This window comes from Vicia villosa, linkage group LG5 (assembly GCF_029867415.1).
Source record: "Vicia villosa cultivar HV-30 ecotype Madison, WI linkage group LG5, Vvil1.0, whole genome shotgun sequence".
Lineage (NCBI taxonomy): Eukaryota > Viridiplantae > Streptophyta > Magnoliopsida > Fabales > Fabaceae > Vicia > Vicia villosa.
The window spans coordinates 146,980,121-147,048,087 of record NC_081184.1 but is presented as its reverse complement, the minus strand read 5'-3'; the positions used below and the strand labels follow the sequence as shown (position 1 = coordinate 147,048,087).

Genomic DNA, 67,967 nt, shown 5'->3' with positions numbered 1-67,967 from the left:
AATTGCACATTGCCAATATGCTTAGCATATGCAAATGAGATAACTTAAAGGATCCATGGTCCATGGTCCAAGAGCACAATTATTGATAAAGGAATGAATAATGCCTTATTTATTCACTTATGTATGACTAGTGATTTTTTTAGATCCATCCTAATTTGAAACATCAAGTGTTGAATGTTTGCTAAGAGATGAATTATGAAGAGGAGACATTAACTTCTCATATTAATGTTGAGTAATAGTAGTAGAACCAGCTCTATTATCATCAACTCCAATTGAATTACCATCACAATCAATGCTCTCCATTGCAGCATTGTTGGCCATAGAATTATACTTTTTTCCATATGTGGAGGAAGGTCATGCCTCTTATAACAATTCTTCACAATGTGATTTTCTATACATCATTGTTGAAATGAGAACTGGATATTATAAATGTTGAACCAACTTTCCTAAAACCCACTGCATTAATCAAGGCTTTAGCATCATTAGAAGGAAGGAAATTACCTTGGCGCTCTTGTTTAATAATCATAGAAGACGCCATGGAGACAATGGACCGATAAGTAACACTTGATACTTATCCATTTCAAAATTTTCATTAAGGCTGGTAAGAAAGAGAATGATGTAAACAAACAGTTGCGATTGTTGTGTGCATTCCTCATAGTTTCATAAGAGCATAGAGCAATTGATATGACAAGTGCAAGTTGGAATTGGAATGTATATCTCTAACTCTTTCCAAAGGATCTTTAATTTGGAGAGAAACTAAATGACTAGTCGTGAATCTTGTCGGAGGGAATAGATTTCTTGTTGCAATTCTAAGATTCAGATCAAATCACACAATGAAAAACCAGTCCTTCAAATCATTCCACTCATCAACTACATTTTTCATGAAAATAATGGATTGAGCAACGGATTCGAAAACCGAGTTCATTGTCCATGAATTCACAAGCATGATGCAAGCTCATACATTAGGATCAAAAGAATCATAAGGTATAGTGATAATGTCATCGTTGAACTTGAGCTTCATCTTGTCACCAAGAGCACAATCCAAAGAATGCGCCCAAGAATGGTAGTTGGAGCCGGTAGCACTAGAGTAACGGTGATGGAGGAAGGTTCGTCACTAGGATGAATATAAAATTATCTTTATTGATTGTGAGTTGGATCAATGGGAGTTACACAAGACGGCATGATAATGAAGAGCAGTTAAATCATAACTCATAACTGAATTATATCGAATGGTAGTTGATACCATGTTAAGAACTATGAACTAAGTGAATTCTAACCAACTCCATAATAGAATGTTAACTAAAACAAATATATGTTGAAGGAGAAAAAATACACAAGAAGGGGGAGTTGAATTGTGTATTGTGACTTCTTTTTTCTTCTTAATAATAGCTTCAAAAATTGAATAAATCAAATTCTAAGCTTAGAGTAGTTAGTAGCGGAAATAGATAAAGTGTAGAAGCAATAAGTAACAGGGCACACAGAATTATCATGGTTCCTCTACAAATGAGAGTAGTTCAGTCCCCTTGTCCCACGAGAGATTTTCACTACAATTAAAATCTAATTACAAACTACTCAGGCAAACCAGCCCGAGACTTCCTTTGCTCAATCAACCTAGAAAGAGACTTCTGCTCAAGCAACCTAGCAAGGGACTTCCACTATACTTCTAAATAAACAGTTTAGATGAATAGACATTAAAATGCACTTGATATAAAGTCAGGGGTGTGCAAAGAATATAACACAAACAAAGACTTTAACACTTGAGATTTCTAAGATATACAAAGAAAATAAATCTCAAGACTATGTGCAATACAACAAATATATACGAAAGCTTAGTGCAGAGTTTCCAGTTCTTGTTCTTGTTGTAATATCTTGTTGTTATATCTTCCTTCAAGTTTTCAGCTCCTTATATAGAGGCAACGAAAGAGTTGTTGGAAAATGACGTGCACAAGTGTATTTGCTGAAAAGCAGTTTCCAAGAAAGAGACGTTGGATGTTGGTACTGTGAATATCTTCATCTTCTGAGTTAAAGCTTTATCCACTGTGTCTTTCTCAAACATGGCGACCACAAAGATGATAGTTAAGTGTTTCTTTCACTATTTTCATTCAACGACCTTAAACAAATATTTGTCGTCCATTTAAAGGTTATCAACGCTCAACGATCCACCATTAGTGATCCGCGTGAAACCTAAGGGACATCCATTATATAAGTTCTCTTACGCTATTGGAAATCTAAATGAAACGTATAAAGTGCTTGAAACATAAGGAAACTTGGAAAAGTTCTCTTCGATGGATTACAAGAGCAAAAAATCAACTGGGTTCAAGGTTTGTTCTATTAAATTTTTATTTATACCGAAAATATTTTTTACTATTGATATTAATTATCTTACTCATTTTTTTCACCAGAAACAAATTCATGCAAGATCCAAAGAGAATATCCTTTAACAAATCCTTTTGTTTTTTTTTGAGGAATAGGTTCTCAGTATTTGATCTTGTCCATAACATCAAGGAATTGAAGATCCAACATATGATCTTCATGGTCAATGAATGTAATATTCTTTGTAAACACTGTAATGAGTTTTATTTAAAAAAACTAATGACCCCTCGATTTTTATGATAAATCGAGATTAAAAAGACGCTAGTTTTTGTAAATAATAAAATTAAAGAAACTAGGGTTCGAACCCATGCCATAATAAACCTTTACCTCAGTGTTTTAAAAACCGAGGTGTTAAGGTATTACTTTTTATGACGCCCTTCGTTACCTCGATTCTTTTATCGAGGTAAAGTGCATTTCCTGTCCGGCGTTAGAAGCATTTTTTGTAGTAGTGTAACTTCAGTCATAACACTTTTAATACCAAGAGGAGTTGAAACAAGATTTTTAATTTACCAGAAATTAAATATCCAATCCCAGTTAATATATTAGAGTTTTTTAAAAAAATTGTCAAGACAAAAAACTTGATGTATGTCAATTAATATATTAAAGGAGATGAAGTATTTTTACAATAACTTGATGTATGCTTTTGAGAACAAAAAAACAGATACAACACTTTATCCATTACAAAAGTGGAAACCAGATTCAACATAAACGTCCATTTGAGAACAAAAATATATTTCACAACAAAATAACATTTTAACAACATAAAGCACCCTTTGATGAGAAAAAAACCAGACACGACACAAAGTACCAAATCGAGAATAACAATCTATTTAAACAACACAAAGCTTCAGATGCAATGCGAACAAAACCCCATATAATCAACACAAAGCAATATTGATGAAAGTTCAGAAATTTTATATGCAATATTATGGTGTAAACATAAAAACAAATGGAACAAAAAGGCATACATGTTTATCAACAACTATCATCTCAAAGTGTTCCTTATTCTTAACAGTCCATTTGTGATTGATTCTAACCGTTATATATCTTCCATAACTCTTTTGTATCATTGATCTCCTTTACCAGTTCAAATGGTCTAGCCATGTGGAAGTGAAAACCCAGCTAAGAGTTTTAAACAGTTTCCGGTAAGGGTTTGTTTCAATGAAGCTGAGATGGTTGAATGTAGGAAGAGAAGAGAAAGATGTTGTAAATTATTAACAATAATTAATAATATGAGTGTGTTCCAAAATGATAAGAAAAATATGCTAGTGAGTTTGAATTTTGAATTCGAAAGTTGGCAACACTTCATAAAGTGTTGCAGAATAAAAATATGCAACTCTTGGTAAGTGTTTTAGTAGGCCAAGCATTGTAACTTTTGGAAAAGGAATTGTTTCACCAATGGTCGTTACCTTGTGAAACAAAAGTGACCTATAAAAACCTCATCCCTGATTCAAAAATTAACAACAAAAAATGTACATCCTCTTCACCAAAAATTTCAGACATTCTTCGCTAAATTCGAGTTTTCGTCGGTCTTGCGCAAACTTGATAAAGGCTGAATTTGAGAGTTTTTGAAATACTATAAGGAAAGTGATTCACTCACGATTCTAGCATCAATCCATTTGATTTAAATACATTTTTCTAACAATCTTATAGTATTGAAAATAATGGCAACTGAGGTCTCTATTTCAAGCATCAAAGGATGAACTATTATACCGTTGACACATTCTAAAATAATGTTATACACTCACAAGTGAGTCATAGGAACAACCAAAAATTGTCATTGGCTAGATTTTATCACAAGTTATGGTTTGCAAGAAGCACATACGAGGAGAACCTGTTCCACCAAACCATTGCATTGTTTCATATATAATTTGAACGAAAAGGCATATAAAGATTAAACGAAGATGGATCATGATTTCTATTGACTTTTGGATTTGGAGTCTAATATAACTATTGAATCCTGAGATGTGGAATTTTGATAACCTTATAGAGAAGGATAGGGAATTCGAAGAACCTCGTGAGGAAGGTTCTCCGCGGAGTGTTGAAACAAAACCGAAAGTTCGTCAATGATTGTTGAAAAACAACTCGAACTTAGAATAAGCAGAAAGTCTGAAAGGATAAGGATCTAGGATCGAACAAAATCACTTTTTGACTTATTTCTCTTGTGTAGAAGGAAATAGTGAGAGCTTTGTTAGTAATATTCCTATCATTCTTCAAGTGGAAGATGATCCTAAGATTTACAAGAAATAACTTCAAAGGACTCGTCCTTTAGGCATGATGTTATCCAAGATGAAATGGATTCGATAATGTCAAACCATACTTAGGAACTTGTCGATCTACCTAAAGGATCAAAAGACCCATTGGAAGTGGGTGTTTAGAAGGAAGTATCATAGTGATGGCACACTAAAAACCTATAAGGATAAATTAGTAAACAAGGGTTTTAGACAAAAGAAATGTGTTGACTATTTCAACACATAAGAACCAAAAGCAATGATGGTCATAATTAGAAGTATTGTTTGCATTAGTTTATTTTCATGACCTTATAGTTCATCAAATGGATGTCAAAATAGAATTCCTAAATGGAAATCTCGATGAGGAGATTTACATGGAACAACCGAAAGGTTATGTGCTTTGTGGAAATGAAAAAAAAATTGTGCAAGTTTGTCAAATCCTTGTATGGATTAAAATATGTATTTAAATAATGACATAAAAAGTTTGACTTTGTCATTGCAAAGTTTACCAATTAAAGGGAGACACACAACTTGGGGGAGAATTTTCAATCATTACCAAATACTAATTCAAAGAGTTTGTCATCATCAAAAGGGGGAGATTGTGAATATTATCAAAGAAAAAAGAAATCAAATGTGTCATGCACATCAATGATGAAGTTATTCAAGAAGGTTGTATATAGAAGTTCAAGTGAAGATTTGAGAGAAGTGGACATAACTACGGTACTCATTACAACTCATGCTATACTACTTTAAATTGCTCAAAACTTCATCTCTTACTTCATTTAAACCTTCTTGCATCATCATACATGATCATATAAAATCTTTCTTCATCTAATTCTTGTAACAAATGTTTATACACAAAGTTGTGTGAGAATATTGTGATATTCATTTGTCTCCATGTTGATCATATGATTGATCATTAGCAACGAGATGAATGGAATTTTAGAAACAAAGAGGTTTCTAACTTCCACATTCAAGATGAAAGATCTTGGACTAATTGACACAATTTAAGAGATCAAAGTAAAGCGAAATAGTGGGGGTTATGAACTTAGTCAAACACACTATATTGAGAAAATATTTGATAAGTTCAAACACTTACACTTTAAGGAAGTAACCACTCCATTTGATCCTAGTGTCAAACTTCAAAAGAATAATGGGAGAACTGTGGCACAATTGGAATATGCAAGTGCAATTGAATGTCTAGTGTACTTAAGGCAATGCGCCAAACCAGACATAGAATTTGCAGTTAGTAAGATGAGTAGATTTACTAGTAATCTAAATGATGAGCATTGGAAGGCCATAACTAGGATTTTCGATTATTTGTTAAAGACTAAAAATCTTGGCCTTCATTATGGTAGGTTTCCTGCCATACTAGAAGGATATACCGACGCAAGTTGGATATCGAGTGTTGGAGATTATAAATCTACAACCGGATGGATATTTACATTAGTTGGAGATGCGATTTCTTGGAAGAGTAAGAAACAAACACCCATCACTCTCTCAACTATGGAATCAGAGTTTGTGGCTCTTGCCTCCACCGGTCAAGAAGCGTAATGGTTAAGGGACCTTCTGTTGGAGGTTCCGTTAGCAAAAGACAATATTTCAAAAGTGTTGATACATTGTGATAGTCAAGTCACCCTATCTAGAGCATTCGGTGAAGTATACAATGGAAAGTATAGACACATAGGTCTTAGACACTCTCTCATGAGAAAATTGATCAATGATGGGATCATTTCAGTGACATGTACAAACAAATTATAATTTAGTTGATATATTTACTAAACCACTAGCCGATTTATTAAAGACTACCTCGAGAGGTATGGGACTAAAACTCCTTGAATAAGGGTTCCGACAATGATAACAACCCAAATTTGAAGTTAACACATCTTAACCTAAGAATCAATGGGTAACAAAAAGTCATTGATTTGGATGTGTGTGCAATACATATTAAGCGTTGAGTTTTCAAGAAACTCTTAATGAAGTTCTATATCGATGATATATATCTCAAGAAATAGATACAAATGAAACTTCACTTATATGAATTTCGAGATATGTAGGCGAAGAACCTTTAAAGAGTGTGTGTATAGTAACGCCGATTCTATCACGTGGGATAACGGTTCAAAGCATAGCTACCTAACGTTCTGATTAGGCTTTGCATTGTCTTTAATATGGTTAAGATCAAATCGAAAGATACTTAATTGTATTAACACTCTTTTGTTTTCTATATTCTGGAATTGGACTTGTCATTATTAGAACAAGTGGGGGATTGCTGTAAATTATTAACAATAAAAAATAAATATGAGTGTGTTCCAAAATGACAAGAAAAATATGCTAGTGAATTTGAATTTTGAATTCGAAAGTTGACATGCAAAATAAAAACATGCAACTCTTGGTAAATGTTTTAATAGGCCAAGCATTGTAACTTATGAAAAAGGAATTGTTTCACCAAGGGTCGCTACCTTGTGAAACAATACTAAAATGGCCTATAAAAATCTCATTTCGGATTCAGAAATTAACAACAAAAAATGTACATCCTCTTCACCGAAAATTCCAGACACTCTTCGCTACATTCGAGTTTTCATCGGTCTTGCGCAAACTTGACAAAGGCTGAATTATCCTGGGTATTCCTTCGTAGAAACTCTAAAACAATTTGAGAGAGCTTGAAATACTATAAGGAAAGTGATTCGCTCACGATTCTTGCCTCGATCCATTTGATTTAAATTCATTTTCTAACAAGGGATGTTGACGGAGAAAGAAAAGCGGTTTGCAAAAGGGTGAACAATTTGCATTGGGAACATATATCTTGCAGCAAATTGACTTTATGTGAGAGAAATTTCGTTACTCTAGTTTATCGGGGTCAGTTTCCATTCAAATGAAACCATAATGTTTACATATAAATATATTAAAGTATTGTTTATTAGCTAACATTAGTAGAAAGTATGTTTCAAGTGGAAAGTATGTTTCAAATGTAACAAGACATGCAATTTGGTTGAGATTTAGTTCATTTAAAAATAATTTACCCCAAAAATGTGATTTGGCTGCAAAGCAATGAAGGATAAATTAATGATTTCCAGAACAATTAATTTTTTTATATTATAGATATATTTTCTTTCATTTCTTTTTCACTTTCACTCTAATCAAAAAATAATCTCACTTTCTATTAACTTTCATTTCTTTCACTTTATTTCCTTTCACTTTCTTTGCATTCATTTTCCTTTTCTATCCAAATTCCAAACAAACAAGTCATGTGTAACCATCAACCCTTACTTGGTTCTTTTCACAGTCTGTATAGTATACTATCTTCTTTATTACATGTTGCTCTAATATTGGTTGAAATAGAAACTAGAAGAACATGCACTGGTTCATAACAGTCACAATTTTTTCAAAATTTGTGGTTCTCAAGCACTATGCATTAACATGTGGACCAAAATACATCTTACACTGCAGAGTCAGTTTAAAGCATAGCCTCATAAATTAAGCCAAATTCTCACTCATATATCCATAAGAATCCCACAGTTACACATGGAACACCGACACTGGTTGCTGATAATATGAAGAATCTAACCATAAGTGGATTAGAGAGGTGCCAAGTGTAGACATAAATCTTCAACTCCCAATGAAAAGTATAGCTTTGGATAACACAAGATAAGAGCACAACAACAGCATCTCCAGTATAAATCCACCCTCATATCCACCTTACCAAATCACCATTCATAAGAATACAATTATCAAAAGCTTATCAATCTTTTCAATTTCATTGCAATACACACGATGGCCGCATCATCCATGGCTCTCTCTTCACCAACCTTGACTGGCAAGCCAGTCAAGCTGACCCCATCAAGCCAAGAATTGGGAGCTGCAAGGTTCACCATGAGGAAGTCTGCCAACACCAAGAAAGTAGCTTCCTCTGGCAGCCCATGGTACGGCCCAGACCGTGTTAAGTACTTAGGCCCATTCTCTGGTGAGCCCCCGTCCTACTTGACTGGAGAGTTCCCAGGTGACTACGGTTGGGACACTGCCGGACTCTCTGCTGACCCAGAGACATTCTCCAAGAACCGTGAGCTTGAAGTCATCCACTCCAGATGGGCTATGTTGGGAGCTTTGGGATGTGTCTTCCCAGAGCTTTTGTCTCGCAACGGTGTTAAATTCGGTGAAGCAGTTTGGTTCAAGGCTGGTTCTCAAATCTTTAGCGAGGGTGGACTTGACTACTTGGGTAACCCAAGCTTGGTTCATGCTCAAAGCATCCTTGCCATCTGGGCCACTCAAGTTATCTTGATGGGAGCTGTTGAAGGTTACCGTATTGCCGGTGGCCCTCTCGGTGAGGTGGTTGACCCACTTTACCCAGGAGGCAGCTTTGATCCATTGGGCTTAGCTGACGACCCAGAAGCATTCGCAGAATTGAAGGTGAAGGAGCTTAAGAACGGTAGATTAGCTATGTTCTCTATGTTTGGATTCTTTGTTCAAGCTATTGTGACCGGAAAGGGTCCTTTGGAGAACCTTGCCGATCATCTTTCCGACCCAGTTAACAACAACGCCTGGTCATATGCCACCAACTTTGTTCCCGGAAAGTGAGTCGTCGTATTGTGTTTTTGTGAAGAGGTCATTTTAATGTATTTCTCATTGTGAATTATTATCGTGTTTGTATGCAAGTGAATGTTAGTGTTTTTTCTTCAGTGTTGATTTGTTCTCTAGAACTATCCCAATTCCCAGCACTAGCTTTCGTATAATAAATATAATGTATGCCACCAAAATTGAATTAATTTTAATTTTGTTGCATAAATTAACTACAATGTTCACTCATTTTTAGGGCGTGGTTGTGATAAATAAATTTAGAAAAAGAAATATATATAAATAATAAATAATGTTACTTCAACAAAATTGATATATTATAAGTACCAAAAGAGAAACAAACCTGGACAATTATCAATGTCTTCGCATTCCAAATTCTTCTCATCGTTGAAACAGGTACGAAATCTCAATGTTCAGCATCCTGAATTATTGTTCTTAACAATGTTTTGATGAATGGATTATTAATTTGGTACATAGGTTGAAAAAAGGACAAAATTAGAGAACACATCAACAAAAACATCAGAAACACAGGTTCAAGAAAGCAATGTTTTATCAACATTGGGTTCACCATTGTTTTTTTTTTTTTTGACGGGAAAGAAATTTCCATTAAAAGGCAGAAAGCCTCACACCAGAAACAGAAGAGTGGGGCTGGTTTGACTGAGGGATGCAACCCATCCAAGTCCTAGAACCCTCTCTCTTTCCAACACCCACCATGAAATGGGCATCAACATTCAAGTTTCTATTGAGATAAATTACAGACGCATCAGCAAAGGACTCTAACAAAATCCTACAGTCCACCACAATGTCATGAAAATGGCCAGAGATTTGAACCTTATTAACGCAATCAACAACATACAGGGCATCAGAATGAAGAATAAAACGCTCAATAGCCATCGATTTCGCCAACTCGAGACACCATCTAATTGCCATCAGCTCCGCGAGCATTGGTTCCACTCTCCCAAAGTTAATACAGCTAGCCGATAGGAGGACGTCCTTGACATGATTCTTGATTACACAGCCAAAACAATAAGAGTCGTCAACAAAACAGCCCGCATCAACATAGATAAAGGCTAAGTTTCTGTGATCGATAGTCAAATCGGGTTGCGGCTGCCTGGAGCTTGAGATAGCTTTATCCTTCATTGCCTTGTTGAAATCCAAAAGAGCTTCTAATGCCTCAGCAGCCACAACATGAGCGGGGCTGCTACCGTTCTTAAAGACGCGATGATTGCGAGCTTCCCATAACTTCCACATAATATAACAGCAAAGTTGAATGCTGAAACAGTCTTTAGAACTCAGACAGAATTCGAGCCAAGCAAGGATATCCATGTTAGGGGGGATGCGGCAGCCAAGGGTGGAAGAGAACCAAACTTGTTGTGCAAAAGGACAGCGCATGAAGAGGTGCTCAGTGGACTCTTCAACCTCGAAACAGAACGGGCAACTACCTTCAATTCTCAATCCTTTTTTCCTGAGATTCGACCTTGAGGGGATAATATCTCGAGAGACCCGCCATAGGAAATCTTTAACTCTACTTTGGACTGGAGCCTTCCAAAGTTTTTTCCACACAACATCCCACGAGCTTGACGACGGACCTGGCTGCAGATTGGATCGGTGATGGCCTAGCAGCCTATACGCGGATTTAACTGAGTAAGCACCATCTTTTTCATGATGCCAAATCAGAGTGTCTTCAGGTTGTCTTCTTGATAGAGGTATGCTAACAATGCGGGGTTCACCATTGTTTCTCCAACCTAGTTGTAGCCAAATATGCCCAACCCAAGAAAGCAGTTAACCTCCTCAGCAATTCCTCTCAATTTCTCAAGGATTCTCACTGACCCATCAAAACCCTACTCAAACTACTCCTTCAGATAGCATCACAATTGCAAATGAAGATGTTGATGAAATTGAAGAGTTAATGATGCTACTAGGAATGTCAGAGGAACAGAGGGGTGGTTTTGATTTTGAGGGTGATGATGGTGATTGCGATTCTTGTCACTGTGAAGGCGGGTTTCATTCAAAGATTGTTGGTGTGGAAGGGCCAAAGTGTAAGAAAGAGGTGTTGAGGTTAGATGGGTGGATCAAGCATTTTCTGAATGATGGAGTGGAAAAGAAAGAGCCTTTGAGATTGGCACATTTGCTTTTAGGCAAAGCTGCTTTTGTTTCTGAGGGTGGTTTTGGAGGCTTGGATTTCCCTTCAACAATTCAAGAATTTCTTCATGCTGATCCTTCCAGTAATTGAAGCATTTGCAAATGTAATATATTTGTTTGTCCATTTTCTATGAACAGTCACATACTGACTTGTTTTAATGCATGTTTGGAGTCACTTTTGGGAGAGGCAAAAGTGATATTTAAGACTCAATATTCATTTTGGTATGTTCGGAGATTCTCAATAAGAATTGATTTTAACTTGAAGATGTGATTTGCATAAACACTATTTTTACTCACTTATGTTTAATGTACTTTGTGTTAACGATTTAAAATCACTCAACCAAAATCAGTTTTCACCGCTGTAAAACCAACCAGACTTATTATTAGTTGAACAATCTTGATTATTGCTGTGAAGACTATCCATTCATTCTATAGAGGTAAAGATGTTTCAGAGGATAGCTATGATCCATTGTCAATTATTTTTTGAACTTCTTAATATCACACTATGTGATAGCTCCTACTTTTCAATGGAGATGGATGCATTGTGTTGTTTAATGCTTAAAATTTCTCAAAGTTACAACATTGCTTGCATAATAAGAGGTCAATCTTCAGCATTTATAATGAAGAGTATAAATTCACGGTCTGTTGCGGTGGCTTAAGGCTTCTGATGCGCCGGAGAGGGGGATGTCCTACAAGATTAGCATTTCAACGCTCAAATAAGTAAGGGATTAAGAAATGAAGTTTGACTGGAGAAGAAATTGAATACTTGTGAAGTGACACATTTTCTTCTTTAAATAAGAGAGGTGGTTGATAACCGCACACATGTGGTACAACGTGGAATGCAGTCAGTTGTTGGATTGATTTGGGAGATTTTGGTAGATTAGCATGGCAATCTCGTGAAGGGTATTTTGTAACACGGGAAAAAAGGGTGTACTTATTCCTCGTGTAGGAACTTACTTCCTTGCAATTGGGACTTCGCCTTCTGAATCTTGCGGACCGCCCATAACACTTTCATTTCATTATCGTTAGAATGTTGGGGAGTGAAACTTGAAACGAACCTGTTATTTTAATTCCCAACCGACACCATTCTCTAACTATATGATTGAACAAACTTGAATGTATGTATAGATTATATGCATTAAACTGAAGGAATTAATTGAAGAGTTGAAGTCCCCGGAAAACTTGTTGCATACATTACATCATAACTGGATAACCAACATAGATACAACAAGGCCTTATAATTGTTAAAGATACTACTCCCTCAGTTCTTTTATAATTGTCACTTTTGTGGAAAAAAATTGTTTCTTTTGAAGTGTCACATTTCAAAGTTCAAGAAAGTATTTTTGTTGTTTTGTTAAAATTATCCCTAATCATTATGATAGAGAGAGAAAAAGTTAAATAAAGTATTAAAAAGTTTAGGGTATTACTATTGAAAAAAAAATCATTACTTAAAAAGTAACAATAATCATTGGTTGTCTTGGTAGAGAAATACTTGCATGGATACGCACCTAAATTCATATTTTTAGGCACAACCAATGAAAAGAGAGAGAATATAATTTTTTTTTAATTTTAATTTCGTTTTTAATTGGCATCATGGGGGTGGTTGAGATAAAAGGGGAGAGAGACAATTTTAATTTTAATTTTTAATTAATAAAAAAAATGTGATTGGTTGTGTGTAAGTACAGGTGTTATGGTTGTGTCCATGTAAGTATTTTCCGTCTTGGTATGTGAAAAAACTTAAAAAGTGACAATTATAAAGGAAAGGAGGGAGTAGTAGTGAATTAATTGGCAAGCTTTCTTTTTCTCTTTTGAAAAAACAGCTCCAAGGATTGGTTGATTCATGCTGTTTATCATTTAACATGACAGTAATACTATGTAGCCGTCTTAAGCTTCACGAGGGCAGATAAAACTTCATTCATAGTAGGTCGACGTTCAGGATCAGAGAGAGTGCAACTCAATGATAGCTTAAAGAGCTCTTCCAACACCTCCCCGTGGTTTTCTGTGATCAGTTCAGGGTCCACAATGTTGACAAGCTGCTCCTTTCCATTCGTAACGGCTTTTGCCACTAAATCAGGCAAACTGCCTGGTTCTGAGAGCCCTGTTGGCCTTTTTTTTGTTAGAAATTCCATTACTATGATACCAAAGCTGAACACATCCACTTTCGGCGTTACTTTCGTTATGTAGGCATATTCTGAGAATTACACAGAAAAATATGTTCAGAGAGTGAAAATATAAATTGTGATAAAAATAGATTACACGTGATTCATTGATCATAAAAGATTAGAAAAGGCTTATACCTGGGGCCAAATAGCCAAATGTGCCTTGCAAAGCTGTTGATGAGGAAAGGGCGTTACCATCCTCCAGATGAAGACCGAGTATTCGAGCTGTCCCGAAATCACTGACATGAGCTTCAAAATCTCTATCTAAGAGGATGTTAGAAGGCTTTAGATCACAGTGGACAATGGGAAAATCATAGCATGAGTGTAAGTAATCCAATCCATTCGCAATAGAAATGAAAACTCGGACTCTTTCAGATAATGTCCACCTCGACTGATCTGCCTCTTTATCATGTATGATGCTATCCAAGCTCCCTTTCTCCATGTACTCAAGCACTAACGCCTTTGTTTTCCCACTTTCCCAAGCAAATCCAAGTATCTTAACCAAATTCCTATGTCTCAGCTGGCACAAGGTGCTGGCTTCTCTCTTGAAGATCTTGTCGGTATTTGAAGAGAATTGGTGCAAATTCAACCTTTTTATAGCTACAATCTGACCGTCTCCGAATTGACCCATGTAAACGGTGCTCAAACTGCTAGCCCCAATGATGTAGTCTGAGCTGAAACAATCTGTGGCGTTTTCTAGCTCCTTTGTACTGAATCTCTTAAGAGCCAACGCCGAACCGCACTCTGGTTGGCGACTCTCAGTATCATCACTCCTTACAGAATTACTGAACATGGTACCTCGGTTGAGATATAAAATCGGAAGCACTACAAGTAGAAGTACAGCAAGAGATCCAAGTGTAGCAATGATAGCTATGCTCTTCTTGGATAGGGAATGATCATTCTTTTTGCATGGCTTTAGGAATCTTGCACCGCAAAGAGCCTGGTTTCCTACCATACTAGATTCATTGATACGTGAAAATATTCCGGTCAAAGGTACAGGACCTTCAAGTTGATTGAAAGAAAAGTTGAGCTGCATCAGGTTGGAAAGATTGGCAACGCCCTCAGGAATAGTTCCCCTCAAGTTATTCTGAGAAAGATCTAAGGAACTAAGACTCTTAAGCTGTGACAAGCTTTCAGGGATTTCACTATCAAAATGATTTCTTGAAAGATTAAAGGTTTGAAGCATGTTCATGCCACTGAAAACTTCAGCAGGAATAGGACCTGAAATATCGTTTCCTGAGAAATCAAGACTAAACATGTTTCTGCACCCGACAAGTGTCTTCGGAAGGACGCCTGAAAGATTATTGTTTGAAACATCAATCGCTTGTGCCATTTCCAACATCCCTAGCTCAGACGGAACATTTCCAACAAAATGGTTGTAAGAAAGGTTAAGATACATCTGCAAGTCCTTGAAGTGTGCAATGACGTCTCCAGGAATCGATCCTGTGAGCTCGTTGTGAGAGAGATCCAACACTAAAAGACGATCAAGCTTCCCCATGCTTTTCGGAATGGATCCATTGAGTTTGTTTCCATGAAAATCTAAGTACGAAAGCATCACAAGCTTTGAGATAGATTCTGGTATTTGACCAGCCAACTTGTTTTCTTGTAGCAAAAGTATAGTCAATCGTTTCAGTTCAGAAAGTTTATCAGGTATTGTACCTTCTAATACATTGTCATGAAGAGCAAGTCCTTGAAGGAGAGAAAGTTTGGACAATTCAATCGGTACATGACCTGAAAATCTATTTTCAGAAAGGGACAGAGTGATGAGTTTATTCAAGTTACCGATCTCTGGTGGAATCGGTCCTACGAAAGCATTTTCGTTCAGCTGCAAACGCATGAGATTAAACAGATTCTTGATACCAGATTTTATCGAACCACTGAAGTTATTATCCGCCAAACTTAGAGTACTAAGATTCGAGCAATTGAAAAGATCGTCAGGGATTTCACCGCTCATTTTGTTGGATACGAGAGACAGGAAAGTTAAATTAGGAAGCCTCGAAAAACCCTCAGGAATGTTTCCAGTCAAAGAATTAATCGATAAACTCACAATAACCAAACTAGTACAATTGGTAATGCTAGGAGGAACAGGACCATGCAAAAAATTATTGTTCAAGACAAGAAACTTCAGATTTTGAAGCACACCTATGTTTGAAGGAATTTCACCTGAAAGAAGATTCTGACTCATGGACAAAGATGTCAAGTTTTTCAAATTTGTTATTGGCGAAGGAATCGTCCCGGTGAACCTATTTAAATGTAGAGTCAACACTTTTAAAGATCTCAAATTTCCAATCTTGGAAGAAATTGTTCCCTCTAAGTTATTCTCTGATAAACCTAAATGCGTTAACGATTTCAACCTATAAATCGAATCTGGTATAGTCGAATTCAAGTTATTATCAAACAACCTCAATGTTTCTAACTGAACTAAATTTCCTAACTCATGAGGAATATTTCCAGTGAACTCGTTCTCATATAACTCAAGATACACAAGACTGCTACATTGACCCAACTCTGAAGGAATTTTCCCGGTCAACGAATTATGCAACAATAGAACATATTCTAAATTTGTTAGGTTGCCAATCTCTTTCGGGATCTCGCCAGATAACTTATTTTGACTAAAATCAATAGATTTCAAAGATCCTAATCGACCTATAGAAACCGGTATAGATCCGACAAAACTATTCCCAAACCCTACAATTTGTATAGTGTTAACTAAATTCCCTATATTTTCCGGAATTTTTCCAGTAAGATTGTTGAAATTGAAAGCAATACCTAACAAAGATGTGATGTTAAATAAACAATCAGGTAGGGTTCCATTGAAAAAGTTGTTACCTAAATCCAAATACTGCAGCCTTTTTAGGTTACTTAATTCGCAAGGAATCGAACCCGAAAGAGAATTATCAACCAGGTAAAGTGATGTAAGTTGAGTACATAGAGTAATTTGAATTGGAATTTGACCAGTGAATGAGTTTGAAGATAAATCAAGAAGTTGAAGAGTTGAAATGTTTCCAAGGAAAGGTGAAATCTGACCTTGGAGTTGAAGTTGAGGTAGAGAAATTGATATAACATGGTTTGAATTGTTGGTACATTCAATGCCTGACCAATTGCAACGAGGGTGTGTGTCAATCCAATTAGCAAGAAATTTAGTTGGGTCATGTGTTATGGATTTTTTGAAAGCTTTCAATGCTTCAATTTCAATTTGAATGGTTGCTTTTGGTGATGTTTGAGCATGTGAAACAATAGTGGATGCAATTGAAATGAGTATGACTATAGTCAAGTTAAGGTTTAGAGACGAAAACATGACTTTGGAATTTGAAGTTTGATGACATTGTATAAAAGACGTGGAAATTCAAGGGTTTATATAGATGATTATGTTCGTCTATTCACCGTAAAAGTAGCTTCTATACTACCGTGACTTTTCCCCGGACCATTTTCGTTTTCCGCCAGTAACCCAAACATACGCTAGATGGTGTCCAAATACATTATTTATTCAATGTATCTAGAAAGGGAATCTTTTCTTATAAATGGGACCAGAGGGAGTAATAATGTTTCATGCAAATGGCATATAACATAACTGCGGATTATCCATTTGAAGCATAGATTTGGAAATTGAATTGTGATGTGACCTGTGAGTTATGAAATGCGTATAGCATTCAGAAGTCAGAACCCAAATATCTCGTTACATACTAGTCGGTCTAGGAAAATTCTGGTCATAGTTCGTGACTTCTAGAATCTATTAGTTCAAAGGAACGTGGATCTTAATTCTTTGTCTCAAAATTATTATTTCTTCGGTTCTAAAATATTTGTCATATGTAAAATTAAAAAATATTATAAATAAAAGAGAGTAAATAATAATTTTTTCAAACTATAGTTATTAGTATATTCAAATTATCATTAATATAAAATAAGAGAAATAATAAATTCAAATATTAATTAAAAGATAAAAATTAAAATTATATCGTAAATTAAAAACGACATTTATTTTGAAACAATTTTTTTGCCTATTCGACACTTATTTTATGACAGAGAGAATAAATATTTATAATTAAAATTTATTAAAAATTTTCAGATTTATTTTCATTTTCAATTTTAATTTTACTTTTTTGTTAATGTTATTTGAATTATTTTTAAATTTAAAATTTAAAACTTTATGTTTATAATAAAAATAAATACATTAATATATGATAAACACATTTGAATACTTTTTTTTCTATTATATAAGTTTTTAATCCGTGTAAAATTGAAAAAAGATTATGCACGGTATAAAATTATTTTACACTATTAACTAATCACTATCATGTATTTTGTCAAGTCATATTGATATTTTTAAGTTAGTTGTGTAATATAATATATTGATAAATTTTTATCGAATAACAAAGTAAAACTATTTTATATTGTCAGGACACTAATTTTAATCTCCTGTGTAAAATAAACAATTAAATTAATTATTTTTTACATATAAAATAATATATTCAATGTAAAATTATAAAATTATAAAATTGAATTAAACAAACTATGTATACATATTTTAATAATTATTATTTTTCATATTAATATAATATATTACTATTTATTTTCTTTTCACTACAAAAGTAACAAAATATTATTAGATGAGCTTCATTTCTTTAAACTTTGCTTGGTAGTTTGGAAGGAATAAAAAAATAAACAAAGAATGAGAAAGATGTGAGAACATTTTTTATGAGAAAGAAGCGTCTTTTGTTCTATTATCATATAAAAAATAGAAACTGAACGCTTCTTTCTCATTCTTTGTTTATTGGGCAGGCACAGTACTTTAAAGACGTACTAAAAGAAATGTTCTCACATCTTTCTTTTTGACAAATTATTATTGAAGAGTAATTCAATATTCAGAAGATGAGCATCAGAAGTTGTGATGTGGGCTGATCTTCTGATGGTTACTCAGAAGATGTCGTTGACCAGAAGATGTTATCTTCTGGGTCCCATTAGCTTAGCTGTTTAGTAGTAAGGGTACTTTAGTATTTTGTAGTACTGTACTGTTTGTACCTTAGACTTGTTCACTAAGTTTACTGTTTTAGGGCTTATGTGGCAAGATTTTCTTTTCTTATAAATAACCTTGTAATAGCTATCATTAACATAATACAACATTTATTCTCTCATCCCTTTTGCGCCGTTATTCTATTATTCTCTTTGTCACCATCTTTATTCATTGTGCACCAACAATTGGTATCTAGAGCTCCGGTTCCAAACACAGGGAAACACGAGTGAACGTGAGTTTGTGTGACTGTGTGATTGATTTTGTTTCTGGGAAACAAAGTTGTGTTGAATCACATTTTTTCTTGATTGTTTGTGGGTTGGGAAACACTGTGTGAGTGTGAGTGAAATCTGTTTTTGTCTGCACAAGTTTAAAGATGAGTGGAAGCAACTTGAATACCAAACTTCCAGTTCTTGATGGTAAAAATTGGAATAGATGGATGATTCAAATGCGTGTATTATTTGGTGCTCAAGATGTTCTAGATCTTGTCACTGGAGGATATATTCCGGTTGCAGCGGATGCAACGGAAGAACAAAGAGAAGCGCAGAGAGAGACGAAGAAGAGAGACCAAAAGGCGTTGTTTTTTATCCATCAGTGTGTGGATGTGAATGTGTTTGAGAAGATTGCTGATTCTATGACGTCAAAGGAGGCGTGGAATATACTGGTCAGGTGTTACGGTGGTGACGTATCAGTGAAGAAGGTGAAGCTTCAATCCCTGAGAAAGCAATATGAGAATCTCAACATGAAGAACAATGAGAAAGTCTCTGAGTATATCTCTAGAGTGATTGTGATCACTAATGAGATGAAGGCTTGTGGAGAAACTCTTTCTGAACAAGTAATCATAGAGAAGATATTGAGGTCACTTACTCCTCAATTTGATTATATTGTTGTATCCATTGAACATTCTAAAGATCTGGAAACCATGAGAATAGAAGAGTTGCAAAGCAGTTTAGAAGCACAAGAGTTGCGTCTGACTGAGAGAACTTCTGAGAGAGAAGTTGAGCAATCTCTGAAGGCTTCTTTTATCAAGAAGGACCAGAAGCATAGACGTGGTGATAGATTCCAGAAGGAAGCCTCAACTTCTGATGATAAGAGATATCAGAAGGGAAAGGATAAAAAGAAAGTTCAATGTTACTGTTGCAAACAGTTTGGCCATTTTGCTAGAGACTGTTTGGCAAACAAAGGAAGGAGATCAGAAGAAGCAAATATAGCCAGAGGAGGATCAGATGATGAACCTGTGCTATTGATGGATTCAGAGTCGGACAAAAGATGTTCGTCAGAATGGTGGTATATGGACACTGGGTGTTCAAATCACTTGACTGGAAACAAACAATGGCTGATAGACTTTGACTCTGAAAGGAGGACAAAGATCAGATGTGTTGATGATAAGTACCTATATGTAGAAGGTATGGGAAATGTCAAAGTCAAAGTGAAGAATGGAAAGACTGTTCTGATCAAAGACGTTTGGTATGTTCCTGGAATCAGAAGCAATCTGATGAGTGTGGGTCAGCTCATTGAGAAAGGTTTCTCAGTTGTTATGAAGAATAACCTCTTGAAGTTGTATGATTTTAATCAGAAGTTGATTATGCAATCTGAACAGGGAAGCAACAGAACATTCAAGGTGAATGTAGAAACAACTGAAATAGAGTGTCTGAGTGCTGAAGGCTCAGAAGGTGACAGTAAGCTGTGGCACAAGAGGTTGGGGCACTTGAACTATAGAAGCCTGGGGCATCTAAGTTCTAAGAAGCTTGTACATGGCATTCCAAAGATTGTGAAGCCTGAGAAGTCATGTGAGGTATGCATGAAAGGCAAGCAACCCAGATTGCCATTTGTATCAGAAGTTGCTCCAAGAGAAAAGCATGCTCTGGGAGTAGTGCACTCTGATGTGTGTGGACCATTTCCAGAACCTTCACTTGGAGGAAATAGGTATTTTGTGTCTTTTGTGGATGAGTTCACAAGAATGACGTGGGTAACACTTATCAAGTTTAAGACTGAGGTGTTCACAGAATTCCAGAAGTTCAAGGTGAAGGCTGAGAAGCAGAGTGGTCAGAAGATAAAGATTCTCAGAACGGATGGTGGAGGCGAGTATAACTCTACAGAATTCCAGAAGTTCTGTGATGATAATGGAATTGAGCATGAAGTTACTGCTCCTTATACTCCTCAACACAATGGTCTTGCTGAACGTAGAAATCGTACTTTGCTTGATATGACGAGAAGTATGCTTAAAGAGAAGAAGCTTCCTCATAATCTATGGGGAGAAGCTGTTGCTACTGCAGCATATGTGCTCAACAGGTGTCCAACGAAGAGGCTGAAGGAAATTGTTCCTTTAGAGAAGTGGACTAAAGAGAAACAGAGTGTTAGTCATCTGAAGGTTTTTGGTTCTGTGTGTTACAAACACGTTCCAGAAGCTAGAAGGAAGAAGCTGGATGATAGAAGCAAAGTGATGTTATTGGTGGGGTACCACAGTACAGGTGCATACAAGCTCTATTGTCCAGAGACTAACAAAGTTGAAGTCAGCAGAGACGTCATTGTGAAGGAATCAGAAGTTTGGGATTGGAGAAAGTCTCAACCAACTTCTGATGTAGAGATAACTTTTGAAGAAAAGTTAGAGTCAGAAGATGAAGATGAAGAATCTTCTGAAGACGAGTCAGAAGATGAAGCATCTTCTGAAGATGAGTCAGATGGAGAATCTGATTCTGATCCAGATTCTGATGATGATCCAGATTCTGGTGGTAGTCATGTTTCTGGAAGGGAAAACTCTGAAGACATAGGGTCTGGAGGACAAGCTTCTGGAGATGATCATGGAGGTGGTGACTCAGGAGTAGCTGACTCTGAAGTAGCTCAGCGACCACAAAGAGTCAGAACTATACCACGAAGGTTTGCAGATTTTGACATGTTGCAAGACACAGAAGTTGACTCAGAAGGAGAGGTCATTCAGTGCGCCATGTTAGTAGATTCTGAACCAGTGAGTATAGAAGAAGCGCTCAAGAAGAAGGTCTGGCTGAATGCCATGAAAGAAGAACTTGAGGATATAGAAAGAAACAAAACTTGGAAGCTGACAGAACTTCCAAAGAAGAAGAAAGCCATCAGCGTCAGATGGGTTTTCAAAGTAAAGCTGAAGCCAGATGGATCAGTTGGTAAACACAAAGCAAGGCTAGTGGCTAGAGGTTTTCTTCAGAAACCTGGACTAGATTACTTTGAGGTGTTTGCTCCTGTAGCTAGACATGAAACAATCAGGCTGGTGATTGCGTTAGCTGCGAACAGAGGATGGTCCTTGATGCATCTGGATGTAAAGTCTGCATTTCTGAATGGTCCATTACAAGAGGAGGTATACGTGTCACAACCCCCTGGCTTTGTGAAAAAGAATAAGGAAGGGATGGTGTACAAATTACACAAAGCTCTGTATGGATTGAAGCAAGCGCCCAGAGCTTGGAATTTGAACATTGATTCATTTTTCAAGAAGCAAGGGTTTCAGAAGTGTGAGATGGAATATGGAGTTTATGTGCAACATTCTGGATGCAATATGATTCTGCTGTGTCTTTATGTTGATGACATATTGCTTACGGGGAGTTGTCCAGAAGATCTGATGAAGTTCAAGAAGGTGCTGATGAATGAGTTTGAGATTACAGACCTTGGGAAAATGTCATATTTTCTAGGGATGGAGATTCTGTACTCAGAAGATGGTATCATTCTACATCAGTTGAAGTATGAGTTAGAACTTCTAAAGAAATTCAAGTTGGAGAATTGCAAAGCTGCTGTTACACCGTGAGAAGTGAATCAGAAGTTGGACTCTGATTCTGAAGGTGAAGATGTTGATGCTACGGTATTCAAACAGCTGGTTGGTTCTCTAAGGTATTTGTGTAATACCAGGCCTGATATATGTTATGCAGTTGGATTGGTTAGTAGGTTCATGAGTAAACCTAAGTGGTCCCATTACCAAGCTGCTGTTAGAGTCTTGAGATATGTCAAGGGAACTCTGAAGTTTGGCATATTGTTTCCTTCTGGGAGAAAGGAAGAATCAGAGTTATTGAGTTATTCTGATTCTGATTGGTGTGGAGACAGAGTTGATAGAAGGAGTACTTCTGGATATTTGTTCATGTTTCTGGGAGGCCCTATCTCTTGGAGTTCCAAGAAGCAACCTGTTGTTGCTCTATCAACCTGTGAAGCTGAGTACATCGCAGGCGCTGTAGCTGCATGTCAAGCTGTGTGGCTTCTGAATCTATTAGAAGATCTGAAGATTAGAGTGAAGAAGCCCCTGAAGCTGATGATTGATAACAAGTCTGCAATCAATCTTGCCAAGAATCCGGTGTTACACGGAAGAAGCAAGCATATTGAGACTAAGTATCATTTCTTGAGAAGCCAAGTCCAGAATGGAACATTAGAAGTTGTGTATTGTAGCACCCAGAAGCAGATGGCTGATGTTCTGACGAAGGCGATCAAGACGGATCAATTTCTGCTCTTGAGGGATGGAATTGGCGTTGTCAGCTTTGAGTGAAGAATATGAATAAAGGGATGATATTGAAGAGTAATTCAATATTCAGAAGATGAGCATCAGAAGTTGTGATGTGGGCTGATCTTCTGATGGTTACTCAGAAGATGTTGACCAGAAGATGTTATCTTCTGGGTCCCATTAGCTTAGCTATTTAGTAGTAAGGGTACTTTAGTATTTTGTAGTACTGTACTGTTTGTACATTAGACTTGTTCACTAAGTTTACTGTTTTAGGGCTTATGTGGCAAGATTTTCTTTTCTTATAAATAACCTTGTAATAGCTATCATTAACATAATACAACATTTATTCTCTCATCCCTTTTGCGCCGTTATTCTATTATTCTCTTTGTCACCATCTTTATTCATTGTGCACCAACAATTATAATGTTTTTCTTTTTGTGACATTTATGTAAAATATTAGTTGGAGGTATATAAGGGATGACAAGATGGTTATAGAGGAAATCCCCTTTATATATTTTGATCATATTCAATAACACATAACAGACAAAAGAATTGAGTATTAAAAAATATTTATTTTTATGTTTTTCTAATAATTATTTCTAAATAAGTATTATTTGCCTTTACTTTGTTAACTTTATATTTTCCATATAAGTTTGTATTAGTTATTTTTATGTAATAATAGAACAAGAGATCAGTACCAAAAAAATATGGGTGACTGTTATATTTGTTTTCTCTAATGTTTAGTTGTCCTATATTAATAATATACTCTCTCCGTCTCATATTATTTGGTCATTTTACACCGATTAAAAACAGTAATAAATGAAAGAAGAAATAGCGACTTTACCAAATACCTGATTAACTATTGGTGTATTCAAATTACGATTAATATTAAGCGAAAAATAATAAATTAAGAGTATTTATTAGAGGGTACACTTGGAAGATTGGGACAAATTTTGACAATTATTTTAGAGCGGAGGGAGTATTATTTTTAAAACAATAAAAATGCAAATTACCATAGCTATTAAAAGTCATCTTTTAACTTTTCAATGCGAATTCAAATTTTCCCTGCTCAATGTAAATAATCTGAAAGGTCACACGGGGAGATGGAAAGTCTTATAATGCAGATACGGAAACCCAAATTTTTTGAATTTTATGTTCAAATTTTCTATTATCTTAGATCTTAAAGGTAATTAAATGATAATTACAATAATAATTATCAAATTATCATTAATATAGATTTTATCAAATTTTATTATTGGAAGAATTAATTATTATTAAATTGAAAATTAAATAATTCCTCATAATTATTATTTATTTCTAAATTTCATAATTTTGAAGTCAAAAAGAGTATATATTTTTTTAAATAACTTCTTTAGATGATTTGCATTCTAAAGTTTCAAAGGGGATTGAGAAATAATAGATGAAATAAATAAAATAATAAAGAATAAATTAAAAAATGTTAAAATTTAATATGTTTATTTGAATTCTACTTTATCAGGTTATTTCAATTTTAAAATATTTAATTTGATGAAAATTAAAATTTAATAAAGAAAAAGTTAATTATAAATATTGATGATTTTAAGAAGAAAGGATGATTAATTTAATTTATAATATCATTATTATTACTAATTTGACAAAAGCTTATTTGAAACATTTAGATAAGCTGATTATTACTTATAAACAAATAGTGAAAAATGATGTTTCAAACTTATCAATATAACTCTAATTTTAAGGTAAAAATATGAATCAATAAATAAAAATTAACATAAATAAAATTTCAATGTTTTTTTAGTATACATGTGATAATTTTTTATTAATTGGTTGTAAAAAAATTCAATTAAAATTTTTTTAGTTATAAATCTAAAAATTAAATCAAAGAGTTTTAATGATTAATCTGACAATTATAATTGTATATTAATTTCCTTTTAAAAATATATATATTTGACAAAAAATTAATGATAAAAGATAAAAATTTTATTGATATACTCATTTTTATAAACTGAATTAGTTATAATTGTTTTTATAAACAAAATAAATTCAACTATTAATTTGTTTTATAAATGAGAATAAGTTACAAATATTTTTATAAATAGACACACGGGTTCAAGGTGTTTATAAACGAGAAAAAAGTTACAATAGTTTTATGAATGGACACGTCTGATAATTTTTTATTAATTGCTTATAAAAGGCTCAATTATAACTTTTTTTACTTACAAATCTAAAAATTAAACCTATAAAATTTTTAAAATCAAAGAGTTTTAATAATTAATTTGACAATTATAGTTGTATATTAATTTTATTTTAAAAAAGAGTTTAATTGCTATGCACTGTCAGTGTAAAACTTTTTACACTATCAATGCATCACAATCACTCAATTATATTACTTTTTAAAAAATTAAAATAAAAGTCAAACACTTCCAATAGATTAACGGTCGTGATTTAGTGACGGTGTAAAACTTCTTTACACCGTCAGTGTATTCCAATTAAATTCTTTAAAAAATAAAAATTTGGTAAAGATTAATAATAAAAGGTAAATAACTACATACATTTAATCAACATAGTAAATATGTACAAATTTGACAAATGATATGAAAGTGAGAGACGCTTACTATATTTGTAATTATATAAATGTTAGTCAATTGTTTTCATAAATGTTACACCCTCCATTCCTTTTTAACTGTCGTTTCAGAGGAATTTTTTTGTTTATATTTAAGTGTCATATTTATAATTTAATGTTATAATCTGTCCATTATACCCTTACTTTCTCAATAACTCCCTTAATTAGTCATTAAAAAAAGAGAAAGATGATTGAATTTATTTAGAAAGAGAAAATAAACGAGGGAATAATAGAAAAAATAACTCTAACAATCTACTATCTTGGTTGAAGAACTTTATGCTAAAATGACATTTAAAAGGGAACGAAAGGAGTAATAACTATATAAAAGTTAATCAATCATATCTTTTTAACAAAATTTGATTAACATTAAAGACTTAATACTCTTTTGGTCAAATATATTAATCTAAGAATTTTTTTGATTTCTCAATTTAAAAGTTGGTGCGTATTATTAGCCTATATTTATAACTATGTGAAATTTAATCAACTGAAAAAATGAATTTAAACTTGACAAATGAGATTGAACAACGTATAGTGTAAATTCAGACAGAACATGTGCGATAGCACGGGTATGCTACTAGTTTACATTAAAGTTGCTGAGTTGTTATTTATTTTTAGACTAGTGGATTAATATTTGTTAAGGCTTAATTTTGATTTTATTTTAGATTCTGTTGATTACAGTAGGGTCACTAGATATAAAAATGGTTCTGAAAAATCTATCGTTGATGATAATGATGATATATTAATGGCTTTAAACAAAATATCATCGAAGGCTTAGCTTTGGGTAGAGTTACCGAAGGTTTAATATTGAATAAAAACAAGACTGACATTTGGTTGTAAAAATTACAAATAGCCACAATTTATCCACGGCTTAGCCGTGGGAAATATCGTCGGTTTTAACAGCTGTCGGTAAACATTATCATGGAGGCTTTTACCGAGGGTCTTAGTGTCGTCGGTTAGCCATGGGTAATTTAGCATTACCCACAACTTTTTTGATTACCGAAGGCTTTTGGCCCTTTGTAATGATAAGTTTTCTTGTAGTGCATACAGAAGCCAAATGTATCACATCTAACAACGACGAAGAGGATACTAAGGTATCTGAAAGGAACTTTTAACTATGGCATTTTATTTTCTGCAACCGATAAAGGAAAAGAATGCAAGTTAGTGGGTTACACCGACTCAAGTTGGTGAAGTGATGCTAATGATCGAAAAATCCACAGCAAGTTATGTGTTTATGCTAGATTGAGCATCAGTTGCTTGAAGTTCGAGAAAAGAACATGTTGTGGCACTATCATCATGTGAAGCAGAGCACATAGCTGCTTCCCTTTGCGCATGTCAAGCAACATGGATGATAAATCTGGTTGAAGAGATTACAACAGAAAATCATAGAGCAATTACCATGAAGATCGACAACATGTCAGCTATCAATATGGCGAAGAACCCGATAGCACACGACAAAAGCAAGCACAACGAAATGAGGTTCCATTATCTTCGAGATCAGATAGATAAAGGGAAGAAGAATCTGGAACACTGCAGAATTGAGAATTAGATTGCAGACATCATGACGAAGGGTGTGTAGGTCGAAGTATTCAGAAGACTAAGAGCTATGATGAATGTAGATAACTTAGACACATGAATTAGGTGGTGTATTAAATTGTAATTTCTTGTGTCGAAGCAGGATGTTGCTTGACACAAGGCGTGCCGAAAAATTAGTCTGTCGAGTTGTATGTTACTTGTCGAAGTGTCGAAGCAGTTAGTTTCACACAATATTTCGAATTTGGTCTAAAATAAATATTTTGGGTTTTTATGTTTTGGGATTTGGATTAAGAAGAAAGCAAACCTAAAACTATATATAGAGGGAGTAACCACTATTTTGTATCACTATTAATATTCACAGAATTTGCAGTTGCAAGTGAATAAAAGGTTTTCCACAATTTGTGGGTAGAGTGAAACTCTACAGAAAATGGTCTTTTTCTTCTCTTTTATTTTCGTAACCTTAATTCACCTTTTTCCCAAATTCCCTTTCCTTCATTGTCATTGTGTAATGATAAGAGTTAGGCTTTGTCAAGCCTGAGACTAACCTGCTAAAAAATTCAAAGTCTGGCATGTAGCCTATCGTAAACTTATTTTTTTGGTGATTGATCTATTAGCCTACTTAAAAGCCTATTTCATTTGAACATTTGTAAATAAGTCATTCAACTTAACTTTATATAGACTAACAAATTAATAGATGAGTGAAATTAAATGTTTGTTAGCATAAATTTTGTGATATTATTTGTTTGAAAAAACTTATGGAAGCAACTTATGACATTGTTCATAAGGTTTTTTCATCTTATTTTCATAATTTTTTTAAGATATCTAATATTCATTTTTAGGGTTAATAGTTATTTTGCTTCCTGCCATATAGGCGGGTTTTAAAAAACCCTGTTAAAATCCAATTATCATAATCTTTGATGTCGCAAATATTTTTTAATTCTTAATTATTTGAAAGTTGATAGTTGCCCTAAAACAATAAAATTAAATTATCGTGATTTTGAAATTATTTATTTTTAAAATAATAATAATTATTATTATCTTTTATTCTAATTTTATCCTTTCTCATTCATCTTCATCCTTTTTAATATATTCATTCATCCAACCCAGAAAATTGACTTAAGTCAAAAATCACTTCTCTCTCAAACCCTCGTAAAAAACTTAAACTTTTTTTATATATATAAAAGGTTTGACCTAACATATAATACATAAACTTATATAAACTGGATCATAGACCACTTAGTCGATCGGGCCTATTCTCAACCCCTACATACCACTAACTGCCAGTCTTGTCTTTGTACTCTACAAGATGATGCTATAGCTCGTTGTTTTCCTCCTGCAAATTAAACTAATATGATTATGGTTTTTCCGTAAAGGTTAGCTTAGCAAGGTTTTTATAAATTAGGATAAATATAAGTTTATTTCCAATAAAAATTCATTTTTTAAATCTAGACTGTAAATTGAATCAAATCATTCCCATTGCATTTTAAAACTTGTGGGATACTTACAGAAATATTTGCTATTTCCCAAAACATTCACCGTGAAGAGGAAGAGAAAATCACAGAAATAACCACCTAATAAAAATTGATCATAAGACCCAAAAGAGAAACAAAACTGGACCATTATCAATGTCTTCGCATTCCAAATTCTTCTCATCTTTCAAACAGGTACGAAATCACAATTTTCAACATCTTAAAGTATTGTTCTTGACCGTGTTTTAATATACGATTATTAAATTTGGTACATAGGTTGAAAACAGGATAAAATTAGAGAACACATCATCAAAAACATCAGAAACACAGGTTCAAGAAAGCAATGTTTTATCAACATTGGGTTCACCTTTGTTTCTCCAACCAAGTTGCAGCCAAACATGTCCATCCCAACAAAGCAGTGAACCTCCTCAGCAGTTCCTCTCGATTTCTCAAGGATTCTCACTGACCCATCAAAACCCTACTCAAACTACTCCTTCAGATGAAATCACAATTGCAAATGAAGCTCGAGAAGATGTTGATGAGATTGAAGAGTTAATGATGCTACTAGGAATGTCAGAGAAACAAAGGGGTGGTTTTGATTTTGAGGGTGATGATGGTGATTGTGATTCTTGTCACTGTGAAGGTGGGTTTCATTCAAAGATTGTTGGTGTGGAAGGGCCCAAGTGTAAGAAAGAGGTGTTGAGGTTAGATGGGTGGATCAAGCATTTTCTGAATGGTGATCATGGGGTGGAAAAGAAAGAGCCTTTGAGATTGGCACATTTGCTTTTAGGCAAAGCTGCTTTTATTTCCGAGGGTGGTTTTGGAGGCTTGGATTTCCCTTCAACTATTCAAGAGTTTCTTCATACTGATCCTCCCAGTAATTGAAGCACTTGCAAATGTAATAAACTTGTTTGTCCAATTTATATGAACAGTCGCATACTGACTTGTTTTAATGCATATTTGGAGTCACTTTTGGGAGAGGCAAAACTGATATTGAAGACTTAACATTCATTTTGGTATGTTCTGATTGTGATTTGCAGTATTTTCCTCTAAAGTCTAAACACAATTTTGTACTCAAAATTATTGTTCAAACTTGTTGCATACATTATATCATAACTGGAAAACCAACATAGATACAAGAAGGCCTTAGCACTGTTAAATAAACTAGTAATGAATTAATTGGCAAGCATTCTTTTTCTCTTGTTAAAAAACAGCTCCAAGGATTGGTTGATTCGTGCTGTTTATCATTTAACATGACAGTAATACTATTTTTCTGCCTTAAGCTTCACAAGGGCAGATAAAACTTCATTCATAGTAGGCCGACGTTCAGGATCAGAGAGAGTGCAGCACAATGATAGCTTAAAGAGTTCTTCCAACACCTCCCCGTGGTTTTTGGTGATAAGTTCAGGGTCCAGAATGTTGACAAGCTGCTCCTTTCCATTCGCAACGGCTTTTGCCACTAAATCATGCAAACTGTCTGGTTCTGCGAGCCCTGTTGGCCTTATTTTTGTTAGAAATTCCATTATTATGATACCAAAGCTGAACACGTCCACTTTAGGCGTTACTTTCGTTATGTACGCATATTCTGAGGATTACACAGAAAGATATTGTTCAGAGAGTGAAAATTATAAATTGTGATAAAACGGATTAGGCATAGTTCATTGATCATAAAAGATTAGAAAAGGTTATACCTGGTGCCAAATAGCCAACTGTGCCTTGCAAAGCCGTTGATGAGGAAAGGGCATTACCATCCTCCAGATGAAGACCGAGTATTCGAGCTGTCCCGAAATCGCTGACGTGAGCTTCAAAATCTCTATCTAAAAGGATGTTAGAAGGCTTTAGATCACAGTGGACAATAGGAAAATCATAGCCTGAGTGCAAGTAATCCAATCCACTCGCAATAGAAATGAAAACTCGGACTCTTTCAGATAATGTCCACCTCGATTGATCTGCCTCTCTATCATGTATGATGCTATCCAAGTTCCCATTCTCCATGTACTCAAGAACTAAAGCCTTTGTTTTCCCACTCTCCCAAGCATATCCAAGTATCTTAACCAAATTCCTATGTCTCAGCTGGCACAAGGTGCTGGCTTCTCTCTTGAAGATCTTGTCGGTATTTGCAGAGAATTGGTTCAAATTCAACCTTTTTATGGCTACAACCTGACCGTCTCCGAATTGACCCTTGTAAACGGTGCTCAAACTGCTAGCACCAATGATGTAGTCTGAGCTGAAACAACCTGTGGCGTTTTCTAACTCCTTTGGACTGAATCTCTTAAGAGCCAGCGCTGAACCGCACTCTGGTTGGTGACTCTCAGTATCATCACTCTTTACAGAATTACCAAACATCGTGCCTCGGTTGAGATATAAAATCAGAAGCACTACAAGTAGAAGTACAGCAAGAGATCCAAGTGTAGCAACGATAGCTATGCTCTTCTTGGATAGGGAATGGTCATTCTCTCTGCATGGCCTTAGGAATCTTGCTCCGCAAAGAGCCTGGTTTCCTACCATACTAGATTCATTGATACGTGAAAATATTCCGGTCAAAGGTACAGAACCTTCAAGTTGATTGAAAGAAAAGTTGAGCCGCATCAGGTTGGAAAGATTGGCAAAGCCCGCAGGAATGGTTCCCTTCAAGTTATTCTGAGAAAGATCTAAGGAACTTAAACTCTTAAGCTGTGACAAGCTTTCGGGGATCTCACCATCAAAATGATTTCTTGAAAGATTTAAGGTTTGAAGCAAGTCCATGCCACTGAAAACTTCAGCAGGAATAGGGCCTGAAATATTGTTTCCTGAGAAATCAAGACTGAACATGTTTCTGCACCCGACAAGTGTCTTCGGAAGGACACCTGAAAGATTATTGTTCGAAACATCAATCGCTTGCGCCATTTCCAACTTCCCTAGCTCGGATGGAACATTTCCAACAAAATGGTTGTAAGAAAGGTTAAGATACATTTGCATGTCTTTGAAGTGTGCAATGACGTCTCCAGGAATCGATCCTGTGAGCTCGTTGTGAGAGAGATCCAACATTAAAAGATGATCAAGCTTCCCCATGCTTTTCGGAATGGATCCATTGAGTTTGTTTCCATGAAGATCTAAGTACGAAAGCATCTCAAGCTTTGACATAGATTCTGGTATTTGACCAACCAACTTGTTTTCTTGCAGCAAAAGTATTGTCAATTGTTTCAGTTCAGAAAGCTTATCGGGTATTGTACCTTCTAATACATTGTCATGAAGAGCAAGTCCCTGAAGGAGAGAAAGTTTGGACAATTCTATCGGTATATGACCGGAAAATCTATTTTCAGAAAGGGATAGAGTGATGAGCTTATTCAAGTTACCGATCTCTGGTGGAATCGGTCCTACGAAAGCATTTTCGTTCAGCTGCAAACGCATGAGATTAAACAGATTCTTGATACCAGATTTTATCGATCCACTGAAGTTATTATCCGCCAAACTTAGAGTACTAAGATTCGAGCAATTGAAAAGATTGTCAGGGATTTCACCACTCATTTTGTTGGATACGAGAGACAGGAAAGTTAAATTTGGAAGCCTCGAAAAACCCTGAGGAATGTTTCCGGTTAAAGAATTAATCGATAAACTCACATTAACCAAACTAGTACAATTGGTAATGCTAGGAGGAACAGGACCATGCAAAAAATTATTGTTCAACACAAGAAACTTCAGATTTTGAAGCACACCTATGTTTGAAGGAATTTCACCAGAAAGAAGATTCTGACTCATGGACAAAGATGTCAAGTTTCTCAAATTTGTTATCGACAAAGGAATCGTCCCGGTGAACTTATTTAAATGCAGAGTCAACACTTTTAAGGATCTCAAATTCCCAATCTTAGAAGAAATTGTCCCCTCTAACTTATTCTCTGATAAACCTAAATGAGTTAACGATTTCAACCTATAAATCGAATCTGGTATAGTCGAATTCAAGTTATTATCAAATAACCTCAATGTTTCCAACTGAACTAAATTACCTAACTCATGAGGAATATTTCCAGTGAACTCATTCTCATATAACTCAAGGTACACAAGATTGCTACATTGACCCAACTCAGAAGGAATTTTCCCGGTCAACGAATTATGAAACAATTGAACATATTCTAAATTTGTTAGGTTTCCAATCTCTTTCGGTATCGCGCCAGATAACTTATTTTGACTAAAATCAATCGATTTTAAAGATTCTAATCGACCTATAGAAACCGGAATAGATCCAACAAAACTATTCCCAAACCCTACAATCTGTATAGCGTTAACTAAATTCCCTATACTATCCGGAATTTTTCCAGTAAGATTGTTGAAATTGAAAGCAATACCTAACAAAGAAGTGATGTTGAATAAACAATCAGGTAGGGTTCCATTGAAAAAGTTATTACCTATATCCAAATACTGCAACATGTTTAGGTTACTTATTTCGCAAGGAATCGAACCCGAGAGAGAATTATCAACAAGGTAAAGTGATGTGAGTTGAGTACATAGAGTAATTTGAATTGGAAATTGGCCAGTGAATGAGTTTGAAGATAAATCAAGAAGTTGAAGAGTTGAAATGTTTCCAAGGAAAGGTGAAATCTGACCTTGGAGTTGAAGTTGAGGCAGAGAGATTGATATAACATGGTTTGAATTGTTGGTACATTCAATGCCTGACCAATTGCAATGAGGGTGTGTGTCAATCCAATTTGCAAGAATTTTGTTTGGGTCATGTGTTATGGATTTTTTGAATGCTTTCAATGCTTCAATTTCAATTTCAATGGTTGATGTTTGAGAATGTGAAACAATAATGGATGCAATTGAAATGAGTATGACTATAGTCAAGTTAAGGTTTAGAGATGATAACATGACTTTGGAATTGGATTGGTCAATGGGGTTTGAAGTTTGATGACATTGTATAAAAGTTGTGGAAATTCAAGGCCTTTATATATATGATTATGTTAGTGACCAATTTGTGACAGAGTGTGTTCACATTGTATTGTGATAAAGGTGATTATATTATTAGAGGACAAAATGAATTTATGTTTTAGTTGACTAAGTTGAGTATTTATGAACATGTTTTGTTTTATTTAAGTAACCAAACTTGGAGTATCTTCTACTGATTGAGACGAAACATAGTATGCGCCAAATTTTTATATAGGTGTATCCATAAAAACAAAAGGTTTGAGACTTGAGAGATAGGGGAAGAACCAATGGGAACTTAAAAACAAGACGGGGAAAGAAACTAATAGCATAAATCAGTTTATAATTTTGGTAATTACAAATTTTATCTATATTTGTAAAACATAGAGATAATTTGGTTAGGCTTCTAACTTATAAAGCACCGTCAGTCCTAAAAAAGACATATTCATGTTTGTGTCGGTATCAGATGCGTGCATCGACACCTGTTATTATATTTTATTTATTTATTTTTTAAAATTATTATCAGTGTCGAGATCGTGTTTGGGATGTCTCTGTTTTATAGCTTCTAACTATTTTTTTTTATTTCTTTAAATAATTTAGTGAGTACTCACACAATTGAATTATACCACTAAAATTTAAGTGCGTTAAGTAAATAGAAAAACTTAAGAACTTAATTGTAATAAAATGAAATCTTGGCCTATAAAACTATTGGGAAAACATAGATAATAAAAGTATATTATAGTTGTTAAACTAGATATCTTATTCAATATGGGGTGTGATCACAACCTCCACTTGGTCACTTACTTTCTGCTTCTTTGATTCACACATTAGCTTCTTTTTTTGGTTTTGGCCCCATTGTCTATAAGAATACAATTAAATCCCACAAGTTGATACAGAATAATATTCGTAATTATCAAGCTTTTTTACAAAATCTTAAAAACTCAAATCAAACTATCACTTGAAGTCGGAAAACAACTAGTTGTTTCAATGCAATGATATGTTTTTATGAATTTAGTTGAATTTCTAAATGCAATTTAGTGAGTAAACGACTATGGTTTTTTAAAGTGCCTTATTGAAGCCAAATCACTATCAGCAATTAAGAATGTTGAAATATATATTAATCTATGTGTGAATACCTAGTCTAATCGATAATGATTAGTGATGCAAATGGCCTAAAATGTAAATACATGAAATGCTTTAACATAAACTAATTTATATGTGGATCACTCACAAGTGCGTGTCCACATCCTTTCAACCATGAAAATCTAAAAGCTAGTTTCAAATTAAACACACGTTTGCAGTTATATTGTTATTAGTATAGTCAAGAAATGCAGAATTAGTACATAATGGTGTGTGAATGTGAAGTACAAAAAGTTTAGATGGTATAGCCAAAGTCCAAACGCGGTTTGGGAAGGAAAAGAAAAACAAGTGGGCAAGTGGTGATAATAATTGAATAATAATAATGTTTCATGCAAGTGGCATAACATAACGGCCAAAATGATTATCCATTTGAAGCGTAGTAGACTTGGAAAATGGATAGTGACCTGTAAGGGATGTGAGTTAACAACGTATGGTATTCAGAACCAAAACATCTCGTGACATACTAGTCGGTCAAGGAAAATTCCTGGAAGTCGAAGATACTGCAATATTTTTCGGCCAAAGAGACGTAGTCCGTGACTTCTAGAATTTATTAAATAAAAACTCTTTGTAAAGGTCGAAGCAACGTGTATCTTAATTCGTCTTAATACTCTTATGTTTATGCTTCTTTCGTCTCGCAATGAATGAGTGACCCAATACATCATTTTATATAGATTACAAAAAATGTATAAAAGTAAAATAAATAATATTATTTTTACTATAGTACTCTTATCATGTAGTGAAAATTGTGAAATTTTTATTAATGAGAGTTGAATTGGAAAAGGTTTATTAAAAATTGAAATAGATTATTCATTTTGGAACATCATTTTATTTCAAATGAATCACTCATTATGGGACAGAGAGAGTAATATCAATATATTAAAATATGATAACAAAAATAGCAAGATATTATTAGATGAGCCTCATTTCTTTTAAGTAGGCACAACAACAAAACTCGTATATGAGGTACCCACCCGAACCCGTTCTGAAATTGACGGAAAAAATATGTTTTGACTAGGTTTGGATTCGAGTTTGAATTTTTCCCGATTAAAAAATATAGAGATGGGTCGGATAATAAAACACTAGTATTCACCCCGAACTCGCCCTGTTTATTTTATTATGTATATTATTATTTATTTTTGATAATTTAAAATATTAAATATGTGGCTAATGTTTTGATAATTTAATTTATATTTATTATTTAAAATATTTAAAATTTATGCATAAAATTTTTTGAGATTATTTTATTTTATTATTTATAAATATAATTTGATTTTGAAAAAAAAAATTATAAAAAAATATATTTTATTAAGTGAATGGTGGTGTGCAGGAATACCTGAACCCGTTTAGAATGAGTTTGGGTTTAAATTCTCCGTCTCCATTTAAATTTGAGACGGAGAACAGAAATTATTTCAAGATTCAGGTTTATAGGAGGTAAAAATCGTCCCCAATTTACTATTGTCATGCCTACTTTTAAGCTTTCATAGCAAATTTGAAAGGAGAGAGAAAAAGAAGACTTTCAAAAAAGTCATTGTTAAAAAATATATACAAATATCTTCAACATTTTAAAAAAAAAGTTTTATATAAAATTTTGAGAATATCTCATTACAAATTCTCTCATTTATTTTGCTAAATTTCAATTATGTCCCTTACTTTCGTAGATGCATATTCGAAAATATTTTTTTTTTAAAAAACTAATTTATTCCGTAGGTATATCTACGGAAGCGTTTAAAACATAGTGAATGTTGAGAAAATACAAATCATTTCAATTTAGTAAATCTTCCGGAAATACATCTACGGAACGTGTTAAAAACATAGTGTTCCATAGATGTACCTACAGAACATTTTAAATTCTAATTTTTTTAACAGAAATGGAACATCAAATTATAGTGCAATTTATACGATGTATTCTTTTGATGTATTATTTTCCATTGCCTTATGGTTTGGTGTACTATTTTCCATTGCCTTAGGATTTAAAGCTTATGGTTTAGGGTTTAAAAAAATAGAACATCAAAATTCCGTAAATATATTTCCAGAAGATTTACTAAACTAAATGATTTATATTTTTCCAATGTTTACTATGTTTTTTACGTGGACATTTTTGACAACAAGTGTAGTGTATTAGAGACCTAAGGGATGGAGTTAGAGAATCTCTAAATTTTTAATTCCCCGATTTAAAAAGGAAGGATTTTGGTTTGTGAATAAAAATAAATTTCAGACCCTCTCCACCAAAAATTCTTCTATTTCTTTCTTTAAACATATGGGGTTTTCCTCAACCCATATTTTGTTAATTTCATATAAAGAGAACTTAATTTAAAGTTTTTGTCATGCATATGATATTATGATTGAATAGTTGTCATGTTTCACAAAAGGGATCAAGCTTCTCAGGGCAACTGCCAAAGTTTTAGCTTTGTTTATGGCCTCGAGCATTAAACTAGAAAGATAGAAATAAAAACACTGCAAATTGGTATAGACAGCACAGTAGAGATCATTGATAATACCTCCTTACAAAGTCTAAACAATTCATCATGCATGCAAGAAAGACAGAGTATATAGGAAGACAAAATTTTCATTAAAAAAGAATACAAGTATTCTCTCTACAGGAAGAAAAACAACTCAAAACCAAAACAATACAGTTATTCCACCTCCAACTAGTCTCTATAGATATTTGAATTTTAAACAGATAATTTAGTCCTTCTAATAGAATTATGGCATGTAAATTTGGTATTTTATAGTTCACTTCAATATATTCAAATGACACAAGGTCAATCACATGGGTTTTGTCTTCCCATATGTCTCACCAGCTGCTCATTTGCATTTGAACCTTAGAACTGTGAGATGACCTGCCACCCTTGTCTTTGTAAGAATTCCTGGATGTAAGTGTCTTTCGTCCTCTACGGGATGATGCTATAGCTCGTTGTCTTTGCTTGCTTAAGCTCTTTGTGAGTTCAGCTTCAATTCCCACTGCATTATCATTGTTTTCCTCCTGCAAATTAAACTAATACGATTATGGTTTACACGTAAAGGCTAGATTAATAAGGTTGTTATAAATTAGAATAAATATAAGTTTACTTCCAATAAAAAATTCATTTGTTCAATCTTGACAGAAAATTGAATCAAATCATTCCCATTGCATTTTAGAACTTCTAGGGTATTTACAGAAATCCTTGTAACAAGGAAGACTTTGGCTATTTCCCAGAACATTCATTGTGAAGAGGAAGAGCAAATCACAGAAATAACCACCTATTAAAAATAATAGAAATTAGCTTTACCGTGTTGTTTGCCTCTTCCTTTTCAGATTCGCTACTTTCACCTGCTTCAACGCTCTCCTCTTGTCCATGACTTTCATGCCCCTCATCCTAAACATTGTTTCATTAAGAATCCTTCCATCAGTATTGAAAAATCCAGAATTGCATAACTAGTGAACTAAGATGAAATATTGAGGCAGGATGTATATACACAGTAGTCAATTGGTGAATAAAAAAAAATCTTAGAAAACTACTGGAAAGTCAAATTTACACCTCTCGCTTGACTTAGAATATCATAGAAATTCCCACTTAATCTCACATTTAGAGCAATGAAAACTTCAAATTAATCCTCATAAAGCCTTCCTAAGTTCTCCAGCACTAGTATCCTAAGCAAATACCTAAAACCCTCTAATAGTTATAGGTCGTGTCATACTTGTTTCACCGGAACGGATCTATTTTCTTTAATAAGGATACCAGTAGGAAGGTGTTTTTATCGGAGTTTGGCCTTGGAGGTGGTATTAGGGGAGTGTCCTCGAATCGAGGCCTTGTCTATTTTATGAATGGTGTACTAACCCGTTGGATTATATATCTAGGCTTTAGCTGGTACTATTGTTTTATGTTTGTTGTCGTGTAAATGGGTTTGAAGTACTTCCTTTCATTAGTTAATTTATTTCCATTAAAAAAAAAACTAATGGATATATTACCTGGTCCAATAAATTTATTGAATCAACATTTAAATCGTCTGCTTCATTCAAGTCTCTCACCGAGTCACCATCTTCGCTATCAGAATCCACATCACCTTCTACCTCACCTTCAATAAACTGCGGATAGATTTGAAGAACTTTGAGACAAAATGAAAAACTAGATGTGTCACACTCAATGCATTATAACTAAGAACACCATACCCTCTGAATAACTTCCTCATCTTTTCTACTAAAGCCACTAGCAGCAAGTTCCTTATCTAGAAAACCAGCGCTTCTGTCTATTTCTGAAAAACAGAGTTTATCAGCTACGTCTCTCTCTTCATCAGAATCGTCGTTATCATCTTTGTTTTCTTGAAAAGTCAAATTGAACCTAAAACAGAAAAAAAAAATGAACTAATTACAAAGACAACGGGTTGAGCAGCCACAGACAAGATCCAAAAAATTTCAATAAGCTAAGCAAAAGATAAATTAAACATTCAATCAAGATAAGAGATGCAATATACTAATAGTGTAGTAATAATAGTAGTAGTACATTTTAAAGTAAAATCAAATGACAAAATAAATATCAACACTAATATCAGTTAAAAACCAAAACTATAAGCACCAGAGATGCCAAATAGAAAATCAGGATCAGATCAAGTAGCATGAAAAAGTAAGGAAACAAGATATGCTCTATTTTTACTGGCTCATATTTAATAATATTTTAAATGCAACACCCCTCCCCCATTCCCTAAAAACTAGGATCAGATCAAGTAGCATGAAAAAGCAAGGAAACAAGAGTACACTCGAATTTTAATTTTACTGGCCTATATATTTAACAATATTTTAAATGCAACACCCCTCCGCCATTCCCCAAAAACCACGCAGTGAAATTCACAAACACCTAATATCAAATAACTACAAACCTCTTTCTGAAAAACTTAAAGATACATTCAACATCTCGATCAAAGTACCTGAAACAAGGAAAAATAATCAGCAGTTAAGGCCATAGGAAAATATATCAGCTGAACATCTTGAAAAATAAGCAGAACTCGGAGAGATGTTTACATCTTTGCATTACGGTGCGACACAGATACCATTTGCGGAAAATCAATCACAGTAATTTTTTCTTCGTCGTCAATCTACAGTGAATGAAGCCAGATTGTAAGCCAGAGAAATGATATATAATGAAAAATATTTAACGATAATGCTGACATGTCAGCGTAAGTTATTCAAGCATACCATGATGTTAAATTCATTGAAATCACAATGAATGAGACCATGCTCTGCCAGCCGAATAACTATACCGATAATTGTCTCGAAAACTGTATCGGGGTTTTGTAATTGCTTCACCTGAACACTGCATTTGCAGAAAGAAGTATACAAATTCAAGCAATCGTTTACCAAAAACAGTGTAAATATGTGAAGGGAGTAGTGGTACAAACTTTAAAGTCCATATCAAAAAGCCACAGCTTAAGAACAAAAGATTGTTGAATTAAAATATAAGAAACATCTCATTATATTTGAACTCTATCCTTAAGAGTAATTAAGAATATCTATTATTCTCTTCGGCGTGTTTCTTTAGATTTTAGAATATAATTCGTATTTTAACTAGGATTAGAAGTCTAGTAGTTATCCCGATTACTTTTATTTAACTAAGATTAAGAGTTGAGTAAGGCTTAGTGGTTAGTCTTTTACAACAAACCATAAACACAATTCAAAACTATATTATTTCTATTTCTTCCTTCTTCCTTATCTAAAACCCAAGAATAGAGAGAACATTAAAAGTTAGCAAATATGGTTCTGTGGCAACTACTACTACAACTGGTTCTGAAAAGCAAATAGGAGCTAGAATTAAAAATTGTGGTATTACATAAGAAATGCGTATTATACTTATCCTGAGCCACCAAATAATCCTAAAAGATAGAAACTGATAGTGACTACACGCAATTAAAGCTCGTACATCCATTGCTTTAGGATATTGATAGTCATTAAACAACTAACTTGCTTAAGGAATGCTAGGCATTCTACATAAACAAGATTTCAAAGCAAGGGTCAAATGGTCAAATCTCAGGCATATCCTGGTACAGATGTAATACCAATTCAGAGACCCCGCATCAAATGTTATACAATTCTGCCAGTCAGAACAGATAAATTCCCCAAGAGTACTTACTACTTAGCAATTATACAACCAGAATATCCAACACCGACAGAGTTGACTAAATCTTATTCAGTAAATCAGGAGATAGAATGAAAGAAGGGCACTTACAGAGGATAACCTTGGACGAGTGACATGATCACACAATGTCGATTATGTTCCAGAGCATTTGGAACAGGAAAACCATGTGTTTCCAAAGCCTGCTCAAGCAAAGGACATGTCACTCAAAAATCGAGCAAAAAAATAACAATGCTAGAATATAGCTAGATGAAAAAACAGAGGGAGTGGACAGGGAAAGCAAAACCTTCATGAAAGCATATTCTTTAAGTGCAGCAAGGCGAGATAAATAGAGCCAATTAAAACTACTACGATGTCTCAAGTAGTCACGCTTAGATTTGACAGCTCTAAACGAGACTCTACCAAGCCTATGTAACTTCATAGCTAGAATTGTTCCATCTTCCTGAGCAACCTCAAATATATCTAGCAAATCACAAATTCCACAATTAAGAGAATACAATCGAAATGTCAAACATCACCATATTAAAACTTTAAAATAAGTACCAGATTCCTTTCCAACACCAATCTGGCGACCAACAGAGACAAACACTCCTTTATTCACCAATGTTTTGATGGCAAGAAAATCATAACCAAGGTAGGTAAGCCGAAACCCATCATCTAAAACAAAATTAACCTTTCACATATCAGATTGTCATTAAATTAAGCTTGCATATAATCGTTCAATCACTATTACATTAAAAGTTACCAACATTTAGAAGAGTCGTGATGCAACAGTTTATGCTTAAGCAAGTTTTTCAAAACCTTGTAAGTGCCTCCATGCCTACAAACCACGTAAACATCAACATCATCAACAACTACTACTACTACAAAATCAACGATAATAGCTTAAAATATAAGAATGTTTGAATGTAAAAACGCATACTTGAGACGAGCGATTCGGTCAATGAGTTCAGTAGGTACAATTTCATGCTGAATCAAAGGGAACGATGTTAGTAAAACAAGTTATAGATTTGAATTGGAATTGAAATTGAAATTGAGAGAAGCACTTACGTTTCGCATGCCCAATTCAACAGCGGTAAGAACCCTAAAATCATCTTTTGAGAGATATCTCAAAACGTCTACGTCGAGTTTCATTCTCTCTTACCAAACCCTCCTCAGAATTGATTCTGAAACTGCTTTCACTCACTGAGTCGATGTGAGTGTTGAGTCTGAGAAGTGGAGAAAACGCAGTTGACAGAGAATCGATTCTGAGAAGTGCTTTTACTCACTGAGTCGATGTGTTGAGCTGCTTGGGTAGGAGAAAATAGGGTTACAGTGAATCGGGTTGCTTGGGTTGTCGGGTTTGTGAATTAACTAAACCCTAGTAGTTAACACCAACGTGATTTCGAGTATTTTTATTTTAATTTTAATTTTAATTCAAATATATTTTAATAAATTCAAGGCTAGAATTTTGAAAAATCCAACATTTAAAACTTTCTAGAATATAGTATTAATGTTTTAAAAAATTTAAATTAGTTTAATGGAATTTTTTTTAAATTTTTAACTACGAAAAAGATTTTTTTGATAAGTTTAAATTTTTTCATTAAAAAAAAAAAAGAAGTTGCATATGAGAAATTCAAGTTTATTTTTAAAATACAAATATGTTGGATAAATTCAAATATTTTTGAGTTTATTTTTTAAAGATTAGCGTCATTCTCATAGCTAGGAGTGTTAAGACCAAGAGCCACGAAGAGTAGAGTTTTTTGTAACCTTTAAACCAAGATTCGTATCAGGTAAGATCTTAAACTTTCTCAACATTCTAGTAACATGAAGTATGGCATGCTGTGAGCTCATAACACCGAGAGGCTGGGTGGTTAGCACCAAATGTTTTGGTGTTGTGTGTTGCATTTTATTCTTGCAGGTTTGATTGAATCGATTTCATGTTGAGATGCGTGTTATATGAGTTTTGAACACCGTATTTAAGTTCAGCTTGTGCGCTTGAGTCGAATAGCTTGAGTTTGTGTGTTTTTGGAAGATTTCTTGAGTTAGGGTTTTAGAGTTTGTATTCGGTTAGCAGGATAAAGGTCTCTAAATTGAAAATTGGTTGCAGATTCATGCTCAGCACAAAATTTCGAGGGAGATAGTGGTTGCCGTTTTGATTTCTGGGCAGCTAGCTTAGTTCCGGTAGGGTTTGCACCGGAGAAGATGACTGGAGGTCATCTCCAGCGTCCAGGTGCACTTCAGACTTCCCCCTCCGTTTTGCTTGTGTGGCACGAGCGTATTGGTTTATTTTCCCATTATGTTGTCGTTTATGTCCTCTTCTAAATGATTAGAGCGTGAGGTGTCTAGTTGTGATTGGGTGGTTTGAGTTTTTTTTCCTTTGTGACTTAAGTTAAGTGCACCGATTGATATTAAGTCCTTTTATTATTCTGTCACGTTTTATTTCAAAACCATAGGCATTAAAAATATGATACATGCTGATGGAAAATATATGATGAAATAAAAGGATATAATGAAACAACATGGGCCACGTTAGATGTATGGGCCACGTTAGATGTATGGGCCTAGCCATTTTCTTTTTTTCACTCCCTCTTTTTGGCCCAAGCGCGCCTACTAATAATTCAGTTGATTTTATTTTTGCTAGTGCAACCTCCTGGTTAGGCAACTTTTAGGATTTGTTCAAATTGTCTTTCTTCATAACTTTTATTTCATAATTCATTTTTCCTTCGAATAAAAAATGTCAAAAAATATATTTCAGATACAATAATGTCTTAGAAAATTTTTGATATTTTTTGTGGATTTTTTTAATTTGATTTGATATTTTTCATTAAGCTTTTCCTTACATATGTTCATAATTGCTTTGGTTTTGACACATTTTGCAAATTGAATTGATTAGAGGCTTTAAGTAATGAATTTTGCTTCAATTTTTTGTGTGCATTCAGTGGACTCATGTATGATCTGATGTACCAAAAATAAAATTTTAATTCTAATTTTTTATTAGGTTTTGGTTTGAGTCTTTAGGGCTTGGTTCATGTGTGTTTGTAAATGCCACTAGTTTGTATGTTGCTCATAATTGGAAGTGCACTTGTGCAATTTTTTTTGGATCTTTTTGTGTACATAACAATGAACTTTTAGATGTATTAGGACCTATAATTTGGGATTTTTAAATCACTTCTTTTTGCCTTAATTGAATCTTTCTTTCAACATGTAAATAGTTGGTTTTTGGTTGACAATTGTGACATAACTTGTTGTTGTGACTTGTAATTTTGTGAGAAGCTTTTAACATGATCTCTTATATGTTTTAGTACCTCTTAGAGGTCTATTACATTCTGAATTTGATCAATTGTTTACATAACAAGTATGTTTCTAACTTCATTCACACTTTGATACTTGTCTAATCTAGTTTGAGCTAATTTAACTTGTTCTTGTAAGACACTTGTTTTGGTTTAAATTTGTTGATTAACATGAATTTATGTGAGGTATTAGACTTGCAGTGTTTCTTGCAGTGTCCTTGGTGATTGTGGTTTTATTCAGCCCGGAGGAATATGTTTCTATCCTGACAATACTCACGCGTTGGCCGTGATGAACATGTATTATGGGAAACATGGTAGAACTGAATCTAGTTGCTATTTTGGTGGAATGGGTCTCATTGTTGAAAGCAACCCTAGTAAGTTTATCTAATTTATTTGTATTAATTATAATTTTTATTTAATTAATAATTTTTTTTAATCAATTCATCCTAATATATGCAGGTTATGGTACATGCATTTATCCGTGATATTATTATCAAAATAGAGTACACCTACTACTTATAGAATACGTAAATTCCATTAAAGTTGAAATGTAATTTATTTATAGACATGGTGCGTAGCTAAAAGGATCTGTTTGAGTTTTCTTACCTTTCCCGGCTCCGTAGACTCCACTTTATCTCCGACTACCATGAGAATCATAAGAAGGATTTGTTTGAGTTTTTTTTACCTTTCCCGGCTCTTCATTGCTTCAACTTTGTGCTTTGTGATGTAAATTATGAATTTGTGCATTGAGATGTAAATTATGAATTCACTCACACTATTTATATATATAAGAAGTCATCACTTTGCGTTTTAATTTTTTCTTGCGTGTGAAACTTTGGTTTTACCATTTTAAGATATTACACATAATTATATTTTAAAAAAAAAGAGAATCATTCTCGTGAGCATGATAAATAAAGGGTCGGAAGAATAATTAGACCATATAAATAAGTAAATTAAGCTACAACTATTTCTTAAAACAAAATCTATAGCTATTAATATATATAATTTACATTTTAAGATATTCAAAATCTATCACGCAAGAAAATATTCGCACGCACGCAAGAAAAAAATCACACGCAAAGTGATGACTTCTTATATAAATAGTGTGAGTGAATTCAAAATTTAGATCACAAAGCACAAATTCATAATTTACATCACAAAGCACAAATTTGAAGCAATGAAGTGGAGCATGTTCATCCTTCTTGTGATTCTCATGGCAGTCGGAGATAAAGTGGAGGGAAAGGTAAAAAGACTCAAACACAATCTTCTTAATTGGTAGATAGGGTGGATTTGTTGGTAGATTTGTAGTTTTTGTTCTATAATGAGGAATTTCCCTCTGGTGTAATGTTGCACTTCTTGTGCTTTTCATATGTTAATATATTGCTTTTGCCTTTTCTTCAATAGACATGGTGCGTCGCTAAAAGCAATGAGCAAGCAGACCTAAGGGCCGTTATAGAGTATGCTTGCAGTGTCCTTGGTGATTGTGGTTTTATTCAGCCCGGAGGAATATGTTTCTATCTTGACAATACTCACGCGTTGGCCGTGATGAACATGTATTATGCGAAACATGGTAGAACTGAATCCAGTTGCTATTTTGGTGGAATGGGTCTCATTGTTGAAAGCAACCCTAGTAAGTTTATCTAATTTATTTGTATTAATTATAAATTTTTATTTAATTAATAATTTTTTTAATCAATTCATCCTAATATATGCAGGTTATGGTACATGCATTTATCCGTGATATTATTATCAAAATGGAGTGTTGTCGCTACCGCGAAAATTAACAGAGTCGCCACTAACATATTTATCCTGAAAAGGAAGGGAATGCCAGCAAACCACAAAACAAAGCAACGGTCTCACGACCAGAGAAAAAGGGTAAAGGAGTCGGTTATGCGAGGGGAAGGTGTTAGCACCCCTCGCGCCCATCGTACTCGATGGTATCCACGCCTGTGTCTAAAACTATGGGTGTGTTACAAATCTACGCTAATCTAGACTAAAATGCATGCAAAATGTAGGGAAAAGAAAGAATTGTGCTCGCACGGGCCCTACCCCGCTGCCTACGTATCTGTTTTGCAGAATTAGAGCTACCGTAGCTCGGCTAACTAGTTTCTGTTTGTTTTGTGTTTTTTAGGTGAACGAGTTACATTCGCACTCCGCTGCTCGACCTTTGGAGACTTATGCTTGGGAATGGAGCAAAAATAACAAGCTCTTAAGAAAAGAAAATCAAAGAGTGTGGTTTGTGTTTTAAAGAATGCATGAGGAAGACCTAAGCTAAGGGGGAAAGCTTGCTACCTAATGTTATCATACAAAGGGTACAAGTCTAAACTAAACTAGCAACCTACGCGGAAAAGGGAAGGCAAACAAGTATATCACACAAACAAGCTCCGCTCGTAAAGCAAACAAACCAGCGGTACTGACCGAATGGTAGAAAAGCGGTCCCGCCATAGCCAAGGGGAGCAGCTCAACCCAAGTCAACCAAGCATTAGACCTCGTGAAAATGATTGGGCCATAGACAAGAGGAGCGAGTCCCTCTCAGCAACCAAGTCGTCACGGATCGTAAAGGAAAACAGTGCGTGCGTACACCGAGCATCAACGTCGAGCGACGCGAGCTATAGAAAAGGCGGGGGTCCGATTGCATGAACCCTTTTCCTGACATACTCGATAACAAGATCTTGTGCAAGTTCGAAAGCGAGCAACGCGTAGCGTGCGCGTATCGAACGGACTCGATGAGACTGGGCGGGGGTTGATTGCTAACCCTTCCCGCGTGCCTTCCATGAGGACTTAACGGAGTGCCATATAGGACTTATTACACCGTGACTCACTGCCGCAAAGCACAAATATAAACACACCAACAAAAACAGAGCCTCTTTCGAGGGCTTGGCCAGATGCATGTCTAGGTCCTACTTCTCATGTTAAAGGATGATGCAAAAAGTGATAGAGTGCGGAAAAAAATAAAATGAAATGGAGTCAATACCAAACGGATGATGATCCGTAAACTGTAGCGAGGAAAAGCAAAGAAACTAGGATCCCGCGAGCGAGCTAGCAAAAGCAACAGCAAATATGTCAGCACTCCGATTAAAATCCGCATAAGCAATCAAGAGTCGGCGCGATGAAAGTAAATCACGCGCCAACGTGTGCATCGGGCACAACGAATACCATACACCTGCAAGGGAAACAGAAATCCGGACAAGCAAGCATAATGATAAAGGATGCGTGTAGAAACGCGAATCAGAGAGAGAATAAATGTCGTGTCCCGCAAATAAAGCGGAACATGAGAGCGGGTATCGACCAGAGCCTCCATGTTGCCTTGCATACTAGCACACACGTTAGAGATAACAAGACACCGCAATCGGAATTGCGTTATTGAATTATAAGCTAAACCGGAAATGGATAACGGAATAGAAAGTGAAAACATAACAAAAGCAAACAAGAAAAAACATGGGATAGTATTCAAAAGCAAATCAAATATGTACACTAAAACTACGAAAGTCAGAACAAGTATTTACATGCACAACGGTACACCGAAACGGCGAAACCGGACAAAAACGATAAAAAAATAAACTTGTCGAAATTAAACCAAAATTTTATTGCAAGGTTAAAACGTGCTAAAGAAGTCAAATATGCAATCAGAATTTACAAAATCGGCCCGGAAGTGCGAGTTTCGAAACAAGGGCAGTAGCGAAAACGGTAAAAAAAAGTCGGTCAAAACTGAAAATAATCCCCACAAACAGCTCCGAAAATATTATTACGTATGAAAAACATTATTCACATTCGCTAAAAGTCCACATGGTTCAAGAGTTATGACGTTTTGAAGTGAGACCGACACGACGCGTGTATTTTGGAAAATCCGGTAGAAACGCAACAAAGCAAAGCGTGACAGAATGTTACAGCATTCATACACATCCAATAGCATACCAGACAATCACATTATCATTTTGAAGAACAACAAATCAACAACACAAATTTTATGCCAAAATATGCTTCAAAAAGCCAAATTTTCATGAGTTATGGAAATGAAGTGTAGTTGACACCAATGAATTTGCTGCACTATAATATCACAAAAACCAGTCCCAAAAGGCTTATAAAACATGTCCACACTCATTGCAAAACCTCATGGTAATTAGCATAAAAGAGTACACATTTGCAAGTGGAATTTTGGTGCACAAAACAAGTTTTCAAGTGATATCAAAGCAACAAGTAGCAACAATTAAGCAACAAGCCAAGTACATAACAAGTTTCCTTCAATTTCCACACTTTTATGAGTCAAAAAGCAATGAAAAGCAACAACAATTAACTCAACCAAAATTCAGCATCATTAGAGTTTCAAAACAATTCCAACTAGTCTAAAAAATCATGCCATATATAACAATTGACAATTAGAACCTAACAACACTTTATTCATATATTTTCTAAGTATTTTCATGAGGCATTTTCAAATATCGCATTAATCCCCGTGAATCCTAAGCTATCACACAATTTCAACAAGTATCAACATCATCACTTTCTCTTTTCTTTAACATTCTGCATTATCACTCAAGAATTAGTACAACAACATTAAAAAAACTGCACTATTTATCAACCAAACACTACACATTTAAGCTAAAATTCTGCACTATGATACTTTTAAAACAGTCCCAACAGCTCATTGAAGCACACACATAGACCCAAAGCAACAATTCATGATACCTAATACCAGATGACATACAAACTCACAAGTTAGAATTAACATGAAGTGTGATCTTTAAGTAGCAAGACAGCAACTAACAACAAAGGTAGTAATCCACTTGTTTAACATTTTCAAATATCATCAATACACCACAAAGCTTAGAGCCATTAGTCACAACCAAGAGACAAATCTTCATACAATTAATTCAACAAACAAGTAATGTGCATCGGTGTGCATCAATCAAGACTACATCATCAACAACAATCAATTATCAACCTCATGCTTTTTTATCCAACAATTAAGAACAACACCAATGCCAAAATTATTCATTCCACTATCATCAATGCCAAACTTCAAACAAATTCTCAGCATTATGCATATTCAAATTAGCATCAACAGCTCATGAGTAAAGTCAATAACTAATAACAACAATCATGCCATAACCATCTTTCGCTTCAACAACACATACTTCAACGACAATATTATCACTAGCTCAAGCACCTTCACTAATTAGTAACCATAATCTTCAACATCATCACAAATCTAACATCAACTATTACTCAACCATAACAAATAAATCAACAATTATATTCACAGTTCGACACTAATGGACAGTACTTCAATTCTCCTCCTTAGTCAAGAACTACAAGCATCATTAACAACAACTAACAATCAACATTCAATTTCATGTAATTATCAACAACCTAATATCAATATCTAAGCACTATATCAATTAACCATAAAGTGCATCAATATCACATAATCGAGAATTTAGAACTTGTACCAAAGATCAAAAGAGGCTCGGAGTAGCAATCGGAGAAGACACGTCGTCGATGTCGCGGTGGTGCGCAGAGGATCAACGGAGGGACACGCGAAGGAGTCGGAAGCGTATGATCTGTCTTGCGTAGACGGAGGAGAAGCGCTTCGCGGAGGTTCACGGTGCCACGTGGAGGAGATAACAGTGTGAGGTGGTGATCGGCGCCGGCAAGACGTCGGCCGCGGGGACTAGCAATGGTACGATCGGAAAAGGAGAATTGAGAAGTATATCTGAGATTTTTGTTTACGTGTTCTTGAGGAATGCTATGTAGTTCATGGTGTTCTTGAGTTTTTTTTACAATTTTTGGTGTTTTGATTCTAGAGAGAAGGGAGAGAAAATTGAATTTTTGTTTGTGAAGTGAGAGAGAAAAATTGAGAATTTTGGGTGAAATTGAAATTATGGGAGAAAAGGAGGGAAAATTGTTTATATAGGATAAGTGGTGGAATGTCAAAAATGCCCCCGACGTATCTCTTCTTTTGCTCATCTTCGGGGAAATGTCACTCGGTGTGAAATTCGGAAATAAAACGAACATCACTGCGCAGATGACCAAACTTGAGACTCGTAGCCGCGAGAATCGTCTCAATCCGACAAACGGTGAGGAAATTATGCGCGTTTGAATGACGAGAAATATCGGCTCATCTGGTGCGACTGTGCAGAATTTTGTGAGATATGAATTTTCTGAGATCCGAAACCCTACACTTTTTACCGAGACAACACGGCGATCCTTAAAATGCTGGGAGTTTTCAGTGCATAGTTGGACTTCGGTCCGAACATATAAAATCTTGGTAATGATGGTACGGAACTCCAGTTAAATTTTCAAGCAAATCCGACGAGCGGATTGTGAGATATGAATTTTCTGAGATCCGAAACCCTACATTCAGCACCTCTTTTCATTGCGAAACCTCAAGTAATTTGCAAATCTGGCAACCTTCCTCAAAGAATTGGCTTCCGAGCCGAACACGAAAGTTGTAGATATCGTCGAAACAGTCGGGGACTCAGCTCATATCACCTTCTCACTAAGACTTGCGAAATTTCTCGTATCTCCACTGTTTAAACCATTTTTCACATTGCGCTTCTTTAAAACCACAAGAACTTTTTATTGATTTTCTTCAATTTTTGAATGACGAAATAAACGTCATTATTAACTTATAGCTCAAATAAAGAGGACAAATTTTGGGGTGCAACAACTGCCCCTATTCAAACTTCTTGGACCTGACGAGTGAGTAACGAATGTTTCGAACCGTTGAGGTGGAAGGAGATTGAATACCAGAATGAACTCGAAAATTTGCGCTCTTGACCAATAGAAGATTCCAACTTGCAATAAGAAGGAATGTACCACCCCGCAAGCAGGGAGAAAAAACTTCAATTGATTTGGGCATCGAGAATAAGTAAGCTTTCATCTGATCTGACAATTTCAAGGAGAGGGAGACAAACTTCTTCTGATTTAAACATCAGGATGAGCGCCTGTAATGATTAGGCGAGTTGCTCTCTGGGAGGCATTTGAATCTGGATAACTTTCCTGCAGAAAGAAACAGATATGATATGATTTATGCATGATGCATGTATGAATGTATATGGAATAACGTTCCCGAGAAGGAAGACGCTATACGCTTTGAGAATGTAATGCGAATGATGCATGATTCGAACGTTGCTTAGGGAGACAATGGAGGAGCACTGAATTGCTGAAAAAGTCCTGGAGAGAGTGTGGAACTCTGTGGGGAGGACAAGATGAGTGACCAAGGGTTACAAACTGCGAGCTGGCAAAGATGGATCGAAAATCTGCTGGAGACAATCAAATCTAGATGCGAGCTCTGGCTGGGGAATAAATCCTACTTGGGGATATGAACATCCCAATTAACTACTTGGGGAATACCCTGGAAATTTCACTGGAGAAGCAAATTCTCGACACTCTGGGGATGTGGAGATAAGAGCAAGTCATGAAGACAACTCTGATGGGGAGTGACCAACTTGCTTGTGCATAACGCATTCCGCTGGGGAAATCCTTGAAGAACACAGATTCTACTGAGGATGCATGTGAATCTCTGCTAAAGAAAGACTCATTGGGGAAGATGAATACTTCTGCATAACGATACACTGAGGAGATAAGAAATACGCTAGGGATAAGGAACTCGGCATAAGAACCTCTTGTTAAGACAACTCCAATGGGGAATAAGACGATTCTCCTGGGGAAAACAGGTCAATCTGTTAGGGAGAGAAATACTCTTCTGGGGAAAATGAGGAACTCGGACAAGGAACCTCATTAAGAGCTCGCTGGAGAATCGGATACCATTCAATCATGATTCAACTGGGGAGAAGACATTCCACCGGGGAATAGGGCTTCTGAAGCACGGAGATTGCATTGAGATGTGCTTTGCTGAGGAGATGAGAATCTTGGAACAAAGAAAACCTCATCTGGATGCACTCAGCTGGGGAATGAGAATCTCTTACTTGGCTAGATCCACCAACGCGCTAGCATGGTGTACTCGAAAGAATGTACCTGCGAGATAGACAGATGAAAATGCCCCAGGACATAGACATAGCGTCTTCTATGGTTTCCTCATTGGAAAGAGGATAGTAATGCTCACCCACAATGGGCAAATGCAAGAGCAAACAGATTATCATACATCTAAGCTTGAAACTTTCCAAACAAGCAATGGATTCACGAGTTGGCAAGCAAGCAGTGATTAGAACACCAAACAAGTATCGGCTAGAGCATCAAACAGGCATTGGTTCTCCAAGAGAATGCCATCAGGAAGTGGGCTTAAGGGGTCAAGCAAGTGTTGACTTCAAAGGGACCAAACATGCATTGGCTTTCACAGTGTTCTGCATATTCATGTTGATTGTAAAGATGCCAACAAGTAATGGGCTTATAAACACATTAGGGTGTATGTGACAACTATCCGTAATTGTTGGAAATCCACGACACGAGGCTCGGAAACTCACACTCGAGGGTCGGAAAGGAATCAAACTCACGACACGAGGGTCGGAAAGGAATCAAACTCACGACACGAGGGTCGGAAAGGAGATAAACTCACGACACGAGGGTCGGAAAGGAGATAAACTCACGACACGAGGGTCGGAAAGGAATCAAACTCACGACACGAGGGTCGGAAAGGAATCAAACTCACGACACGAGGGTCGGAAAGGAATCAAACTCACGACTCGAGGGTCAGAAAGGAATCAAACTCACGACTCGAGGGTCGGAAAGGAATCAAACTCACGACACGAGGGTCGGAAAGGAATCAAACTCACGACACGAGGGTCAAAAAGGAATCAAACTCACGACTCGAGGGTCAGAAAGGAATCAAACTCCAACACGAGGGTCGGAAAGGAATCAAACTCACGACACGAGGGATAGAAAGGAATCAAACTCATGACTCGAGGGTCGGAAAGGAATCAAACTCACGACACGAGGGTCGGAAAGGAATCAAACTCACGACTCGAGGGTCAGAAAGGAATCAAACTCACGACACGAGGGTCGGAAAGGAGGTAAACTCACGACACGAGGGTCGGAAAGGAAACAAACTCATGACACGAGGGTCGGAAAGGAGACAAACTCACGACTCGAGGATCGGAAAAGAGACAAACTCACGACTCGAGGGTCGGAAAGGAGACAAACTCACGACTCGAGGGTCGGAAAGGAGACAAACTCACGACACGAGGGTCAGAAAGGAGACAAACTCACGACTCGAGGGTCGGAGAGGAATCAAACTCACGACTCGAGGGTCAGAAAGGAATCAAACTCACGACTCGAGGGTCAGAAAGGAGATAAACTCACGACACGAGGGTCGGAAAGGAGATAAACTCACGACACGAGGGTCAGAAAGGAATCAAACTCACGACTCGAGGGTCGGAAAGGAATCAAAATCACGACTCGAGGGTCGGAAATCAAAAGACTCACAACACAAGGGTTGGAAACTCACAACTCGAGGGTCGGAAATCAAAAGACTCAAACTCACGACTCGAGGGTCGGAAAGCAAAGAACTCACAACACGAGGGTTGGAAACTCACGACTCGAGGGTCGGAAAGCAAAGAACTCACAACACGAGGGTTGGAAACTCACGACTCGAGGGTTAGAAAGCAAAAGACTCACAACACGAGGGTTGGAAACTCACGACTCGAGGGTCAGAAAGCAAAAGAACTCACAACACGAGGGTTGGAAACTCACGACTCGAGGGTCGGAAAGAAAAAGACTCACAACACAAGGGTTGGAAACTCACGACTCGAGGGTCGGAAAGAAAAGAACTCACAACACGAGGGTTGGAAACTCACGACTCGAGAGTCGGAAAGAAAAAGACTCACAACATAAGGGTTGGAAACTCACGACTCGAGGGTCGGAAAGCAAAGGACTCCGATGTCCCTATAACAGGACTCTGGTTGAGGGATACCGATAACCAACGGTTGCAACCTCTGGAAGGGTTTTGAAAATCGCACTAAAATGCAAAGAGATGCCACTAAAGATTGGACTTTCAGCTTCAAACCATTGAGGATGACGACCCTGATGGTTCTCAAGTTCATAAGTTGTTTAGCTCACACATGAACTTTAAACTGAACACCTCCCGATGAGGAAAGAATGCCAATGCATAGTGCTTTGCCCCAGCCTGTAAGGACCTTGAAGAAATTTGTCTTGTAAGAACCTTCTGATATCTGTTCATATCAAACTGACTTGCCCCAGTATCAAGAATTTTGGCACCATGCCCCTGTCTGACTTGTATTGTAGGTAGCTTCAGCTATGCTTGGGTGAATGCCCCTGATTATTCAACACTCTGAGAGATTCTTCGAATCTTGACCTGATTGCCTCAGATTGATTGAAAACTTGCTTGACAAAGTATTCAAATGCTTTTGTGCCCCTGAGGGTGATAAGACTTTGAAATATTGCTGCCTCTACTCAACGGAGTTCTGAAGACAACATGTCCTTCAGGAGGATAAAACTTTTCATCTGAAGTTCATGATGGAAACTTTCTTGATGTCGAGCACTTGTTTGTATGCAAAGAAATGTTTATTATGAGAAATATAATTCTAATGCAAAGAGTATGTTTGTCCTGAAGTTTAAAGAAATTTTTTGAAAAGATGTCGTAACACCGATTTTTTTGTGAAAGAAAGATGGTGTGATACCAACTCAAGTGTTTAGCAAATCTCCTAGGAGTCAGTTTACCGTATTCTCGTTACAATATGCCTTCGAATTAACCCATGCTTCAGTTAGAACTTTTTAGGGTTGTAACGTGGTCAGGTTCACGGTTTTTAGAAAAAATGATTTTTAGGCTCAATATTATTTGGTGCCCACCCCCTTCATGATGTTCTTCAGTCCTATGTTCAGTTAACTCGATGCGAGCATTCATCCTTCAAGAGGAGTTTGGAAATGATTGAGGAGTCAATGAGGTCTTCTGGACACGGCAATCACTTCACCTTTCTTGATCCTCTAATTTAACATCACACGACTTTGTCCTTGATTAACAATTTCATTATCATTTCCTTTTTTCCTTTTTTTCTTTCCCTTTTTTCTTTTTTCTTTCTTTTTTTCTTTTCTTTCTTTTTTTTTTTTTTTGACAAGTCGTGTGATCCCGCACTACCTTTGCTTTATTGGAAGTGATTGTGACTGCCTGAATTCTTGGTAGATGAAGAATTACCATTGTGGTATCACCATCCTTTGACCTCATGATATGAGGGATAACCACCGCGACTTTGATGTTGGTCTCAACCTCCGGAGGTGAGGGATAATTTTGATGTCTCAACCTCCTGAGGTGAGGGATAACCGTTTTGGTTTTGACGTTTCGTCCTCCTGATGCGAGGGATAACCATTGTTGTATCCTTAGGTGCACACTCCTGATGAATTTTGAATGCTTGATCAGGTTAACTGAATACTACCCGCCCCTGGGTTAAAAATAAGGGTTTTTTTATAGAGAACAGAAACTCCTACTTCGAAGGCTCAGAAGGGTTAACGAAGGTCTATCTCCCTTATATCTCCAGTGTTTGGGAATTTGAAACAATGCATGTACATCATCAACAGGGTCCTACTCAAAAGCATACCATTTGAGGTTTTAGGTATTATGCCCATCATCCTCCCTACGGAGTTATCATGCTTTGTTAACAAGAGTTAAGTATCACAAAAAACAGAAAAACATATATAAGAGCAAAAGTGAATGGATTTTTCAAGACAAACATATCCAATGCATTATTATTATAGTTAAAAAACAAACAAGTTTTGCATGCAACAATATTGAACAAAGCAAGAAAGCTTAAACATGAACATGCATGATGAATTAAGAGTTGCCAATGTTGAGGAGATCCTCTTTGTATGGACTTATTGCTTCAGAAGATCCGCTGAGTCGGAGGAGAACTTCAATTTTGGCCTTCAAGTGAGAACATGATAGCCTTTGAGTCAATCAGGTCTTGAACTTTTTCTTTGAATGGCTTACAATCTCCAATCAAACAACCAAATTCCCCATAGTGGAAACACACCAAGCGTTAGCATATGTTCCTGCAGAACACTTCAGATTACTTCTCGGAAGAAGATTTCGGAAACAAGAATTGTAAGTGTTCAGCTTTAGGGATTTGAGTCGTGCAAGTGGTGCACAAACTCAAGATACATGGCGTCTTGCTTATCCCTCGGTCGGGAGCCCCAAACAACAACGACTGGAGTTTGTGAATGCTTTAGGGATTTGAGCTGCCAACGATGCAAACTCAAGAACACGGAGTCTTGCTTATCCCTCGGTCGGGAGCCCTAAACACAGCCGCTAGATCAGAAATCACCATCATGAATGGAGGAACTTTGTATTGCTATCAGTGAACAACAACAACCTCTGACGCTTGGCTATCAAAGTCATTACTTGGAACACACGATAGTTGTTGTGAAGGAAACCTCTGGCAGTACCAATTGCAAGTGATTCTCATGAGTTACTTCCTCGAGGAAGAACAAACATTCTACTTGCAGCAGATGAAATGGGATTGACCAGTAGAAACCATTATGAATAAACTCAAACATCTCTGTATCAAGCAAATCCTGGACTTTTTGTACCTCAACACCTTGTAAAGCTTGACATTATGATTAGGTGCCCCAGAATGGAAAACACCAGGTATTGTCATTGAAATCAAGAGAGCTGTCTATGGTGAGAAAGACCCAAAGCACGAATCTTAATCAACTGAAATTCCAACAAGCAAGGAAGCAAATGAACCCAAGGCATTAGGATTACGTCGGCTTGCTTCTCATATTTTTTGTCTCTGTTGGCAAGAAAATGCTACTGGAAAGGAAACTCCAAGAAGAGGAGGTGATTCAGAATATGAAGCAGAACCTTGAGAATGAGAGGCGTCTCTGTAGAACACTTTTGATTACTTTCTGGCAGAAGATTCTGGCGAAGTCACACGGAATTTTGTAAGTGCTTTGGGGATTCGAGCAATGCAAATGGTGCAATGCTCAAGATAGACAATGTCTTGCTTATCCCTCGTGCGGGAGCCCCAAGCAACTTCAAATACTTGTAGATCTTGACATCACGACCAAATACCCCAGATTAGAACTCACATCTAGTGTCATCATCATCAAGCAAAGAACCTGTAGACATCCATACAATACGGAGCTTAACCAGTTGCAAATAAAGCAAGCATGGAAGCAAATGAGCATAAGACAAGTCTTCAAAAAGAACCCCAAACTGAGCTTTCATCTTGGTCACCCACAAAGTTTTTCCATGAATAATCTTTGAACAAACAATAAGAACAAGTCGAGTCTGTGAGTCTGGAGAGAATACCAAGTCTAAATAAGAAATCCTCAATCCTGAACACCTTTTATGCATGAAATGTATGAGATGCATGATATGCGTGCAATGCCATGTTGTCATGCACTCGGTTTTTTACCGTACCTTTCGCGGAGAGATACGCGAACTGACTCTTTTCTTTCTGCTTTTCTGTTTTTGAAAATCAGAGAGTCGCCACCGACTTTTATTTTATCCAATTAAGGAAAGGTTTATAAAAGAAACAGAAAAAGACCTTTAAGAAATTCTGGGTAAGGGGGTAGGTTATACAAAGGAAAGGTATTAGCACCCTTTGTATCCATGGTTATCCATGGGCTCTTTATTTTGCTTAGCTCACTTCTTTTGAATCACTTTTCTATTGCCTTGAAATGCTTGTATGTGGTTTCAAATACCTTTGTAAATTGACTTTGTAATGATCCTTGTGCGGATGTATACAAAGTGTTTTTATCTTTCAAAAGATGTTTTTGAAAAAAGAACGTTAACTTCGTAATGATCCTCGTTTGGATATATACAAAGTATTGTCTTTTTGAAAGTTTTATTTTGAAAAACAATGATATATGAGAGATTTGTTTGTTTTGATCTGAGCAAGCAAATTAGGAGGTCTACCCTAAGTTATAAGGTCTTTTCCTATTTCCTTTAAAAAACTATCCTTTTACCGGATGTAAACGAAAGTTCGATTTTGCATTTGAAACAGTAGAATTTGATTTTGATTTTGAAAAGAGTAAAAGGGGGATTACCCTAAGAGGTGTAAGTGTGATTGTGTTTTGATTCAGATATTTTATCTTTGAAGTTAGTGATCTAACGATTCAATTTTAATCTTTGGCATACACGCAGTTTTATATGTACTGAAAATTAAAATGCGGAAATGTAAAATGCGGAAAGTAAATCTATGCTATTACATCGATTTTGCGGGAATGTAAACTACGCTATTTACATGAATTTGACAACCTATACACTTGATCTAGGAATTTAAATTGCAAGAAAATAAAAGAAATATTTTTGGATTTTTTATGATTTGATTTTAATTAGAATTAATGCATGATTAATTTAATTAAAATGAGAAAAAGATGGAAATAAAATTTAAACCTAAAAATTAAGTTTAAAATATGTTCAAAATACTTGTTAATTAATTTTAAGACAAAACTAATTTTTTTGGAATTTTTGAAGTTGATTTTGAAATTATTAAGTTAAATAATCATATAATTGTACAAATAATTACACAAATAATTAAAACTTAAAGAGAAAATTATCCTAAATATGTACAAAATTAGCTTATAATATGTAAACTATATTTAATATAAGGAACAATTTTTTTTATGATTTTTTGATGGGTTGGAATAATTAAAAGATAAATATATACCTATTATCTAATTAATTATACAAAATATTTAAATTATGAAGAAAAATAAAATATTTTTATATCAGAAAATAAAATATTATTTTATCAACTTAAAAATATTTTTTGTGTATTTTTTGAATTTTTAGAACTATTTTAAAATAATTTTATAAAGAAAATAAAAAATATAAAAAGATATGATCATGTGTGGTTGATTGGAGAGTCTATGACACGGGGGTGCGTTTTGGTGCGTTGGATATGTTAAGATCATGATTTAATGGCTTAGATTGTGAGGGAACATGATATGATTGTGGGTGACATGCGCTGAATCCAAGGAGAATTCAAACTTCTGACTGGGCCCACACGCAAGTTGACCAGCGAATGAGAGGAAGGGAAAGTGCCACGCGAGCGGTCAACTTTTCCACCTTATTATTCATCATCTTCTTCCTTTGTACCTGCGGAATTTCCTGCAAACTTACCTGCGGATTTTCCTGTGGATTTTGCTTTCAATTTTTTAACCTTTTGAATGACCTACAAAATGAAAATAAAAAAGAACAAGGGCCACCCAGATCACCTAAATGGACCCTTCTAAACATGATAGCGTCGTTAGTTTTTTCATTTGGAGCTTGTATCACGGATAACGAAAGCTTCACATGTTTGAAGCTCAAAAATGGTGGAGCTTCAAAACCACGTTAAAGCTTACATGTGATCACTCAAATCTACTCTATAGCATGCCATAAGTCCATGCAAGTGGTTAGTTTTTATTTTTATCAAGCATGCATACAAAAACGAAAGTTATATGTGTATGCTCATGGGAAACACCATACATGCGTTATGACTCTCATGGGACCATACAAAGAGTTATTCTTACTCTATATTACTTTAGAAGATGATTGGAAGTGTTTGTTTGTATTGATAATGGTTGGAATATAGAAAACGAAAATTTACAAAGTTATGGAATTTTTGAGAATTTTATGAAGTTTCTTGCTATGCCTTTGCTATATTTACGTGTGTGTCCTCTTTGTGGAGTATGCTGCTTCATTTATAAGCTAGGATGTGCTTAACATTGAAGCTAAGAAGCATTGATGAGCTTTGTTGAAACTTTGATTTTTAAATATTAAAAATCTTTGAAACTTTGACCAAAGCTTGCTCTCCTTTACTTCTCTTGCTTTGTACTTCCTTTTGCTGCAGAAGATAAGCTACCTTTGATGACTCATGCTTAAGATTCAAGCTACACATTATCCTTCCATTTTCCTTTTTTAATTTAATCTTAAATGAGATAAAATTAAATCAAAAAAAGAAACAAAAATGCTATGGGCTTTGTCTTGGTCGTGGGAGGCCCTTCACATTATGGGAAACATGTATGGATCATGAAAACTTGGCCCCATTTGGAAAAAACACATTTTTGATCAATGTTGATTTCATGCATTTTCCCAAAAAATGGTCAACTTCAACAAGGCATAAATCCCTCAATTTTTATCATATGAAGGAGATCTTGTACTTTTTGGAAACCTCAAAGAGTCCTCTAACCAATGTCTTTGGTCTCATGTCAAAATGATTTTCCATGCTCCTTGTGTATCCTTTTGAAAAAAGTGACTTTTTGTTGACTTTGAAAATGACCTGTAATGTCTTTGTCCATATTTTTCAAATGGTGAATCTAATGACCATGGGACCAATTGCATTTGAAATATAATTGAATTTCCTTCAACATGAGCTTTGGTTTGAATTTTTTGGATGAAGGATGAGAGAGTTATGACCAGTCAAAGTTCAGTTGACTTTTTAGGAGAAAACCCTAATTTTGAAACTTAGGGTTTTGTTGATTTTTGATCTTTCCTTGATGAATTATGATCAACCAATGATCAAATGATGAATCCTTTGACAAAATATGGATGTTGACAAAAAAATTCATTTTTTACTGTCTGTTGACTTTTTTGGTCAAACGGGTCGTCTGTTGACTGTTTGAGCTGCTGACTGTGCGTCTGAGTGAATTGAAGTTTGAAAATTTGTATGGTGGTACTTTGAGATATATGGAGGTCCATGAAATCCATTTGAGGTCTCAAAAACTTGTTCTCCTGAAAAAAACAATAAACCCTAGTTAGGGACCGTTTGTGTAGGAGACATTTAAGCGTACCTGATTTTTGTGCAGTGCTGAGTCTCTGCTAATCATGTGATATTCAGAAGACTTCTAGGACAAAAATCTTGGAATTTTGAAATGCAAAAGTTTGATTTGATTGATGGTACAAAACACGGAGAATTGCATTGTCAGCGGTTTGACTGTCAACTGACTGTTCAGGCATGTAGCAGTTAAAGTGAAAATTCAACAGTCAAAGTTAATATTTTTGTTTTTGTTTTTTTTATTGTTTTTGATTATGTTAATGTTGAAAATTTATTTACATGACTTGTTAGAAAAACACAGACGTAATAAATAAATAATATGTACTGTATGCGAGCAAAATTACCGATAATAACCCTGAAAATCATTTAATGCACAGAAAAATAAATATTTAACAAGCAGAAAACACACAAAATATTATCTGGATAATTAAGCAACAATATGACAAATAGTACGACATTTAATACTGACAGTGCAAATATTACATACTATAATGAACAGTACGACGAGTAAACGGTACATTAAGAAATAAGAGATACAACAAACTTTAGGAATGACGATTAATAACCCATGCTACAAATAGTAACATGTAGATGATTGGGAGTGTCAACATCCCAGGTCCACATTTTTCAGGGCTATGCAGACAGAAGAAGGACATGATTACCACCACGACGGTGATGATCATAAGAAAACACGTCTCTATCCGCTTCGCCATTTTTACCGGGGGAAGAAGAGAGAATGAATATGAAGTAGAAATTTGAGAGATGAGTTAGAATTTGATGTGAGATTTTATGAAAAAAATGAGAAGTATTTATAGAATGAAAAGAAAGATAGAGACGTTGGGGAAGGAAGTGATTCCGTACAAAAGGAAAATTTGAGTGGAAGTAAGATTTGAAAGAAAGTGTATGATAGTGTTGGAAAAAAGAGAGATGTATAGAATAAAGTTAGGATTTGATTTTGAAAGAAAGAGATTTGAATAGAAAGGAAAAGATTTTGAAAATAATGGAATATAGTACAAAAATTAGTGGGAAACAAAAGATAATAATAATTTACTTGTTACCAGTACAGTCTGAATCCCCAAACTATGCGCCTGCAAAAGATTTAACTCTGTACCAATTGCGTCAGTACTATTTATCTGTAAATGAATCTCAAATAAATAGCGTGTGTGAAGTAATAAACAGTAATTGGCGTTTTCGTAAGAATAAATCCAACAGCGAGCCAAAATACCGTATAAGAAAAATTTCTAAAAACCAAGTATTCATAAATCAGGATATGAAAATCCAAGATTATATGAAACTCTTAATTTTTAGATTGAAGTTTTCTTGAAAAAAGATGCGGGCAAATTTTGGGGTATAACAGTTGCCCCTATTCAATCTTCTTAAACCTGAAGAGATTGTTTGAAATCTGAAGGTAGAAGATGATTGAATATTTTAGATGCCCTGAAAATTTGCACTTACCTCCACCGAACGTGATGTTGGAAATTGCATTTGAATGTTGTATGAGAAATGTTGTTGGCAGATTGAAACATTACCTGAGATGGGCTTTCAGATGCCATCTGGCAGATGTATTTGATGGTTTGTTCACCAGAATGAATCCATTGATTATATCTTGATGAAGGATTTGAAAACTTCTGCGTTGACTGTTTCGGAACCGTCCAAGGTTACCGCTTTAAGTCTAGGAGGATGATCGTTACGGAACTGTCCAAAGTTTTTCCGTTTTAGATTTTGAAAGTTGATCGCTGTGGAACCGTCTGAGGTATCAGCTTTAGATCTTCGATGGTAGATCATTCTGGAACCGTCTGAGGTATCAGCTTTAGATCTTCGATGGTAGATCGTTCTGGAACCGTCTGAGGTATGAGCTTTAGATCTTCGATGGTAGATCGTTCTGGAACCGTCTGAGGTATCAGCTTTAGATCTTCGATGGTAGATCGTTCTGGAACCGTCTGAGGTATCAGCTTTAGATCTTCGATGGTAGATCGTTCTGGAACCGCCTGGGGTATCGACTTAGATCTGTGTTGCTTGTTTTTTGAGTTGATAGGTGATTTGTAAGGAGAGATTTCTTCAGAATGATCTTCGGCTGATTATATCTGAGAGGACTGCTTATCTGAATAGAATTCAAGGGGAACACTGCATGTGATTGAGAACATCTTTGCTGAAGACATCCGTCTGCCTGAAAAAATCAAGTTAGTGATATGCAATGTTTATGATGTATGTAATGTATGAGATTCTCGAACTAAAGGAGAAATATGCATGTTATGTTGTGTATGAATATGTGTATGATGTATGATGTATGATGTCTTGAGCGTATCAAGCTTCTGGTTGGGAAAATAAATGAAGGCATTGTGATCGTTGATGATTTTTGTCGTCTTGTTTGAATACCCTCGGCTGGGGACCTTCTTTGAGAACCAGGGTGCTCTGTTGAAGGATCTTTGACTACCGCTCGGGGATGAAAGGTAATTTGAAAATTCTAACTTTGATGCCCTTTTAAAATGGGAATGAGGAAGATGCATAATCCTCCGATGCACTATTTGACCAAGTCCTGGTGTGGAGATCACACCTTCTGGGGATAGCAATCTGGAACAGCCCTGCTGGGGAATAACATTTCTCGAATCACTTTGTTGGAGAGAAAAATCTCATTGAGGAATTTGCTGAGAAATGCATCTCTGTTGGGGATTTTTCTTCTGATGCTGGTTTCAGGATGATGTCCAAATGATTGGGACATTACTTGAATGCTATTCCTGTTTTTCCTGGTAAACATCAATCATATTCAAATGCACATGTTCATTCAAAATTATCATTGGGACGTTTACGTATTCAAAACAGAAAAAGTGAAAATGTTGATTTTGAGCCTAAGCTGCATTGATTTTTGAAAAAGAGACATAATAGGCTGATTAGTACAAGGAGACAAAAATCCTAGTAGTAGGAAATTGTCATAAAGTTTTGAAAAGTATCTATAAAGAGAAATAGCTATGTGAAAACAATCCAGTCGAGTTTCAATTCTGCTATTGCCAATTTGTCTTCGAGCATCTCATCCCTCACTTGTTGGAAGAAAGTAATTGGACTGATCGGTGTCTTTGATGTGTTGAATCTTGAAGGTGAGTAGGTAAATAAACGAAACATAGTTGTACGCTTTATTCCCTAACTTTTGCTTAGGCTGGCCTTACAGGTTTTCAGCCTACCGGGATAATTTTATTTAGCCTCTAATTTTTGCCTGGATCGCCCTTTCGGGTTTTCAATCCACCGAGACACTCATTTTTGCCTAAGTTGCCCTTTCAGGTTTTCAACTTAGCGAGCTTTTCTTTAAGCGAAGTACTTTTTGACTATGTCCGCATTCACAGGGTGTGGGAAATCCTCGCCATCCATGGTGGTAAGCAACATGGCACCGCCGGAGAATATTTTCTTGATTATAAACGGTCCCTCATAAGTGGGAGTCCACTTGCCCCTGGGGTCACCTTGTGGTAAGATGATGCGTTTGACAACTAAGCCACCAAATTGGTATGCCTGACTTTTGACTTTCTTGTTGAAGGCTTTGATCATACGCTTTTGGTACAACTGGCCATGACAAATAGCTGCGAGCCTCTTCTCATCAATCAAGTTTATCTGGTCCAACCGAGTCTGAATCCAATCGTCTTCGTGTAGATCAGCTTCTTTCATAATCCTTAGGGAAGGAATCTGAATTTCAATTGGAAGAACTGTGTAACACCCCTCTAATAACCCGCGGCAATTAAACAATTAATGAATCAGAGTAGGCATGCAAGGGGTATCACAATTCATGAAATAAATAAACACACGTCGGTACCTGTCATGCATTCACTGAAAACAACTGAAATTATAACTCAATAGATAAAATCATGTTTTACACAGCGGAATTAAAGCACACAGAGTCAACATTCATCATAATGTATCTGACTCAATCAACAACCAAATAGAGTTATAACCAAACTCATACACAAACGTGTTCCCAGTGTTACATCTACCAGAGCATGACACCGACACTATAACCAAAAACAGACTTATGAGCTAATCCTCACCAAGTCACGCCGCTATCCTCAATCTGAAAAATGACAACAAGTAAGGGTGAGTCTCATCACAGTTAACCAATGTTATCACATCACAAATAATAACATGTCATAGTTATATCATTCACCCAATCGTTTCATATTCAGACAATCACCAATCATATATCCACAGACAAACAAACAATCAACACATAACATATATAATCATGTTATAGCAAATCATGCACATGTATGAAACTGACACTATGCATGTGGTACCAATCATCACCAGTGGAATCATCCACCGACCGATCTATCATCAATTCAGAAACGGTCCTGCCAGCACCAATTCCACACAATGGGAATTCTGCCCCTCGATGAATCCTCTCATCATATAGGATTCAACTCATGTTTATGAATGCATGTAACATATATATAACATACTTTCATCATTACCAATTGTCATACCCCAAATTTGTCCTACCCCTTCACTTCTAACTGGCTTAAGCTTCGCATTTCATCTGCATACCTCCATTAGGGCATTAACATAGATCATGCATCATTAACTAAATAACAAAGCATGGGGATCAATGATTTTGAAAGCTTAGGGTATCTCTATAGCTTTGAGGTTTCTACTTCAGATAAGCTTGTCTCGACCGGTTTCTCTGTATGCACTAAAACGCATATTATGGTTGATTCGCATACTTCTTCTTCAAGCTACAAGGGGTGCATCCATCAAAAGTTTAGTTGGGGATCGCTGGGTCGGGTTTCTTACTCGTGGTGTTTGAGTTCGTAGTCCATCAACAACGATCAATTCGTATCTTCGAAGGATTCCTTCAAATGCATTGTTGCTAAGGTGGGTTGGAATACAAGGGCATGGCAAGTAGGGGATATCATGGAACTATTTGATTATGTTCAGAATTTATTTGAAGATGCAGGCATAAATCAATACAAAGAGTTTCATTCAAGATTCATTTCATGATGTCATTTTCTATCTAAGAGTGAATCATCCAATTTGCAAAAGGGATCGAAAGTTCAGTCGAAACATGGAAAATGAGTTCAATTGGAAAAAGAGACTTTCACTAGACTTTCAATTTAATCATGGTTCAAGTGTCCAAGGCCAGATTTCATCCATTCGAGTAAGTTGGAAGCATATGTCATGAATGATTCAATCTTACAAAAGTCTTTAAGGATGTCTCAGGCAAGCATATTGAAATGAACATGGAGCCAAAGCATTTCATATGAGTTTCAAACAAGATTCATTCATTCAAATCCAATTGTTTACAAAAATTACAATAAAACATGCCATCCATCATCATCGAAAAATCAACTCAGACTGCTGCCCCCAATTCTGTCCGCGGAAATATGTCGAACCAAGTCCACTTCAGTCCCTCATCAAATTGAATCCTGCTACATACATACTTCGCAAATTCATCAAAAAAAGGAAAATTTCAAGTGTGCTTCACATCTTGTCCTCGTAAAATCGATCCCCCATATATGTCATATGTCTTCCATCTTCATATCATACAGCTTCCCATGTGCTGTCCATGTTACTGCACCTGCACAATTCAGAATAAAGTTTCAAAATCAATGCCAAAATGGGACCAGATCCTGCAACAATTCCAGCCATACATTCAGTCCCTGCTACACTCTCCAAACTAATAGAACTGGCGGCAGTTAACATATAACAGAATGGTGAATCACTTTGTTCAAGAGTTCAAGAAGAAAAACGAGAAGGACATAAAGCTGAAATCAGAAGGGAAATAAAGCAATTTGAGATAGGGACAAAGAACCTGCATCACCACATCAAAACAATTCCAAGTTCAAATACAAACAGCCCCATATCATACTCAATTTTAAATCGGTTCAGCATCAAAACAAATATAAACAGTTACCAAACTGCACCCCAACCTGAAGAAAACCTGCAACATAAACCGGTTCATAATCAGCCAAGCCAAAACAGTTCAGAAACATTGCAATGACCCAATTCAAGTGAACCATACATTCATTGGCAGCCCTGTATATCGGGTCTTAAACAGTTTGTTTAACCTATTTTCCTTAACAGACTTTTAACCTAACAGTTTCGATTCCCAACTCCCTATAACAGTTTTGTAACTAATTTTAACAACCTAACCGATTCCAGTTCTGTTATAACTAACTTCCCATAGTTCTATAACCAACGAGTAACAGAAAAACAGTTTTCCTAACAACCCCTAAACCAATTCATAGCTAACCTACTGATTGATAACAGAATTTAACCACCCTTCAAATTAACTGCATAACTGTTCCAACCAAGTCCTAACAAACCTTTCACCACTTCTAATATCCATAACAGAAATATAACTACCTCCAAGCCTCTCTATAACTAAGCTAACTAACTCATAACTGACAAATCTCCACCCTCTGATCTCATAACCGAAAATCAAAATCCAACGGCCCTCATCCTTCCCCCTCTAACTAACATTCACCTCCATCAACCTATATAAACAGAACCATCTTCATCTTCAACCAGACACCAAAAACCTTCACATCCACCCTTCACCATCACCTTCTCCATTCCCTCATCACCTCTCACTCTCCAATTCTCTTCCCCACGCCATTTTCACTGATTCACCATTCATTCATCACCTCTCATCTTCCTCCCATTCACCTTCAACTCTCTCTGCAACACACACGCTCATTCACCAACACTTCATCACCATTCTCCATCTTCACTCTCTCCACCACCATAACCACCTCCTTCATCACTCTCTCACTCTAACTTCCCCTTCATCTCTTCACACTCCCCATTTTCTTCACCAATCTCTCTCAATTCACCTCTCTCTGCAACTCATCCTCACCAATTCATTCCACTCAAACAACAACAACTCACAGGCAGAAGAAAAATAAGAAAGAAGAAGAAGAAGTATCAAATACAGAAATTCAAAGAACGGAGCAAGAATCACCTGAAGAAGCTCCTCTTTCATTGCACTTATATCGCATCTGAACTTTCGGAATCTCCCTTCTTCGACTACTAGCTCTAGTGCGCTACTCCAGGTTTCGTATATGGTCTTCTCCGGATTTATGGTTCGATTTGAACAGGAGAAGGGATGAGATTATTCGGTGGAGGTGATCACTCGGAGGAACGGTTTTCCCGGCGCCGTCGTTGGGTTTGAACGAGAGAAAGGGAGACGAGAAGGAGACTTGAGGGCATAGAGAGGACGCTGTTCCACTTCTGTGGGTCAAGACGACGAAGGGAGGATCTCACCGGAACCATCGCGCCGCCGTGATCGTGGGAGGAGAGAGTGTTGATCTCGAAGGTTAAAGGTCACATTGTGAACCCTAAATCCTCTT

The 67,967-nt window shown here is 35.7% G+C and overlaps 5 protein-coding genes and 1 long non-coding RNA gene across 7 annotated transcripts in view; 2 read left to right on the top strand and 4 right to left on the bottom strand.

Annotated features, from left to right (window-relative positions):
- Positions 1-8,375: 8,375 nt before the first annotated feature.
- On the top strand, positions 8,376-9,277 carry LOC131603063 (chlorophyll a-b binding protein 8, chloroplastic). The gene has a single exon (XM_058875312.1). It carries the CDS (start codon positions 8,376-8,378, stop codon positions 9,174-9,176), a length of 801 nt encoding a protein of 266 aa, XP_058731295.1. The 3' UTR covers positions 9,177-9,277.
- A 146-nt stretch (positions 9,278-9,423) lies between these two features.
- LOC131603064 (uncharacterized) lies at positions 9,424-29,578 on the top strand. Of its 2 annotated transcripts, none has more exons than XM_058875314.1 (2): positions 9,424-9,569; positions 28,828-29,578. In XM_058875314.1, the coding sequence occupies exons 1-2, from the start codon at positions 9,531-9,533 to the stop codon at positions 29,434-29,436; spliced, it is 648 nt and encodes a 215-aa protein (XP_058731297.1). In that variant the 5' UTR covers positions 9,424-9,530; the 3' UTR covers positions 29,437-29,578. The 2 variants fall into 2 exon arrangements, with proteins under 2 accessions (XP_058731297.1, XP_058731296.1); XM_058875313.1 differs by lacking the exon at positions 9,424-9,569 and adding an exon at positions 28,316-28,746.
- LOC131603059 (LRR receptor-like serine/threonine-protein kinase FLS2) lies at positions 13,093-16,813 on the bottom strand. Its single transcript, XM_058875308.1, has 2 exons — positions 13,613-16,813; positions 13,093-13,506 (listed from the first exon to the last, which is right to left on the bottom strand). The coding sequence occupies exons 1-2, from the start codon at positions 16,770-16,772 to the stop codon at positions 13,187-13,189; spliced, it is 3,480 nt and encodes a 1,159-aa protein (XP_058731291.1). The 5' UTR covers positions 16,773-16,813; the 3' UTR covers positions 13,093-13,186.
- Positions 29,579-29,620: 42 nt separating the features above from the next.
- LOC131603060 (LRR receptor-like serine/threonine-protein kinase FLS2) lies at positions 29,621-33,427 on the bottom strand. The gene is made up of 2 exons (XM_058875309.1): positions 30,243-33,427; positions 29,621-30,136 (listed from the first exon to the last, which is right to left on the bottom strand). Exons 1-2 carry the CDS (start codon positions 33,391-33,393, stop codon positions 29,817-29,819), a joined length of 3,471 nt encoding a protein of 1,156 aa, XP_058731292.1. The 5' UTR covers positions 33,394-33,427; the 3' UTR covers positions 29,621-29,816.
- A 3,699-nt stretch (positions 33,428-37,126) lies between these two features.
- On the bottom strand, positions 37,127-42,068 carry LOC131603058 (uncharacterized). The gene is made up of 13 exons (XM_058875307.1): positions 41,742-42,068; positions 41,614-41,660; positions 41,441-41,511; positions 41,235-41,348; positions 40,978-41,153; positions 40,785-40,873; positions 39,758-39,875; positions 39,584-39,657; positions 39,442-39,489; positions 38,738-38,906; positions 38,537-38,653; positions 37,857-37,943; positions 37,127-37,570 (listed from the first exon to the last, which is right to left on the bottom strand). Exons 1-13 carry the CDS (start codon positions 41,823-41,825, stop codon positions 37,382-37,384), a joined length of 1,383 nt encoding a protein of 460 aa, XP_058731290.1. The 5' UTR covers positions 41,826-42,068; the 3' UTR covers positions 37,127-37,381.
- A 23,723-nt stretch (positions 42,069-65,791) lies between these two features.
- Positions 65,792-67,967, bottom strand: part of LOC131607703 (uncharacterized) — a 2,180-nt gene continuing 4 nt past the window's right edge. Inside the window, exons 1-2 of the long non-coding RNA XR_009285386.1 lie at positions 66,428-67,967; positions 65,792-66,193 (exon numbers count right to left, since the gene is read on the bottom strand). The exon at positions 66,428-67,967 is cut by the window's right edge and continues 4 nt beyond it. This is a non-coding gene — a long non-coding RNA (uncharacterized LOC131607703). The remainder of the gene's footprint in view (positions 66,194-66,427) is intronic.

What these genes read in the sequence shown, in the direction of transcription:
- LOC131603060 (XM_058875309.1), bottom strand. Translation starts at nt 33,393, where the DNA reads ATGTTATCATCTCTAAACCTTAACTTGACTATAGTCATACTCATTTCA. An exon ending in AGTTGGCTATTTGGCACCAG is followed by an intron (nt 30,137 to 30,242) that starts GTATAACCTTTT and finishes TGTAATCCTCAG; the next exon opens with AATATGCGTACATAACGAAA.
- LOC131603063 (XM_058875312.1), top strand. Translation starts at nt 8,376, where the DNA reads ATGGCCGCATCATCCATGGCTCTCTCTTCACCAACCTTGACTGGCAAG.
- LOC131603059 (XM_058875308.1), bottom strand. Translation starts at nt 16,772, where the DNA reads ATGTTTTCGTCTCTAAACCTTAACTTGACTATAGTCATACTCATTTCA. An exon ending in ATTTGGCTATTTGGCCCCAG is followed by an intron (nt 13,507 to 13,612) that starts GTATAAGCCTTT and finishes TGTAATTCTCAG; the next exon opens with AATATGCCTACATAACGAAA.
- LOC131603058 (XM_058875307.1), bottom strand. Translation starts at nt 41,825, where the DNA reads ATGAAACTCGACGTAGACGTTTTGAGATATCTCTCAAAAGATGATTTT. An exon ending in TGGTGTTGGAAAGGAATCTG is followed by an intron (nt 41,154 to 41,234) that starts GTACTTATTTTA and finishes GTGATTTGCTAG; the next exon opens with ATATATTTGAGGTTGCTCAG. An exon ending in CAATAAATTTATTGGACCAG is followed by an intron (nt 37,944 to 38,536) that starts GTAATATATCCA and finishes AACAATGTTTAG; the next exon opens with GATGAGGGGCATGAAAGTCA.
- LOC131603064 (XM_058875314.1), top strand. Translation starts at nt 9,531, where the DNA reads ATGTCTTCGCATTCCAAATTCTTCTCATCGTTGAAACAG. An exon ending in TCTTCTCATCGTTGAAACAG is followed by an intron (nt 9,570 to 28,827) that starts GTACGAAATCTC and finishes TTTGGTACATAG; the next exon opens with GTTGAAAACAGGATAAAATT.